The following is a 72,089-nucleotide window of genomic DNA, read 5'->3' on the forward strand; positions in this document are numbered from 1 at the left end:
ACTTTTTGCTGAATCATTTTGTTGGCCACAGGACTCCGAGCACTTTACCAGTGCTAACCAGTGCTAAAGGGCATGTTCTCCTCCCCTAAAAATATTGACATTAGTGTATACCTGATTTGCATATTTAGTTTAACTGGCAGTCCCCTGTAAAGTGGTATAGCATGCACCCAGGGCCTGTATACTAAATGCTACTAGTGGGCCTGCAGCACTGGTTGTGCCACCCACAGAAGCAGCTTATCAAACCTGTCTCAGAGCAGCCATTACAGGCCCTGTATGTGCAGTTTACTGCCACTTCGACTTGACATTTAAAACCACATTCCAAGCCTTAAACTCCCCTTTTATTAAACATATGTCACTACTGAGGTAGGCCCTAAGTGACCATAAGGGCAGGATGCTGTGTACCTAAATGGCAGGACATGTACTTTAAAGTTCTATATGCCCCTGCAATGACAAACAGCTAAATCCATTTTTTCACTGCTGTGAAGCCTACTTCATCCATAGGCTAGCACTGGGGATTCCTTAAAACACCTTTTACGCTGCAATTCCTGATTGGAAAGTGTGAGAAGTCGGCCTGGTATATGCTGTCCACTGGTTATAGTGGGCACCCTGTACCAGTCCAAACAACCCCTTATTGGTTATAGGTTAAATACAACCTTTATTAAAAGCTATCTTAGTGGTAGCTATGGAGAGCAAGCTTCAGGCTAAGTCTTGAAGGAATGTAAAGCAGCTTGTTTTACCAGTCTATAATCCACTTGAGTGCTTAAATGAAAGACAATCACACCAGGTATATATATAACATATATGTATTTATTTCCAAACACACCCTCCTAGACTCTTTATGAGACTAGAGGTCAAAACACATAAGTTACACTTCAAATATGACAGTAATAAGCACAAATACACGTCAGTCCCTAGGGGCGAGTCAAACCATATACTAAAATAGTGGTATAAGAACCATGACTTAACTAGACACAAGACCTAGAGCCTGTAGAATCGCTGGAACCCCAAGGTAGTGACACAGGGGACCCACGGGGGCCATGTGCAGTGTGTGAACACAGCCGCCAGCTCCCGTTAGCTTCTATGGGGAAAGTCGCGGTTAGATTTTTAAATATTAGGGACCCTTAGAAGTGAGTCAGGACCAAACCCTTTGGGACTTAGGAAGTTCTAGGGCCAACACCCATGGGAGCACCGGAGTACTCGTGTTACCTCACCCAGGGAAGCCGGGTGCATAGGTGTCAAATGGGGTCTGGTCGCGTCGTCGATTTCAATGGAAGCTGGCAAAGAAGTGCTGCTGCCGGGAAGATGCAAAGTGTCCAAAGAGATCCAAGCCTGGATCTAAGATGAGAAGAACCTGAAAGCAGAGGGGACAGAGTCTGGTTCACTAGCCAGTGACTAGGAAGGCGATAGGCAGATTCCCACCGATGTCGGATGATTTCAGGTGAAGAAGGTGAAGCTTGACTCTTCAGCCACGAGGTTAAGGAGGTGCCGAGGACAACCAGGAGCTGGATTCGAGCTTCTCCACTTAGGATGTCAAGTGCTGCATCGTCGGTGCCCACATTGGACACAACAAGCCTTGGCAACAGCAACCCAAGCAGAAACGAGAAAGATGCTTCGGTGAAGACCAGCAAAGTTTGTGGGATTCACCACTTGGTAGGGAGTCGGGGCACGTCTGGAACAACTAGGGAAGTCCAAGGAAATTCAAAGTTACCCCCTTAGAGACTCACCAGTCGACAGACCAGGGATCGCAAAGTGACCTCAAGAGAAAACCCAAAAAGGTGGGTCTCGGGGTGACTAGGCCAACAATCTTTGGTGAATTCTGTGCTTGAGGTAGGGGCCACAAGTCAGCCCAAGCACAACTTCAAGAAACGTCGAGAAGTCAATGCACTTCCAAAAGTGCATGGTGAGCAGGAGTTCCGGTTCCACGCTACTCACGAGGGCTGCGGGTCTCAGCTTTGCTGGGGACTTGGGTCAGCCTCTGAGATGACTGGAAATCCTCTTCCTGGGCTGCAAATACTTCAGAGTCTGGCAGGAGCTTCGGAAATGCAGACTGGCAAATTGCTTTATTGTTGCCTGCCAAGCAGGGGAGTCACTCCTTGACCCCAAGGGAGATTTCTTCAGTCCCCTAGTCTTGAGTAGAGCGTCGAAGTCCCAGGATTCAGCTTCAGAGTTTCTTCCAGGGATATCTAAAGTTCTGGGTACAGAGGTTCCTTGCTTATACCTAAGGAAGGGGTTGGACCAGCTCTGGGGACCCACCTATGGGAGGGTTTGGAAAGAGGGGTGGCTACACCCATTTCCTTTCTCCAGTTTCGCGCCAGAGCAGGGGTTGGAAGCCCCTGAACCGGTTTGAGCTGGACTATGCACAGGGACACCAAATGTGCCCCCAGTGCAGGACTTCAAAGCACTCAGAGGATGCTCCCACCCAGCCCCAATACACATAAGCCTGTCTGGGAGGTGGTTACACCTCCCTGTGACAGGAAACCTATTGTCCAGGCCTCCCCTGCCCGAATTTCGGTCAGCAGCAGGAGGCCAGACCCGTGTCTGTGGCTGCAGTATCCATTTTGTGATGCCAGGGCTCTATCAGATTTCAACCGGGTGTAGCAGTACTGCCATGTCTCTTCCTCTAGAAGGGTGGGATCCGATACCTCACATCAATAACTGATGTGGGGGTATGATTGCAAGGTGTTTGACACCAAACATGACATGTTTCCGTGAATCCATTCCAAAGTTAGCATTAACCGTTTAAGATATAATGCACTTAAGAGTATATGGTCAGGCTGCACCACTGACAACCCCGGAGAAGAGATTCCAAAGGCTGCAGAGGGGCTCAGCTCATGCCTGGGCACCCTCTCACATATAAACAAGCACCCTGCCTTCAGGATTGATAAGGCCTACCATAGTGGTGACTGATAGGTTTGTATATGCAGTGATAGGTGAGGTATAGTGAACCAATACCTCAGTAAGGGGTGCATGCACCACCTTACACAGGCTGCAGTAGCAGACCTGTGGTGTCATTTTGGGTGGCTTTCCAGGGGTGGCATAATACATGCTTCAGCCCCTGGTAGGCCTCTGGGGTACCTATGCCCTGGGTACATAGTATACCATATAATAGGGACTCACAAGGGTACCTCAGGGTCCAATCTGTGGTGTACCTAAAGTACATGCAATCAATTTAGAGTGGAAGCAGCTAGGCTGGGGCCATAAATAGTAGGGTCCCAACCAGACTAAATCGAAAAACAGTGAAACACCAGAAAAAAGTGGGAGTAAACATCTGAAGCAGATCCTACTCTCCGATAGAAAGGAGCAGCTACACTATGTTTAATATCTTTGGAATGGTGGTGATAAATCCTCTTTAATGGTTTAGTTGAATTTGGCCATGGAAATTCCACTTTTGCGTATGAGGGGTGATACCCCGAAAACGGTCCCAGGATGCATGTTTCTGGTCCAGGGAGGATCTAGTCTAGCAGTTCGGGCTGGATTGCTTCCATGTGGGGCAGGGTCACGACTGATTTGCATATAGCTGGGTTCAAACTGAGCAAAAGAACAATGGATGTAACCCAGATATTTTGACAGGGATGAATGTTTGACTTAGTCAGCATTCTGTCCATCATTTGTTGCTGCAGTACTTTTTGCACTAAGCGGGATGGGTATGCTCAGAAGTAGGTCCCTTGCTCGTTGTGCCACTGGATTCAAGCTAGCATATCTGATGAGGGGTGATACTACAAAACTAGTCTCAGGATGCTTGTTTCCAGTCCAGGGAGGACCTAGCTTGGCAGTTCTGGCTGGACTATTCCCATGGGTAGCAGGGTCAAGACCGGTTTGCATATGGCTGGGTTCAAACAGGGGTGGGGTACTGAGCAAAAGAACAATGGACTTACCCAGATCCCTTGACACGGAGTGAATGTTTGATTTATTCAGCGTTCCATCCATCATTTGTTGCTACAGCACTTTTCGCCCTAAGTGGGTTGGGTATGCCCAGACGTTGGTCCCTTGCTTGTTGTGCCACTGGATTCAAGCTAGCCTAACTGTTGAGGGGAGATACCCTGAAACCGGTCCCAGGATGCTTATTTCTGGTCAAGGGAGAACCTGGATTGGCAGTTCAGGCTGGACTGTTCCCTTGAGGAGCAGGGTCAAGACTGATTTGCATATGGCTGTGTTCAAACTGGGATGGCGTACTGAGCAAAAGGACAATGGAATTAGCACAGATTTTTTTTACTTGGGGTGAATGTTTGATTGTTTCAGCATTCGGCCCATCATTTGTTACTTTAGTAATTTTTGCCCTAAGTGGGATGGGTATGCCCAGATGAGGGTTCCTTACTTTGTGTGCCACTGGATTCAAGCTAGCCTGGCTGATGAGGAGTGATCTTAATGTTTAAAATTGTCTCAGGCTGGGCATTAAGGTCTGATGCAGATAGAAAATGTAGAGATATTTTGGCTTTTGGTGCTCAGATATGCACTGATGTGTCCAATTTAAGTGGAATGGCAGCGCCTGAATGACTGGCCACATAATGGAGACTGTGGTCTGGCAGACATTACACGAATCACTAACGAAGTTCTAAAAAATAAAATTCAAATCCACCCAACGGGGCAGGGTGGGAACATTCTGACCCCAGGGCCAAGTCCGGGGTTCCCAAAGGGACTCTCTTTTAGATCAAAACATAAAAGAAATGTTTTTCATGTTGGGAGTACTACTTTACTAGAACTATGGTACATTGAGAGGCCACCACTGTGGTACTGCAGTACCGGGAGCAGTACAGTGGTATTGCCGTACCGCAGTAGCAAATAAATATTTAAGAAAGCAGTGTCTGTTCATAGACCAGACCCTGTTGCCAACCACTATAGTTCAGGCCATTGGCTATTGGGTGCAGGACCAACCCACTGCCTACAATTTAAGGCATTGCACAAAGGAGTGTTGGACGCTTGTGTGGTGCAAGGTCGACAACTATGTGCATCAGTGGCTCACCCTTCAGCTGATGATTAAGGGTTCAGAGCCTGGCAAGAGGCCAGGTTTTGCAGCCCACTTTCTGCTGCACAAGACCAAAGGCCAAGTGTAGCGGGAGTGTGGGAACACCGCAGAGTTGGTCACAGCGCCTGGCCAGCACAACGCAAGGTTGGGTGCACATGGGGTTTTGACCTTCTGCAGGCGTGATTGAGCACAAAGACAAAGGCCATTGCCCATCTCTCCCCATGATGCTGCATCGCTCTTTCTCCTGTCTTCTCCTTGCTACTTACCCATTCTGAGTACTTGCTTTTGCCTCAATTTTCACTGCTTTCTCTTTTCATTTAACCAGTTTTTGAGGGCCTTTTCCTTGCTTTCCTCATGTTTTCATTCATTGAACAGATTACCATGAAGCAGTTGGCAACTCCAGTACCTTTAGACTCTCACGGGTGATTTGCTGTGCTTTATTAATCCCTGTTTGATTGGTTGAAAGGTTATGGACACTGATGGTTTGGGTGCCTACAGGAGGCCAACCCTGGCTGCACACGGATAGAGGTTGTGTGCAGTTGGGTGCTGGGCACTCGTGGGGAGTTTAGTGTAGCATCTGGACGGAGGCAGTAGGTAAGTTGGTGATAGGTTGCTTAGAGGTGTTGAGCATGTTCTCAACTTAGAATGTGAAAAGAAACGCAGATATTTGCTGAAATAAAACCAAATGTGAAAGTGATGTCATAAATAGTTATGATAAAAAATTTCAACTAACATTAAATACAAACAAGGTTAAAGTGAAGTTGTACTTAGATTTTGAGATGAGAAAATACATTTGAGTTAAGAAATAATTTAAAAACACTGAAATTTACCAGTCATTGTTTTGTGAACTTTTTGAGACCTTCTACAGGTTTCCAAGCATTAACAGTCAGAATGGCTATTCTATAATAAATCCCTGTCCATTATAGTAACAACAATTAAGGGTAGCTATTGAACAAACTGCCTACTTATATGATCACACGCTGCAATTAATTTGATCTAACTAATGTGTCTACTGATCTTCATAATGTTATCACACAACGCAATGCAATAACCAAAGTTGCTGCACTGCAATTGTGAGGAAGCAGGACAGTACCTATCTACTAAGATATCGTGCTCCTGCTCTCTTACTTAGCTCTAATGCACAATCAGGCTGCCTAGCACCATGCACACACCTTTGCATCACAGTGAAAAGGTGTCTGTGTGGGATTCCAGCACAGTTTCTGTACTGGAAGGGTACCATTTCAGTACAAAATACTATGCCTAGACCAGCTTTACAGCTCTTACCACTTTAGAATGTGCTGTATGCGAAGGCAGAAAAGTTTGGAGAAATAAAAACATGTCTCCATTTTAAGGCCTGTCTCAAAAAAAATGTTGGAACAAAATTTCGACTCTCATTGTGAGTTGATAGGGCTTTGCATCAAAAGCCCTAAGAAGTTGCTTGGGAAAGCATGGAACTACTGATTGACAGAAGTAATAGAAAGAAGTGCAAAGTGCTGCTTTGTGTTACTTTCAGGCAACTTTCCCACACAGACAGTAATTCTGAAATAAACATTTTGCGCATGTTTGCGTCACATTTGTGACAAAATTCTGGTGCAAAATTGTAGTAAATATGCCCCTGCCACTGACTTTGATGATTTGTGAAGTTGGTTGCATGTGCATGTTTACAACCTTCACTTTTCGAGACGGAAAAGTACTTTCGTTTAGGGTCAGAGATAGTGAAACTTCACTCTTGAGTGCTATCAGAATAGCGTGCCTCTTGACTTGTAGTAAATCAAGCAATTTAGTAAAACAGACACCACAGACCAATTTCTTTCTATTAACTGCCGCATATCAGACATTTTTTCTATATTTAAAGTGGCAAGCGAAATGAAAATCATCCAAAAAATTACGGCCCATATCATCAAGGAGGCGATATAAAATTATCGCTGCTTTTACGTCTGTTTTCGGACGAAAAGCGGCGATAATTTTGTCGCCTAATCAGCAAGGTCGCGCTATCGCACAAATCCTTGCATTATCGCCCTTTCCCCCAACGCCCATCTTTGCATCTCTATGCAAAGTGGGCGTTCCCGCCCTGACATAACTGGAGAAGTGTCGCTAAGCGACATTTCTCCAATTATCAATGGGCACGTTAACCTGCAGAGCGACAAGCAAAGTAGCGATAACCTCTGTTATCGCTCCTTTCCTTACGCCTGCTTCAAAACTGACTTAGCCATGATATCCTATGTAAGGTGGATATCATGGCTAAGTCTGCCCTGCCCTATCAACAAGCTATCGCCAAACTTTGTGAGATTATCGCTGGATTTCCAGCGATAATCTCACATTTGGCAGTTAGCGCTCTGAATTTTATTGCTTTGGAGATAAGCGTTGCTAATAGCATGCTATCTCAGCGATAAAATTCCACGTTACCCGGCGATAATTATCCTAGCGCTAAGTGCGCTTAGCGATAATTAGCACCTGTCCTTGATGATATGACCCTACATTTTCAATATTTTGTTTCAATTTTCAGTTTTCAAAAATGTGTTACTTATGGTTTTTAATATCCTCAGTCTGCTTACCGAATGCAGATTCAAAGAAGTCCAACTGAAGTGCGTGCAGGAGACATCTTTATGACCCTTTCAGTCAAACTGCTGACTATATAATGAGTTTCACAGATTTATTATAGCATTGTATGCGATCAGCCTCGCCTGGGTACGTGTTAGACAGCATTAAAATGTTATGTTAGCATTAGCTGACAGGTTTTCACAGACTTCTTCAGCTACACCTGGAAAACCTACTGACTGCTCAAGTGTGAACCTGAAATTTTTCATCTTGACGTGTGAATTCACATTATCAGTTGTTACACGTAATATTAAACCTTTAGTTGTATGTCGAATATATCAAGGCCTCCCATCCTCAGTTTTTTTGTACAAAGTGCATGGAAGAACTAGCAGAAATATCAAAGAGTTTAAGTAATAAAACAACTGGTACGTGGCTACCAGCGGCGGCTGGCACAGGTAAAAGTGGTGAGCCAGGGTGGGGTAGGAGGGGCCGGGGGAAGTCAACAGACGATGGAATAGATATAATTAAATAAATAAAATAAAAACTTTCCATCGTCCTTCAGCTTCCCCCCTGCCGTGCCCTGCCCTGCTTCACCACGCTAACCTCTGCCGGCTGCCGCTGGTGACCACTGAAAAAAAGTTGTTTTAGAAAAAAGCTACGCCTTCAAGCAATTTGATTCCTAGAGGCAGTCCTCTAGAAACTCGAGTCAACCAGAACGATATTTCAAAAGTTGGGTAGTTGACTCTTCTTGTCCAAAGCTAATTCAGTAAGTGATGTGGGGGAATATTTTCAAGAAACGGCATTAAAATTATCGCCGCTTTAGCGGCAGAAAACTGCCGCTAAAGTGGCGATAATGAGCTTGATAATATGCCCTTAAGAATTCCCATAGAAGCCCATATTCTGGTGTCAACATGGGCTTCTATTGGAATTCTCTGCGGCATATTATCAAGCCCATTATCGCCATTTTAGCGGCAGTTTTCTGCCGCTAAAGCGGCGATAATTTTAACCCCGTGCTTGATAATATGCCCCTTAGATTCTTGTATGATAGTTTAGAAACTGCTGACACAAATATCGAAATTATGATTATAATGTATAAAGATGTTAATTAAATCATGATTCAAGCAGAGGCATTGTAGCACCCCAAGCCTTAAAGAACAGCCATGAATATATTAGGCTTCAAATATTCGTACAACAATTCAGAAAGTATCTGAATACCAACGTACTCAAGAAGCACCTTGTTAAACAGTGAAAACATCTCAGCCACCACTGTTAATGGCCCTGCATATCTTCCCTTATCAGCCACTTATCAAGAGGGTACAATACAGACCAATGAAATATCTCAGTGTGGAAAAGGCCGCTTTATTGAAACAGGTGCAGATCACAAACATGAAAGTTTCCTAAGCAATTTTGTCTTGCAAAACTACTGCCCTCACTAATACATCTAGCTTCATCTGCCATCTGTCCTAGCCCCCACCCCCTTTATTTTCCCCCAATGCTTACCCTAACCGTCCAGCTTGCTCTGCGTCCACATTCAGTTTTATGAATTAATTTAACTTCATAAACCGTAAACCTTTGACTTCTTGTCTTCAGGAACTGTGAATATACCCCCCTTTACCTCCTTCACACTGCTTCCCCCACCCCAAAAGTTATAAACCAAATTGAACAATGCCAATCTCTAGGTAAACCGCCTGTGCACCTGCCTCAAGTGATGACTAACAATGTATCTACAGCCCCTTTTTTGCACACATGTTCTTAGAAAAACATGCTTCAATAACACACACAACCGACCCTCTCCATTTTCTATGTGGGAGGGTGGGAAAAAACTTCCTTGTCCCTACCTACTCTATTCTACCGGCTATCATGTACAAAATGGTATTTGGTAGCCTAATCCCCCTTCCTTTTAATTCTAAACCCTGCCCCTGCATACCAGAAGCCACCTAAAGCACCCGCAATCCTCTGCACTGTAACACCATGCCCAACAACCTTAGGGGGCACACCTTCCTTTGGTTAGTTGCCTCCAAATCCCTATTAGGCATGGGGTTACAGCACAGACCACTGACAAGTCTTAGTGTGGAAAAGGCGGCTTCATTGAAACAGGTGCACTTCACAAATACTAAAGCTCCCTAGGCAATTTTTGCTTACAAATCTACTGTCCTCGCTAAAACATCATGCTTCATAAACCATTTATCCTACACCCATCCCTTTATTTCCTCGCCAATGCTTACCTCAATTGTCCAACCTGCACTGTAAATCCATTCTATTCTGTGAACTAACTTAACTTCATATATCTGTAAACTTTTGACTTCCTGTCTTCAGCAACGGTGACACACTCCCTCCCTTCACAATGCTTCAACCACATCAACATAAATAAACCGAATGAACAATGCCAAACTCTGGGCAAACAGCCATTCATACCCCTCCCCCCCCCACCATCTGGGATTTTCTGCCCCCCAAGCACCCCCTCTTCACTCACAATCATCCTGACCTAAAGTTGTCCTACATACTTACCGGGTCATCAATGTGACCTCCATAATCTTACCTGCATTGCCTGTGCTGGTGCTTCTATCAACCGCATCAAGTATAGATCCATGCCTATTGGGGACAAATGCACCCCCCCATCTGAAAAAGCATACTACCTCGTACCTTAAGTCTAAGTGAGCGTCCCTGCCAATTCGCTCCCCCGCGAAAGTTCAGCTTCTCTCTGTTTATCTTCCTCCTGGCTTTATTAATGGCCGGTGGCTTCTCTGCCTCCCCATTCTCTCTTTGGTATCAGTTCCTTCCACAACGCAAAGGTTCCTGACCAATTTACTTTTGCCTCCCCCAATTCTCACTTCATTGCCTTCAACACCACCAGCACTTTGATCAGCCCCAGGTTGTTCTTCTCCAGGTTCACCAACAGCACACCCAAACAACCATTCCCATCCAACAAACAGTTTAGTAATGGCAAGAGCTCCTGCCACACCATGGCCCTCTTTCCATACCACTGCACTTTAGCTGTCTCCACAGAGAAACCCGACTGAGTTCCATCTCATCTCGTAAAAGCTTGTCTTTCTGCCTATTTTACAAATGAGAATCTGATAGTTCCTTTCTCTTTAGGCCCGGTAGAGAGCATACAAGAAGCAGCATTGGTTCAATTAATTACAGTATCATGCTCTCTCTCACCCCCTTCTCCTTCACATACAGTTTGTAACACCCCGAAGATCATCTGCCCATTCGCCGGATGCTGCCTCACCAAACTGACCTCATACTGCTGCTGAAGGGTCCCCCCAGACCTTCCTCCCCCGCTGTGCCAGACGCCTCACCAGACCGTCCCGAGCTCAATCCTGTCCCGTCTATCAGTGCAAATGGGCTAGCGCCCCAAGGCCATGCCATCACTTCTCCTTGGGGTATTGGAGCCACACGACTCTCCTGAGTCTGGAACAGTGTCTTGACCTTGAATCCAAGGCCACACACTGAAGGCTGTTGCATCAGCTCTGCTTCCCCCCTCGTATCCATACTGTCCATGTCCTGGGACCCATATCCATTGCCCCTCATTCCCAATACCTTCTCGTACTCTGGTCTCATTCCTTTCCCTTTTCTGGTCCCCCTCTTCTCTCCTAAGGGGGCCTAAAGTTGCCCACTTAAGACCTCCTTCCTGCTACCTACATTACACCCTGTCTGTCCCCGTTCCACCCTGAGTCCCCTTTTCCTCTCATTAGCCTCTGATATACTCTTAGGGACTAAGTGCACCTCCCCCAAACTTTTCAGACCTTGTCCTCCTCTTCCCCTCCTCCATATAGACCCCATTTGCTCCATCCTCCTCCTCATCTACATTCCACTCAAGCAGCGCCACCTCTAAAGCTTGCACCCGATTGCCCTCTCCTGATATGTCTTCTAGCCCTGCATGCCCCCATATTCTTAAATGGCCACCCTGCCCTCATCATTAACCACATCCAACAGCTCTCCGTGCCCCTTGCCTGCAGTATCCTTGCATTGCACATGTCCCTGTGTGCCACACCACCTGCCCTTACCAGGGGGCTTTTCTGACCTTGCTCGCCTACTTTTGCCTTTTCCTCCTGACCCATTCTCCCTTTCAAAGCCCCTGTCCCATCTCTCAGCTCCCTCATCAGTGCGAGGCCTACGGCGGGCCTAGTGGGCCACACTGCGGACAAGAAACCCACCTTTGCTCTACCCAGCCTCCGCAAACACCCTCAGCCACCTTACCTGGCCATCCCGCTCCGTTCCTGCCCTCCTCCTGCTGCGCTTGCACCCCAGTAGGGCCCATCTTCACCCTCTTTGAGTACTTTGTGCCACGGCGTGGAGCAGCCAATAATGCTTCTGCCACACCCTCCGACTCTCTCCTAACAAGCCGAGACCCGCTCTTGGGGGCATATTATCAAGACAGGCGATAAAATTATCGCCGCTTTAGCGGCAGAAAACTGCCGCTAAAGCGGCAATAGTGGGCTTGATAATATGCTCTATGGAATTCCAATTGAAGATCAGGTTAGATGTCCTTCACATCTAACATGGGCTTCAATTGGAATTCCATAGAGCTTATTATCAAGCCCATTATCGCCGTTTTAGCGGCAGTTTTCTGCCGCTAAAGCGGCGATAATTTTATCGCCTGTCTTGATAATATGCCCCATTATTCTTCTTAATTTGGCTAGATGATACCATTGTATTGCTCCTTTACTGTATGGTTTTACATGTAGAGACAGTTATTTGTCCTCTCAAGGGGCCATATCAGCAACGGCCAGCGATAATTATCGCTGGCCGTGCTTAGCGATAATTTTCTTATTGCTGGCTATCTCTGCTTTTTATCGCCCTGGTAGCGCGTTATCATCAACGCGCTGCTCCAGGGCGATAAAAATTCCAGAGATAGCGATGTTTTTGCCGTTTTGCAGGGAACATCGCTGGTTTCCCAGCGATGTTCCCTGCAAAAGGGCGATATCCTTGCTGATACGACCCTGTGGTCGTATCAGCATAATCCACCCCCAATGTTAGGGGTGGCTTAGTCAGGATTTTAGCAGATGTTAGTTTTTGGAGAAAACAGCAGTTTTCTCCAAAAACTAACGTCTGCTAAAATGCAAGGGCATCCTTGCTGATAGCGCAAAGACGCGTTATTGCTCTCCTGACATGCAGTGTATGTCAGGAACGCCCACTTTGCATCTCTTTAGAGATACAAAGGTAGGCGTAGTTTAAAAGAGTGCTAACATGCGAATACGCATGTTAGCACCCTCTTGCTGATAGGGCGTTGGTTTTATCTCTGCTTTTTTGGCTTTTAAAGCCAGAAAAGCGGAGATAAAGCCCTTGATAATATTCCCCAAAATGAGGTGAGTCTGAAATGTTGTACCAGATCCGTGATTTCAAAAGGATATGAAGGACGACATCAGACCCAGTATTCAAATTAATGGTCCCACTCCAGTTGGTGGTGTCCTATGGTTAAAGGACAGACTTCCAAGTTGAATAAGCACTACAGAACCCTGCGTATGATATCTTCATCTGGTTGCATGCCAAAATACCTTGCATCCTTTTTTCAAATGTGATTGTGAGTTCGATTTTTGTTCTTCCTGTAAGCCATACCGGTGCTTCAGGCTGACTGACTATGCAACAATGATGTCTCTTCACATGGTGCATGACGCCGCCTCATTTTGTTTCCTGCCTTTTTGAAACTTGGGGCCATGTTTATCATGGGTTGTGTCGTTTTGCACCATGTTGTGTGGTGCAAAAGCAACACAGTCCTTGAAATGTGATTTATCAAGCCACACAAAGCCATGTGTGGCATGGCTCAGAGTAGCTTGATAAATCTCGAGTAACGCAACGCAGAACACTGCGTTACTTTTTGATAAATATGGCCTTAGATATTTTCTGTGCCTGTACTTTGATCAATGTACGTAAACATTGAACTTCATTGCTGCCCTGGTTCTGTGCACTGACATCTGTTTTGGCGTCAGGTGACCACCAAGAGCATAACACAGGCCCCTGCAGCCATGCAGCGCAGGTGCCCCCATCCCTTCGAGGAGCCCAGACCTTCTGAAGGCCCTATTCACCCCAAGGCCAATGTATGTTTGTGAGATATGGGAAAATCTGGGGCCACTCAACACATTCAGCAGGGCCTCCCATCATTTTGCAATACGCCAATGGTGCTTACGTCATGAATCCTGATGTCTGTTTGGTTTTCTACCACATGAATATTATTCATAGAAAATGTAACCTTACCCTTGGGAAATATAGAGTGGTCAAACAAGTACCTTTGTATCTAGCATTTATGGATCTATCCTCAACTTTCGGTTGTGTGAATCGAGCCAAATTATGGGACATGCTTGTTAAACGTGGTTTAGATCCAGTGCTGGTTCATTTTTTGGCACATCTACACGAGAATATGAAAATGAGAATATGCATTAACACACTGGGGGAGATATCCAGCGATATAGACATCCATTGCGGAGTGAGACAGGGCAGCGTTTTAGCCCCCCTTCTATTCATACTGTATATTAATGGTATACATCCTTTTTTATTACAAGTCACCTCAGATGTTCCCAATATTAACGGTAATTCATTACCCTTGCTATTGTATGTGGATGACGGCGTGCCCATTGTGCGCACTTCTCGGGCCCTACATCTCCTTGTGCATGCGTGTGTTGATTTTATGACCTCATTAGATCTACACACTAACATATCAATATCTCACATCATGCCATGTGGGCCGAAGAGTATATTCCCTCCCTACTATGGTAATCATTCATTAAGTAGGATCAATACCTTTCCTTATTTGGGTATTTATTTTTCTGCTCAGACTTCACCGTTGTCCAATCTTGTATATCGTTCTACTAAATTTTCAGTAGCCAATGGGTCTCTTTGCAGCCTACCCCAACTCCTGAGGGGAGTTTGTTTCGCTCCTCTATTGGAAATTTAAAGGGCTCAATGCCTACAAATAGCTATATATGGAGATCAGGCTGGGGAGGGATTTCAAACTGTGTAGCCACCCAAAAAGAAGAAAACAGATTTCTATGCAAAATTGTATCTGTTCCATTCTCTGCCTAGAATTTTATGTGTCACAAGTAACTTGGGCTCTCTTTCATATGAGACCAAATTAAGGCCTTATTATGGCTCTCAATTTGGAAAAATGATGAGCCTGTATTAACGAGAGACACATTAGCTGATTGCCTTTCCTTAGACAAAGGGTTAGAGATCCCTTGGATTGCGCATGTTAAAGCTGTATATAGTAAAATTGGGATGAACTGTTTTTTACGGATCCATCAACCTGTCACAAAACTAACAAAATGAATGTGGCCAGCCACGGTCCGTATAGGGCGAGTTACCGGGGCGGTGACGTGGGGCGGAGGAGGGGCAGGGTGGGGGGTTGCAAAATGCGGCATATGGCCGATTTCAGGTAAGTTACGAGAAAAAAAACGGATTTTGTTGCGTGCGCTGCATCGCATTTGGCGATGCAGCACGCACAACAAAATTCGTTTTATTGCTGCATTTTGCAACCCCCCACCCTGCCCCTCCTTCGCCCCACGTCACCGCCCCGGTAACGCGCCCTATACGGGCCGTGGCTGAGTGTGGCCAGTGCTTTTTACAATCTTGAGGAAACTCAGAGGGGTAAAGCTTTTGGTGGACCAGATAACTGTTGTTAAGTACCTAAATTTGTGTAAATCTGACAGTACCACCGACTGTATACAGGGCCGGCCTGTGAACCGAAATTGGCCCTGGCAAACTGCTCGGCTGGCTCCCTGTAAGGGGCAGGGGGGTGCGGCTGAGCTGTTTGTTAGTGCCGGTTTTGGCCGATTTTGTTACGGGGGGCCGATATTGAAAGCCACCGGTAACAAAAATGGTCCCCAAGGGGCCCAAAACCGGCCCCCACCCTAGCGGCCCACCAGGGAAATGCCCGGTGCCCGCTACGGTCAGTCTGACCCTGACTGTATATGGCGTGTTACACTTTATTGTTTTGATTTACGTCTGATACTGTAAAGTATTTGCTCTGTTTCCCTCTGGGCTACACACAAAATATTGATATTAAGCCGTGACCGTGTGATAATTCATCAGGACAAAACATGTTTTATTTTATGATCTTTTTTTAAATTTTATGCATGGTAAACGAAATTGTGCTTAATACCTACCCCTTTTTAAAAAAGTACTGCTGCAATAATGGCTAATGTAGACCAGCGTTCAGATTTTTTATTACTTTTATCTGAAATAGATGTTATTTTGTATGCAGTGGCATTTTTAAAACTGTCTGTTCAATCAAGCAAGTCCATGCTGCTATTATCTCCGATTGGTACTGTTTGCATGTTTTCCCATTATATTATTATGCACTGTATGCACATTTTCTTATCTAATTTTATGTACTGCCATTTTAATTTCACTTGTAGTGTTTCTGCTTTTATGGGAGATTTTAGGCTTGTGAATACAGATTGCATTGATTGATTGATTGACACAGCAAATTTAAAGGTAAACGTAAATGGTTTTAAAACGTCATTTATTGGCGAATCTGCGTTTCTGACATTATTTCCAATCTGATAGATTTCTTCCGCATTACATTTGTGATTTTCAGTGATGCTCAGATAAGGAAAAATACATTTTTTAGAATGTTTTGGTCTGATCTTTGGAATAGATGGCTTTTGACGAATATAAACCTAATTTGAAAAAATCCTAACTTCCTACAACAGGCAGTCGGGAGAGTTGGAAGCAAACCTCGCTCCCGGCCGGTACTGATGTTTGCCTGCAGTCGGCGCTAGAGACCACACGTTATCGTTCTGGACAGTCTGGTAGATCATTGACTGGAGGTGAAATATGTTTCGTTTATGTCAAAGAAGCAATCTCTAAACCTATTTATGATCAAATTTGCTGTCGCCGAGACTTTGCTCTAACTCATTACACCTGATAGGTCTTGACTTCCGTGTCCTTGAGTCGATTAAAGTCTAATTTTTGAACTCAATATGAGATGGAATCTTGTTTGTTTCCCCATATTGCTGTGATAGGAATAATACATTAGAGGCGCTGTGAGATTTCTTTTTGAGCCGTATAATAGCTGACTGTCTTGCTGGACAGACAACCTTTGACAGGCACTTTGCCAGTGTCACCCAGTTCCACCATGGAAAAACACACCGAGGCCCATTTCCAAAGATATTTTTAGTCCTATAAGTAAGATTATGGCGCAAAATATCTTATTTACAAGGGATTCCTGGCTGGCATGAATGCATCAAACTACTTCAGATTTCTGCACCATGAGGACAGAGAAATCAACAGTAGTACTCAAGGAAGGCAGCGTCCCGAGTCCGGGTTTGCCTTGGAAGTTTAGGAATGCCCCTTAATGTGCATGTATGTGGGCATTCCCAAACTTGCAAGGCAAACACGTACGTTTGTGGGCTTCCCAAACTTCCATCCAGTCTCTTTTCTCCCAGGAAGTCAGACACTTACTGCACCACAGGCTGGAGTAATTCCCCTTCCAGGACAGCAAGAGAGAATCAACTCCTGGTTTGCTAGAGCAGTAGGGAAGAGCTTTCTCCATAGGAAAAAAGCTTACCCAGCAGGAAAAAAAACTGTGGGGCAGATTTACAAGAAACTAACACGTCTGTGGAGATGTGTCAGTTTCCCTGCGCCAGCCTGCGAAACCCTTGTGCCACCATGCAGTACTATGGCGCATGGATTGACAGATGTGTATTCTGATGCATCTGTTGGCGCAAAAGTCACGCATTGCTGGAGTCTTATCGCAAGCACAACGCGACTCCAGCAATGCATGTTGAGGCCTATTCTCACTGCACTGCAGCACTCCTTACACCTGTTCTAAGCAGGCGTAAAGTTTTGACGCAGTGGTGTCCTAGAAGACGCGCAGTGAAATGTCGTAGATTTCACTGCGTCACTTTTACGAAGCTTTCCTGCATGGGAACGTCCACCCTGCACACATTAAACCTGACGCAGGTATAATGTGAAACAGAGCTTGGCTGCATTTTTTACACCACCGCTGCGTCCCAAGGGACTTTTAAATCTGCCCCTGTGTGTTTGCATAGAGGGCTCCCGTCCCCCTGTTCGCCATTCAACTCTATGGAAAAGAAATGGAGTCTACTGAGACTGTCAAATGACATAGCCAATAATGCACCTGGTAAACCTCAGCCTGGCACAGATTTCCAGGTGCTAGCAAACAGGAAAACGTTTGCATCTTGTCTTGTGAATAGGACTCAGAACATGAAATATATTTAACGTTAATAGAAATTTAGTAGAATGGAACTAATACATCATTCTTCATCTGACCAAGCCCCAGTGGTATAGATCCATTCAAATAGATTGGGATGGTTCTTCTTGTCCACAAAAGTTTCTGGTAATAGACTAAGCACTTCCAACACATCTTATCCCCAATACCCAGAGAAGCATAATCGGTGCCACTGGATGAAGGTTACAATTTGAGGTTGAATGCCTGCCCATTCAATCAATACATCTAGGGGTTTCCTCATACCTCACCTAAAATTTCAAATTTACAAAAAGAATGAAGCCATTGGATGTGGTTTATTTTTCATCTTCAGACTTGAAACATCAACAACATACACATCTCGAGCATCACTAAATCTATCACTGTTCGTTGTAGCTTCCTTCCGATTCCCTTAAAGGCAATAAAATATCTGATTATTTTCAGAAAATACATATAAAATGTATGCACCGACTTAATTTCAAACAGTTTCCTGTTATTGTTCACCGATCTCACTGATAAATACTGCTGTTTTTCAAGTTTCCTCCACCCACACTCTATTGTTCTGCCTTGTGTGTTTGCGTATTCCACATTAATATCGACTCCAGAATATCGCTCATACCTGTTATCATGGTCAGAATATCGAGAACCAAAATATCAACAAGGTAAGTATATATAGGTTAGCATAGGTTTATCATTTAGAGTTTGGCGAATGGGATTCTCCATCCAAATCTGAAGGCTAGCCCATCTGCTGCCTACAAGTTACACAGACTATGATACACTTACCCTCTCGATAATTTAATCACGATATTTTGGTAGCAAGATGTTTCTGTAGTGGATATTTCTCCCTGCAAACCTACGTTTCAACTCCAAAGATTTTTATTTAATGAAAATAGTTAACATATTAATACCTTATTGTCACCAAATTTGACCATATGCTCATGAACGGTGCGAACAAATGCTTTATCGCTGAGGCATTTTCTGATCTCTAGAACTATTCGCAGTCACTATATGATGACCACTTACCGACCAGCAGACATCAAATATGCTAGGAGTGCGCCAAAGTGATAAGGAGTATCTATTGCTTAAATATTATTAGAACATTGGACTGTTCAGCACTCCATTGAATACAATGGAGTGCTCTCTGCTTATATGGGTTTGTAAAAGCCCGCAAAGAAATAGAAGCAGTAGAAAGGGTATCCAACCCCCCATCCTCCTTCACTTAAAATGCTTATGACGGTCCTTGTGTAACAACTGTAAAATTGTGGAGTTAAAATTGAAAGGAGCAGGTCTTTAAGTGGGATGAAAAAACTTGAAGGTTTCTCAAAGGGGCGTGGCCAATGTAATGAAGGGTGTGGCTTATTTTTTTTTTAGCTAAAAATCTGTGCTTAGCAGAGTGTGCCACCCGACTTGCATTTACCTGTTTCTGTCATTGCATCCAGATATGATACAATAAGTAACATCATACCTAGAAAAAGTCAAGACTATTGGCTTTGTCATTGGTTGTTTAGTTGCATAAGAATAATAATAATAATAATACTTTATTATACAGTTAAAAAAAACCATTACAAACCAACATCAATAAAAACGATTTCGTGTGTCTGTAGCAGCATAGAAGATTATATTAATACTGTGGTAAAATATAAAAATTACTAAGTCTAAAACTATAAAACTATAGCGGGAAGGGAGATTGGCCCACTGCTAAGTCAGTTCTATCTTTACCATTGAGGAGCTTTACGTAATTGAGCTGACCTGCTCTCCTCTTCAAGATGCATTTGGTTGTTGCAGTTCATAATCCAGATCGGTAGCAAGACATTCTCATCCCCATATGCTTATTCTTTGTAGCGTTAAGTTCCAGTGGGCTCCTAGATGCCAATTGGGCCCCCATTATTATCCGAGTGTTTTACCTCTGAGGATGCAAGTGATGCACTGGGTTCCATCAATTTAGCTGTTTCGGTTTATTCTTTCTTTTTATTAATGCGGACTTCTGCAGCTTCAATATATTTTACTAGTCGGCAGCTCAGTTGAACTTCGTCACCCAAAAAGCATGCCAGGACAGCTTGCCTGCATGACCTGATTCGTTTTTTGTTAAATAGTGGTCTCAGAAGGTTCCGGCGGTCTTGCAACAGCTCCTTGCAGATGGTAATAAGGTGTATGATGTTATCTTCGTCATTCCCACAAAGACGCCACTTTGCTGGCATTGGGGGACGTAGCCAGGGAGCCATATGGTCTGCAGAAGGCAACAGTCCTAGGCGATATTTCAGAAATTTCTCTTTTGTTTTTTTGGTAAAGCTAGTCTGAAGATATAATTGTGGCCTGAGCTTGGAGTACGATTGTATGGTTAGCCACCCATGAGCTCGCTCCGTCAATAAAGCTTTGTCCTGCAGGAGAGATTCTTTTCTAACGCTGTTGATTACTGCTTTTTTAAAATCCGCCAGAGGCCCTTGGAGATCCCACAGTTCACGCACCCCCAGATGTTTTATTGCGTACTCCAAGAAAAGCCTTGCGTGGCAATTTTCTTTGGTTTGCAGTTCCTTCCAGAGGAGAGCGTTGAGTGTGTTTGCTTCCCCCCTGCTTATTTTCTACCAGCATTTTAAGTATACACCTTTACGTGCCAGCTCTTCCTTTACCAGCCCAAATTGAAGTCTAATCTGCGTGGGTGAAGTGTACCTTGGCAAGCCAAAGAACATGCGCATGGCTCTTGTTACTGTTCCATCTACCGTTTTGGCGTCCCTTCCTCTCATCGCTTCGCTTCCATAGGTGATAGATGGGATCAGTTTTGCCTGTATCACCTTTATTAAAGGAACGAGGTTTGGTCCAGTGATCTTATTTTTTAAGTTTCTTAGGGATACCGCTGTCATTAATCCTCTCTTTTTTATCTCCTCGTGTTGTGGCTTGAAGCTGCCGCTGGGGTCTAAGATGACCCCCAGGTATCTATATTTTCTTGTAACGTCCAGCTTCCTTGAGTCCAGGAACCAACTAGTTGATAATTTCTTTTTGCTATTAGTTATGCACATGACTTTATTTTTTTCTTGATTGATACTGAGTTTGTTTGTTTTAGACTTTTGTGAGGTGATATCTAACAGTCGCTGTAAGCCTATCGGGGTCCGGCTAATCAGCACCAAGTCATCCACGTAGAATAAGTTAGACAGCTGAGTGCCGCTTAACTTGGGTGCGTGAGAGTTGCTTTCATTCAGCAGGATTGCCAGTTCAGCCATAAAGAGATTGAATAGTGTTGGTGCGAGCACACATCCTTGTTTTACCCCAGTGCTTGTGTGGATCTTCTTGGATAAGAATTCCTCTGCACCTAGTTTGACCTGAACCCAGGTATTGCTGTGCAGGAGAATTAGTTGGTTCAACAGCACTGATGGAATTTTCATTTTCTTTAACTTTTGCCACAGAATGTTTCTATTAACATGGTCAAAGGCGGAGCTGTAATCAATATAGCACAGGTATAAAGGTTGTTTTGCCGCAAGAGCTGAGTCAATCAAAAGCGATAGGGCTAGAATATTAGTAGTCGTCCCCATGTTTTTGCGGAATCCAGTTTGATTGTAAGGAATTGCTGTTGTGTCTTCCGCCCAGGATGTTAACTCCTGGAGCAAGAGGCCCGCGTAATATTTTGCCTCATTATCAAGTAAGGCTATAGGGCGATAACTTCTTGGATCGTTCTTGTCTCCTTTTTTGAAGATTGGCGAGATAACTGCTCCCCTCCAAAATCGTGGGATTGTTGAGGTCTGCAAGATTTTTTCAAACATTGGTTTGAGAACGGCAGCCCAATATTCCGGCTCTTGTTTAAACACGACTGGGGAATGCCATTTGGGCCTGGTGCTCCCTCGCGTCTCCCTTTCGAGATTCTTTTACATATCTGTACATTCGTGAATGAAAATTCCTCATTGTGTTCGAGAACTTCTTTTGTATTGTGAGTTCCACGCTTCGGGGACATTATTGGGTTTGTATGAATCTATCCGTGATTCTTGGGCATCGTTTAGATGTGCACCAAGGAAGTTGTCCAGGCCTCTTCAGTGGCATAGGATTCAATCCCCTGACTTTGCTCGCTGATCAAACTGTTAATGTTTTGCCAAAACCGCGCGCTGTTATTTGTTTTGGCGTCATGTAGGAGTTTTCCCCAAAAGCTTCATCAGCTTCTTTTTTAAGTCGCTATATCAATTTCCTGCGAGTAGCTTTTAGCTGTCTAAGCGCTTGTCATGCGGCGGGATCCGTCCTTGCTCTTCGGAGAGTGTTGTTAATCTGGGTCTTTAGCTCTTTTAGCTGGGTATTTTTTCTAAAATTGTGATGGTTCTTGTGTTTCGGGGCTTTAACCGTTCTGTCGGTCCTTACGTTTTTATTTGTATTGAATTTATCTCGTAAGGTTTTGGTGAACATCTCCCAACTTTTGATTGAGTCTGTGGTTGCTGATTTTGTGCTTGTTTCGCTTGAGATAAAAGGCTTTGTAGGTCATTAGTTTTGCACTTTATCCGCCTTTCATTTGTTGAAAATTCTGAACCTAGTCTGTTGGCGGTTGGAAGGCTTGATGTTATTGGAGCTTCAATCGTGATTTCCTGGGGAAGGTGGTCACTGTAATCCATCGAACCGATGTGGAAACCTCTTGCCCTTTGATACAGGCCTCGAGAGAGAAATGTGAAATCGATTGTTGAGCTAGCCTTAGTGCTACGAAATTTGGCGGATTGAGGACAGTCCCCTGAGAATCTACCATTGAGTGCTCGTAGGCCCATCTCTTCTAATTTTGAGAGTAGGCTCCTAGCTGTTTTCGAGCTTCTGCCTCCCGAGGTGTTATCTTGGTTGCTTGGTTCCCAGGCAAAGGGATCCTCATCTTCGTTAGTCTCTGAGGCTAAATTGCTGAGCATATTTAAGTTGAAGTCCCCGGTGATGATCAGGCTGTTGGATTTCTCAGTTGTTATTAGTTTTGTGAGTTCTTCCTTCAGCTGTTGGGCTCCCTTGTTTTTTTTCCCTAGGGTGTAAGTAAAGGTTTATTAGGACCATGTCCTCTTTTTTGTTCTGCTCTCGAGAGGTCACTCGCAGTGCTTGCATTGCATTTAGGGGAAGTAGCTTGTAAGCCAGGGGTACTACTTCAACGATGGATTTTAGTGAGCTGTATATAGCCAGGCCTCCCTTCTTATGGCCAAACAATGAGTTCTGTGTAGGTGGCAGGGAGTTTAAATTGTATCCCGACAGTACTGGTGGGATGTCGGTCCAGGTTTCTTGCAGTATGATGATGTCGAATCTTTGCAAGTAGGTGTTTAGTTCTGGATCCGAGAATTTATCTCCTAAGCCATTGATGTTCCAAGAGCACAGGTTGAGGACATTAGGCATATTTCCTATTTTTGGTTTATTTTGTCATTGATTTTTGACTTTGACATTTAGGGTCCTGGATAGCCAACTCCAATTTTGAGAAGTTGGACTGTGATTGGCAGATAGTCTCTTATTGGCCTGTTCTCGATGGACTAAGTTCTAAGGGGTTTTACTCCGTGCCCCTCTTAGGACTAAGTTCAAATTAGGCTGCCCGTTCTCTTTCTTTTGCTGGCTATCCAGGGCTAGAGGATCTGGATATCTTGGTTTAAGAAATAGTTGAAGTTTTATTCCCCATGAGTCAAATTTTGCTTGTTCTTTTAGAAGTCTCTCCGGGACTTCTGCTGTGGCCCATACTGTTTTTGTTGCTTCTACCCCTGAGTGTCCCGGAATTTCTATGAATTCTACTGATTCCAGATCACTAGAGGATATATTTTTAATACTGTCGATTGTTTTCAGTAGGCTTAGTATATTACCCCTATTTAGAGTATCTATTGTGCCCCTTGATTTATACTCCGGGTGGAAGACTATTATGGTAGTGCCTATTTGCCCCTTGTCTTGTGTCTGGCTGTTGTTCACAATATTAGGGTCCTCCTCTGTGCCTTGTTGTTCCTCATTTGCTTCTGCCCGTCTTTTAACGCTCGTTTCATTTTTCTTCGTTAGTTTTGGTCCAATAGGGCTTACTGCAGTTGCTGCCCATTGAGGGCTTTCTCGAGGGTGTCTTTCCTCCATTTTGTGAGGGGGACTGGTGATGAACCTTCTTTCTTGAGATGGTTCTCTTTTGGGTTTTTTCCTTTCATCCAGGTTTCCCATTTCTTGTGGGTTGTGTTCCATTTTTTTGTCATCTCTCATCTCGATCAGCCTGTCTTGCGATAAGTCAGATGTCGCTTTCCCGCTTTTATGAGGGGAGCTGGTAATAAGCCTTCTTTCTTGTGACGATTTTCTTTCGGGTTTTTTCCTCCCTTCCTGATTTCTGATTTCTTGTTGGTTGTGTTCTGTTTCTGTGTCTTCTCTCATCTCAGTCAGCCTGTCTTGTGGTAGGCCAGATATCACTTTCTCACTAGGAGTGCCCTTACCCCAGGGTATTACCGCTGTTTTTTTCTTTTGATTTCTGCCTTCCTTTTCTGTTTTCTTCCCTGTTTTCCTGGTTGAAAATGTTCCGGCGCAGCTTCAGTTTGTGAGTTTTCACCCGGTGGCGCTATATTTGTAGTTAGTGTTGTTGTTTGGGTTCCTTCATTTTGTTGTGTATTGCTGACCGTTCTCTTCTTTACTCCTGCGGTTTCCCTGGTCGAGTATAGATCTTGGGTCGTCTTTAAGCTCTTCTGCGTTGGTGACTGCGTTCCTTCTAGCTGTGGTGTGCTTATTTCGCATCTCCTCTTGGCAGGGTTGGTTGATCGGTTACTTTTTGCAACCTCCCTAATGTCAGAGAGGAGATTGTCCATTGCCGTTGGGAGTGTTCCCAATTTGTCCACGATTGTTATGCAGGAGCAATTAGATTGTGTAAATTGGGTTTCTGCTTGCGCCCTTTTGACCAAGTTGTTCAACTCTGCTAACTTTCCGTCAATATTGGCAACAAATATTGACAGCGAGTTGAGGACAGAAAGTTGTAAGTCCACCTTATCAGACTGATATTGAATGGCGTTTACCGATAGTTGCATTGTATGCAAAAGCGATGACCAGATGTCTTCTTTTGCTTTCGGTGTTTCCTTACCCAGATTTGCGTTGGTTACGCTGTTGGGCCCTCCTGGCAGTTCCCCCTTGATGGCCGGCGGGTATGATACCACCAATTCTTCCCACTCTTCTGGGGTGAGATACGAGGTTTCAAAGTCGTTGATCCAAGGTGATATAGAGCGTGCTTTGGATGAAATTGATGGACTAGGGGGATCGATGTCTGATTGTGTAGGGACACCTCCTGGCTTAACATGCTCCTGTTGTTTCTCAGGTTTTTCAGATTGTTGATCATTTGTTTGAGATGGATGCTGCCCCTGTACTCTTTCTTAGGGTAACTTCCATCTTTAAAACTCATGAGGAGGTTGCCTTCTTCCTGCTAATACTGTCGTGGTCATATTTAGGCTCAGGCAGGTACACCACCATTTTACATGCTCAGGTTTAAACTTGACACTTGACACACTTTTTTCTTGCGCGCTTGTGCAGATAAAGTTCTATGAAATAAGTTTGCTTACATTTACACACCTTTGCAGGCACATCATCAGAGCCTTTAACATACTGTCTGACAGCTAACGTTCACTGCCCAAAATGATGTTGTTTATTATTGTTCGCTCTGCAACAGCTCTGCCAGGGTAGAATCAATAATGGCAGCCTAACTTGGACTTAAACATAGCAACATTGGTAATGTTTATTATATAAGCAACATCACTCCTTTGTTTAGTTAGAGGAGCATTTTGCTGGCACTGTGATTTCGCCTCATGCCGGAATTCTAGCCCGGCTGATTCCTTTTGACCTCCTTCGATGGATGAAGCCCAGCTCTCCACCTAGATGGGCTCCCTGATGACACTTACCCACAGGTAACTGGGAAGTTAGATCACCCTACAGGGATTCTGGCCGATTGACCCACTCTAGGCTCTCTAGGATAGGTAGCACTAGGTAGGAGTACACAATATAACAATACTTATATGCAAGTATATATTTTCTGTAACAGCACAATGGTTGAATTTCTCATCTTCTTTACCATTCTTGTAATGCACTCTTCGGTTTCCTAATTCAGTGCATGTATTTTGCACAAGAATCATAATGCTTCAATAAATATTGAAACGCCATATGGTGCATTTCTTGTGTATCTCTTTTGGTATGCCTAAGTTACCAAACAAAAGGGTTCTGGATCATTTACCATGATTTATTTGGGTAGGGAGGGTTGTCATGTTCTGAGGTTTCACATTCCACCTGTTACCTTGCCAGGTTAGGGGTACAGATGATGCACTGTGAGATAACAGGACTACTGCCAACATATCCTGATGATGTGCATAGAATCAGTCTTGCACAGTTTTGATGTTTATGTTGTCCAACAAATACGCAGTTTTAATGAGAAAGTATAAGCCGTACGACAATACAACCCATCACTGTTGCAATTATGCTTAGCTCTAAGCAATTCCCCATAGGGGATGCACCATTTTAGATTCAAAGGGTGATAACTCACTACATGTAATGTGCTGTTACCCACAACCATCTTCCTAAATCTCTTAGTAGATAACCAATCATCCTCCATCTTCAGAAAGACATCACAATAATCCATCACATTCTTCTCAACCCTATATGTGAAACTTATATTCAAATCATTATTTTTGAGCGCATTACATTTCACCACATCTTCCTCCTTGCCATCCCCCCCAAAAAAGATCATCTATCTGTCTAAGCTACATAGTTACATGTGACGTCCAGGGTTCAATAAAGTCTGCCCATATCACTTACTCCTACCACCTTCCCAGGAATACTTTTGCATAGCAGGGGTTGAAATAATGTTAATTGAGTAACATGTTATGTATTTTGTAAATGTAAATTGATTAAAAACATGTAGCTTAAGAATTTATTTAATTATCTAGTAAATTATTATTTCGGATCGTGGAGGATTGTGTGGGTGGTGGTTTTCATCGATATACACATTAATTATTAATTGATCAATGTGTTAATATTTTAATTTATTTAATTGTAATTCATTTGCTTATATTTGTAATTATTATTTACATTTTAATTTTGGGTTGTGGAGGCCATTGTAGTATTGTGTGGATGATTTTTTATAAATATGTTATGTATAAACTGATATCAAGTTAACACCTTTTTAAATTGTAGAGTAATTTGTATATTTTAATAACATTTTATTAACTTTTTTAACAGGCTGTGCATGCATTATACTGGGAAAGGGTGGGCCGTTTACATACATAATGTATTAATAATACAGTTTTTTGGGGTTGTATGTTTTATATTTTAATTTCTTAAGAAATCTACTAAATGTTAATTTAGAAGAAAATATTTTAGTTAGTTCCTGAATTTTATGATATTTTAATGATTTTAAGGTTTTTCTAAGTTTTTAATTTACTTTGTTGAATAATTTGAATGAGTTCTCATCATATTTTTGTGTAGTGAATCTGAGCTCCCCCCCCCAAATATGCATTGTTCCCATTGTTTGTTGTACTGTAGCTAGAATAATATTTTGAACCTCCCCCCGGGTCCACAATGTATGCACTTTAACTAATGTTTGTAGGACTGGAGTTAGAATCGTAAATTTGATCTCCCCATCTATAAACTATCCTGATTGTTTTTATGTTATTTGCCTAATGCTTTTCGATTAGAGTTAGATTACTATTTTTTAGTTTGTTCTGGATTTTTTTCGATTCTTTTGAAAGCACTTAATTCAAAAGTATATGTCTTGCATTTATTTCTTTTCTGGTATTTATTTATTAGGATTTTCAAATATTTTGTATGTGTGATTTACTGTTTAAAACATTATTTTTTGTTATATATTTATGACTTGTCTTTAAATGATTTATTACACATAAACTATATTTGATATAGGCATAATAAATGTTTATGTTGTGTTTTATTATGTAACATAAATGAACATCTTTGTAATATTTTTATGTTACATTTTTTTAAGGCTGCATATAATTTTAAGAATTACATTTGTCAAAAGTTAATACAATATTGGTTATATTATTGTTTATGTCACCTAGCCGCCTGGTTCACCACTGAACTGCAAGAAGGCAGGCACTCCTGCAGACGCCTCGCGAAAATCTGGTGAAACCGGAAAACCACTGAAGACCTAAACAGCTACCGGAGCGCCATGAAGGAATACCACCAGCGCATAAGAGACACCAAGCGGACTTTCATCAAGAACAAAATCAACACCAATGCAACCAACGCTAAATAACTCTTCAACGTCTTACAGCAACTCACCAAACCCCCCAGCGAAGTCACAGACGTTGCACCATCCCAGGAACTATGCAACAAGCATAGCTCCTATTTCCACTCGAAAATCAAGGCACTCTACAACAACTTCAGTGAACAGATGCCGGACACTACCCCCCTCGCCACCACCACCGACAAAGAGCTGACCATCACAACTTGGAACCCTGCCACCGTCGAACACACCACCATGACCATGAGGAACACCCACTCAGCAGCCCCCCTTACCCCTGCCCACTGCACATCTACCACAGGGCCGCCGCCGCCATCGCACCCGAACTAGGACGGACCTTCAATGCCTCCTTCGAATCAGGCATCTTCCCAGACGCATGGAAGCGGGCAGAGATCAAACCCCTCCTTAAGAATCCCATGGCCAATCTGACAGACCTGAAAAACTACCGGCCCATCTCTCTCCTCCCCTTCACTGCCAAAAACACCGAAAGAGTCGTAAACACACAGCAGACAGTCTTCATCGAAGAGAACTTCATCCTAGACGCATCCCAGTCCAGCTTCCGCAACAATCACAGCACCGAGACCGCCCTCCTCGCTGCCACTGATGACATCCACATGCTACTTGACCAGGGACACACCGTGGCCCTCTTCCTACTAGACCGATGTGGATACTGGGACCGCCCGCCTGTAATGCGGCAGTCCCGCACATAATATTGCGATTCAACTGCCACTGTTTCAGTTGCATCGTGTATCTCTGACATTGCGGCGGGTGCTGCTGGCTGCAGTACCCACCGCAATATCAGAAATACAGGGTTTGCATTTCTCTGCACTACGCGGCAGGCACCACCTGGTGCCTGTCACCTGGTGCAGTGAATTGTAGGGGGGTGCCACAGGTACCCCCAGTGCACACCCACCTCCCCAACACAAGGGGGACCCGCTATGGGGCCCCTAAATGCTATCCCCGCCAGCCTGTGATTGGCAGTATCACAACCATACCCCGGCCGGTGGGGAGGCAGCATCATAATATGGCAGACAGTGCCTGCTAGGCACCGCCACCATATTGTAGATGCGGGGTGAGTCCGCCAGGCAATCAGAACGATTGCCTGTGATGGTCCCATGGTGGACGGACTTTGCGTCTGCCAGCACACCGCCCACCATTGTAATTTGGCGGGCGGAGAAGTGCTTTACGATGACGGTGAAACCGCCATGGCAGCATGCCGGTGGCAGTTTCATTGCCATCGCAATGACACTCTAAGTCTTTAAAGGTTTAATACAGAATAATTATTAGAACATTGCAGAGGAATGCAAAAATATAGCCATGAAGACTCAGAAATACAGAGGTACGGAATCAAAAATCATAACAAAACCATAGTCAGTTGCTCCCTCTAAATTCTAAGGACCTCATTATGAGTCTGGGAACGTAGCAGTCTTTTGACCGCACATATTACGATGAGGGCAGTTGGGCCAGCCTTGGACTAACGCTCTTGAGGCCACAATATGCTTGGTTAGGCCGCAGCAGCATCACCAAGCATATTACGAGTTTCCTCACTGTCACATTTTTCATTGCGGTGCGACTGCCATGAAAAGTGAGGTAGTGCGGAAACAAAGGGGACCCTACAGGGCCCCCTTTTGCCTCTGTGCTGAGTGGCGCATGAAGAGGGCACATGTTGTGCCCCCTGTCTGCATGCACCCTCAGTTCCTGCAGGGCATGGACCTGACAGTACTGCAGGAACTGCCTTTGGCACTGCCATTGCGGTGCCTTTTTCAAAGGTACAGCCAAAGAACTCCCCTTTGAAAGTCGCACTCTGGTGGGCGTTTTTTTTATGGCATTGGCTGTCTTGGAGCAGGGTGACAGCGTGGCGATCCCGCTCCGAGACTGCCAAAGTCATAAAATGTCCCTGAGTGACTAACTCATGAATAGCACTGACAAATCTTGGAAAAGGAAAATAATCCCAGAATACTCATACAAAGTCTTGGTAAGAAAGTAAGAAGCCATCCCGATCTTTCCAGATCCACATTTTATGCATGTTAATTACTAATACTGCAAATTCAACATAGTATGATCATGGTTAGATCGTACTGTCAAATCGCGAACAATTACGTAAATTGATGGGATCTTTAACACTAACCTATTTCTTAAGGTAAGAGAAATCTTCTGTGTGCTTCCACAGCAACTGCACTCTGTATATCTTCATTTCAATATGAAACATTTATTGAACAATAGCTCAGAGAGTTATATGTTTTTGCATGCGTACATTGGATCTTCCAGTGGAAATCCTTCAAAGTGATACTTTAGGTATAAGATGGAAAGTTTTGTTCACAATACACACTTCTCCATTCTCTGTATTGGTACACTCTATTGACGCCATTGCTATGTTCTGTGGAAAATGTGAGGAGAGAAGACTTGCAGTTGGTTGCTGACTGGGAGGGGGAATAAGCAGGAGCAATATGAGCAGAACTCCAGAAACGGCATCCATTTTGATTTAAAGGGTGTCTCAAGTTATAAATCTGTCATGACTTTACTACATTATTTTTCACATTCCTAAATAAAATAATCATCTGGTGTCAAGTGTAAAATGATCAATTCTTTGGTTACGGTCATATGCATCATTAACATTACTAATTTGCACAAATTATTTGTCACCTAAACTTTGCACATCTGATAAATCTTTAACAGCTGCACTGATATTGCATGTAGGGAGTCAAAGAAATGGGAAACACTAACAGTACCACTGGCAGGAATAAATCAGAAGCGAAACAGTGGTCTAACATGGAGAAATGGAAGAGACTTATAATGGACTGAACGGAGATAGTGGTACCAATGATCGGGTGACACTGATAGTGACACTGCTCTAAGGAAGCACCTACAATGGTACACAGAGAAAAACACACTGATAGCAGTAATGCCGGTAAGAAGACATTAGCATTGATAGCTTTGAATGGGAGTACCACTGATAGAGGGAACAGTATGTATTAAGGAGATGCTACCTGTGGTAATCTTCATATTAGGTCAATGACAGTATACATTTTAAAGTGTTCTTTTAGCACTGACGTAAAGGACACTGGTGATGACAGTGTTTATTATGAGAACACATTTACTTTAGATTTATGCATATGGACAAACTTTAGTTATCTACCTTGCTTACATTTTCACCCATGGGTTACTATGGATTAACCTTATTGTCGACTGCACTTATCATCAGGAATAAGCTGTTTGACAATTCAAAGAAGGATAGTTGTGACACCAATGCAAGAGAGACACTAAAAGTACATCCAACAGGAGGTACTTCTGCTAGAGAGAACACAGGGAGTGTTATCCATCCACAAGTCCTCCGATAATATGAACGTCCTTACAACGGGTCATCAGGTGTAATGAGAGATCTCTAATCCAGGAGGTCACTTAGGATGGAACCTTCCTCCTGATAATGGGAAAATGTTGATATGGAGAAGTTTCTGTTGTTCTAGACATACATTGTTAAAATACTAGAATCATGTTTCCTTAACCTTTCAGTGCAGATGAAAAATGGTTCCATATCCCATTTTGATTCGACCAAGTATCTACACTCATGCAGTATCTATAGTAACTCTATCTTGGTTAGTTAACCTCTTTCTACACTTTCTCGGCCAATATTAATTTCATACATAGCTGCCCAGTTGATTTTTGGTGCATATATATATTATCATGCACAGGAACCTACTGCCTGATACGCTTTTGGATCGGTTTCAAATGTAGTACACTATCTTTAAGTTCCTTTCACTGAGAAGAGAGGCCAAGTTGCATCTTGGTAGGAAGCTCATCTTGTATTTCTGGGGGTGCGTGCAAGTTGTTTTCTTGAGATTTTCATTACACAATTGGAATGTTTTTTTTCTGAGGGGGGCAACCACATTCATATGTGGCTGAGTATCAATTCAAACAACTAAGGTCATTTACCGTTTTCATCCTGGGGGCCCCTGTATTATTTTCACCTTAACTGAAAACCAAGCACCCCCCTTCACCACTTGAATCTCATGGTAATGATGGCAAAGCAGTTGAAGGCTCCCTGAGGGAAGTCATGTGGGTTGGTCAATAACACATTATACCACTCAATTAATCACTGTGCAATCAATGCTTTTAGTTTACAAGGAAAATTACTTTATGTCGCGGGAGTGGATCGGGGGCCACCCAATCAAGACAAATGGAGGGGCTAGTTCTTTATTCCTGGTCCACAAAAAAAAGAAAAGTCCACTGTAATGGTCTACTCCTGGTTGGGGCTGCTCCCGTCTTCACCAAGAGTTTCCGGTAGAAAGGGGGGATTTAGCCTTGCTCCTTTCATTGTCCCAAAGGCTCGGAACCAAAGTAGTAAAAACGGAAAGAAAAGACCAGGGTCAGTCTGGAGGAAGTGTAAAAGCTTCCTGGCTTGGGGTAAAGGGTGTGAGGGAAGAATCACCTGGATACCATCACCATGTGGTCCTTAACAGGACCTCCCCTACATGGTTTCCCTCCCCTGCCCATAGCTTGTAATCCCCTGGAGTCTCGCCCGTACCTTGTGAAGCCACCCTCCTCCGGGAGAGTGGCGGGGCGAGGAATGGTTTCGTTGGCCTCCTGGCTTGACGTCCTCGTCAGGGACAGTGTCTCTGGTCACCTCTCTCCTCAGCACCTCTGATTCTGTTGGCTTCCACGTCTCCGGTTTCTCTTTCCTCGGCACTTCTGACTCCGACGGCTTCTGCGCCTCCGGCTTCTCTCTTGCCCGAGTCTTCTCTTCCTCATATGTCATGGATGCCTCTCTTCTTGTTTCACCCCTCTCCTTATCTGATAGGATGGCTGCGGGAAACGTCATCGACCACGCCCCTTGGAGTTCCACAGATTGAGAACTCTTAAAGGGCTCCACACCAGCCTTTATACAGGGTGACAGTACGTCGGTAAATGTTTCGGTTGGAAAACACTGTAACTCAGTTTGTGAAAGAGGGAAACGCGAGAGATAGTCTGTGTTGCCTTGTTCCTTGCCCTTCCAATGGCGAACCTCGAATCGGAATGGTTGTAGGGCTAAGAACCAACGAAGGACCCTATCGTTACAGCCTTTATTCCTCTGTAGTCAGGTGAGGGGTGCTTGGTCAGTGTACAATATAAAAGTCCGCCCCTCTAAGTAATACCTTAACTGCTCTATACTCCAGTTCAGGGCTAGGCATTCTTTTTCCAGTGTAGGATAAGCCAGTTCCGTAGGGAATAGTTTCCTACTTATGTACAGAATAGGTCTTTCTAGTCCGTCACTGTCCAGCTGAGAAAGGACAGCTCCTGTTCCTACCCCTGAAGCGTCTGTCTGGAGGATAAAGGGGTGTTGGAAATTGGAAGTGAGTAGCACTGGGGAAGTGGTTAGTGTTGTTTTTAGTTTTCAGAAGGCCAGGAATGGGGTATGAATCATCTGTAATATCCGACTAACCCAAGGAAAGCCCTTAACTCCTTTTTAGTGGTATGATATGGGGTATCGTGAATAGCTCAGATTTTTTCAGTTTGGGGTTCAATCAGTCCCTTTCCCAAAAAGTACCCCAGATATTTAACCTTCTGAAATGCAAATTTGTTTTTTTTCGCATTGATATGCAAGTTAGCCCCTTTCAACTTGGATAGGATGGCAGTAAGAGGGTCTGATGTTCAGCTTACGTTTTGCTATACACAATAATGTCATCTAGATAGGCTGAAGAATACCCTAGGTGGCTTTTCAGGAGGGTATCCATGAGCCTCTGAAGTCTAGCAGGGGCACCATGTAGGCCAAACGGGAGTGCAGTGAACTGGAATAACCCGTCAGTGGTAGAAAAAGCTGTTTTCTCCTGGTCCTCAAGTGGGATTTGCCAGTAGTTTTGGGGGAACTCGATGGTGGAAATGTAGTGGGCCTCACCTAGGCGCTCGACCAATTCATCGACTCGCGGAAGGGGATACCCGTCCTGCTTAGATATGCGGTTTACTGCCCTGAAATCAATACAGAACCGGGTACTCCTGTCTGGTTTTGGGACCAGGACAATAGGTGAGCACCAGTTGCTCTTAGAGGGCACCACCAGTCGTAGGTTTAGCATGTCCGTCACTTCTTTTTGTAGGGCCAGCCTATCTGCTAGGGGTACCCGATATGGTTTTTGTTTAACAATGACTCCCTCAGTAGTGGGTATGGAATGGGTTGCCAAGGTAGTCCGACGGGGCTGATCTGAGAATATGTCAGAGAACCAATGTAGGAGGCTCCTTAACTCTCTTTTCTTCTCGGGCTCTAAATCAGGGCTAAGGAGAGTGGCATCTTCTGTGGTGGGGGGTTGGAGCAGCCAGTGACACTGTACAAGGTTTGCTAGGGGCTGGACCCAACCATTTTTAAAAAAAGTTTACGTGGTACATCTGGGTGTTTCTGGGAGACAGGCATAACACGTATGTGATTTTTTCTATCTTCCATATCACCTCATATGGTCCTTGCCACTCTTTTCTTTTGTTTATGGGTGGAGGAAGGAAGAAGGAACAAACCCCAATCCCCTGTTTGAAACTCTCTCCATCTCTTGCCTTTATCGTAGTGATACCTTTGGTGGCTCTGTGCTTTTTCTAGGTTATCATGGGCAAGGGTTCTTAACTTGTGAAGTCGCTCCCTCACTTGATTGGCATAATCAAGCAGGGCTTGTGCCTCAGTTACACCCTGCTCTTTCCAACTTTCTTTTGTGATTTTGAGGAGGGTGTGTGGGCTCCACCCAAATAAAAGTTCGAACGGAGAGACACCCAGACTGCTTTGGACCGTACTGCAGATAATGAACAATTCAAGGGGAAGGAGTTGGTCCCATTTCCTTCCATCCCCTGTCAACAGTTTTTTTAAGGTAAGTTTTAGGTTTCCATTGTACCTCTCTACGAGGATGTCCATTTAGTGATGGTACACAGATGTTTTGATATGTTTGATATTTAGCTGGTTGCAGACCTCCTTCATTAGTCGAGACACGAATGGCATACCCTGGTCTGTGAGAATCTCCTGTGGAAACCCCATCCTGGAAAAGACCTCAATCAGCCTCTGGGCTATGGTCGTGGTGGTGGTAGCTCTAAGGGGAAGGGATTCGGGATATCAAGTGGCGTAGTCTACGATCACGAGGACATATTGATAACCCTTGGAGGATTTAGGGAGAGGACCTATAAGGTCCATACCTATTCTTTCAAAGGGTCAACTGATGATGGACAGGGGTTGGAGGGGCACGTTTGGAGGGACATATGGATTTCGTTTCTGGTATATGGCACACTCCTGGCAGTATTTCTTGATCTGTTGATATATACTTGGCCAATAAACACTGTTTAGGATTGCCTGACTGGTTTTTTCAGCCCCACAGGGGCCTGGTATGAGATGGGAAATGGCAAAGAATAGGATTTGGTTCCTGAAACCAGCCGGAACCAGTAACTGGGGCTCTGCCCCTACTTTGGCTAACCGATAGAGGAGACCGTTTTGTTCAACAAAACGAGGGTAGGTTCTTCTTGGATCGTCTTTTGTCTCCTGCTCCCTTTACCCGGAATTGCTAAGAGAACCATCGTTTAACTGAGCTGCCCTAAAGTGATTGTTCATAGCCCAAGGCTCAGAAGTCAGCAAGTTGTTATGAGGGTGAGACTCTGGGGAAGAGGCCTTTAGAGCATTGGCTAAGAGAGAGGGAAAACAAGGGTTGTCCACCCCTAAGATGAGCTGTTCAGAAAGAAAAGGGAGAACACCTACGTTGACTGTGGTCTCTATGCCCGTCTTGGTACGAATGATCAACCTGGCCACCTGAAACAACTCAACATCCCCATGCACACTGCATATGCTAAATGTTTCTTCGGACAGGATCTGGAAGACAGGGACTATCTCCTCCCGGGCTACTGAGTGTTTACATCCTGAATCAGGGAGGACTGTTACTTCTTGCTGGTTTACCGTAAGACTCACATAATAGATATGCCCCATCTCTTGTGCATTGAGAACAGTCCGAGGAGCGCAGTTAACGTCCGTAGGTTCTTCTTCTGCTTTTTCCCTTTTTTCAGCAAAATCTGGCTATGTGGGCCCACTTGCCACACTCAAAGCACTGAGGACTAGACGTAGCCAATTGATCGGGCATCCCGGGTCGAGGTCTGAAAGGCTTTGAGGTTGTCTTTATGGGTCTTCTCTCATTTTTAGAAGGCGGTGACGCCTTTAGTGGCTTCTCTTGTTCTCTAGCTGTATTGCGGTTTTGTGCTCGAGTAAAGGAGGTGGCCATTTCGACAGCCTGCTCTAACGTCAGGCCCGCATGTTGATGGAGCCACCTCTGGGTTCCGTACGGTAGGGCTTCAAGGTACTGCTCCAACTAAATCTTGTTCATTACCTCCTCCATATTGGACTCTAGTGGTTTAAGCCATCAATCAGCTGCGTCTTTTATTTTATAGAATAAGGTCTTTGGGGTGTCTCCCGGTGTTCCCCGTTCTTGCCAGGACTTAGGAGATGTATCTCATCATCCACGCCAAGGACATCCAATATGTACTGTTTAACCGTACCATAAACCGCAGTGCCATCCTTGTTAATGATCTGATAAGCAGCTTGTGCCTCAGCTGTGAGCAAAGGAGCCAAGTAAAAGGGCCAGCGATCCGTTGGCCACCCGCTAGTCCTTGCGGCCCTCTCGAAGTTTAGAAAGAATGACGTGGGATCCTCCCCTGGTACATATTTATATGAAGGAACCACAGTACCAGGAGGAGTAGGGCCTATCCCTTGTCCAAGACCCACAGAAGGTGGCTCTCTCCCTCCGCTAGCTTGACCAAATTGTCTGCCTAAGTCTGAATGGCCACCGAAAACACAGCCCGGTCTGCCTCTGCTTGGCTTGTGCTCCTCTCTATGGCCCATTCCAACTTGGCCTGTCCTTTTAGTTGATAGACAGGTTCTCCATCTTGTATCGATAGAACTATGCCCGCATTCTCCACCACTTTGTTGCGGGACGGGTTCGTGGGCCACCTAATCAAGACACACAAAGGTATGGAGGGGCTAGTTCTTTATTTCTGGTCCACAAAAAAACATGTCCACTGTAATGGTCTGTTCCCGGTTGGGGCTTCTCTCATCTTCACCAAGAGTTTCCGGTAGAAAAGGGGAATTAGCCTTGTCCTGTCGTCGTCCCAAAGGCTCGGAACCGAAGTAGGAAAAACGGAAAGAAAAGACCAGGGTCAGTCTGGAGGAAGTGCAAAAACTTCCTGGCTTGGGGTAAAGGGTGTGAGGCAAGAATCACCTGGATACCGTCAGCGTGTGGGTCGCAGCGTTATCTCCCCTACATGGTTTTCCTCCCGTAACCGTGCCCTGTAATCCCCTGGAGTCTCGCCTGTACCTTGTGAAGCCACCCTCCTTCGGTAGAATGGCGGGGCGAGGAATGCTCTCATTGGCCTCCTGGCTTGCCGTCCTCATCAGGGACAGCGTCTCCGGTCACCTCTCTTCTCGGCACCTCTGATTCCATTGGCTTCCGCGTCTCCTGCTTCTCTTTCCTCGGCACTTCTGACTCCTGTCAGCTTCAGCACCTCCGGCTTCTCTCTCGCTGGAGTCTTCTCTTCCTCATACTTCATGGACACCTCTCTTCTTGTTTCGCCCCTCTCCTTATCCGATAGGATGGCTGAGGGAAACGTCATCGGCCACGCCCCTTGGAGTTCCTCGGAATGAGAACTCTTTAAGGGATCCACACCAGCCTGTATACAGGGTGACAGTACGTTGGTAAATGTTTCGGTGGGAAAACACAGTAACTCAGTTTGTGACTCATCATCTGGGTGCTGACAATTTAATATACACAAGGTTAAATAATGCACAGGGAATAAAACATATGAACTCAGCATTCAATTGGCCAAAAAGTATACCAAACATTACCATTCATTATCAAAAGCCAAATCCGTTGGCTTGGCACAATTTTCATAATTATATTTAAAAATGACCAAATTACTTCACCCAAAATAAATATTTGACCATATATGCCCTCTTCACTATAAATTGCAGATTTCAACACAAAACATATTTCTTAATTTTAAGATAGGTTGATAATCAACCTCTCAAAACCCTAACACAACGAAGTGCAAAACCTCCTAGATCTTTAAAAGATAACACAATTGGAGGTCTTGAAACAAAGCTATCATCTCACAAATCCTTTTCTGAGGAAACATACAGCGTTGATTTTGTTCCCTGTGTTTGGGGAAGCTTTTGAGGTTTGTCTTTGTTCTAGGCACCCTCCAAGTCTACAGGGAACTTTTGCAGAGCCCAGCTCTCCTAGCCAACACAGACAAAATATGTACATTTTTCTGGAAGACCCCAGAACCTTACAGGGTTCTACTTTTGCTTAAAGCAGTCTCATTTGATGCGGCCATGGAGAAAGTTTAAAAAAAGTTGTTAATGTGCCACTGGGCTTTCTAAGCCTCGGTACCCCTGCCTCTTTCCTGTGACACCCGCACAGTCCCAAAAAAATGATCACTTCCTGAAATGTATGGTTTAGGCTGGCTCCCTACCTGCCTCTGCACTCATCTACATTTGTAGGTTGGCAGTCCTTAGACACCCAGATGCAGGGAACGAGAGAGGGTGACAATGTTTGCATGCCTTTGGGGGCCTACTATCTTAATGGGAGAGCTTCCACCAGCAAATACAAACAGTTGCTGCTCCCACCCTTTCCTCTAATTGGGTAAAAGCAATTGTACTGCTTCTTTGGGGCCTTCTTACCTCTAGGATTTGGTAAAATGTGTGATTCAATGTCACAGCAAGGAGGCAGATCCTGATATGATTTTTGTTTAGGGTAAAACAAAAAGTTCAGAGTGTCTGGCTCCTCACTGTAGCACAGGCATGTGTTTCCATCACGCAGCAAAGAATTAATGATGATTGGATTTTTTTAGCCTAATATAAAATCCAAACAGTATCTAGCACCTTTCTGTGGCACCCATGTCTGTTTCTGTTCCTGATCATAGAGCAAGAAGCTGATTGGATTTTTTCGTAGCCTAAAAAAAAAAAAGCCTACCAGCGTCCGTCTCCTTACTGGGACACCGACCTATGTATTAGTGCCCAGGCATTGAGCTTGCCATTGTCTGTTTTTTTGGCCTAGCCGCCTAAGAGAAAGTTAAAAAATAATCAGCTCCTCAGTGGTGTACAGTTGTCTGTTTCACAGAAAGCAACCAGGTGATATTTGATTTCTATTTATGCTAAAAAACAATCCAAACAGCATCTGCATCATTTCCTGGGGTCAGAAATGAATCTGTGACCAGGAATGGAGGGAGGCACTGTGTGCATTTTTTCTTAGGATGAGAAAAAATCTAAACAGTAGCTTGCTCCTTGCTAGGGCACAGAACTGAGTGTTTGTACCAAAAAAGACATTGTTAGGATTTATTCTTGGGATAAAAAATATCAAAACAGTGTCTGGCTGTTTGCTGGTGCAAATGGGAATAAGATGGGGAGGGATTAGGAACAATCTTGGTACATCTCCCTTCCACTCCCAACTCCCGGGGTGAACCCTACTGTTGGTGGGGTGGGATGGACGTTGGGGAGCTAGTTTGCTGTGTTTTACCTCTCTACCACCTCCCACCAACAGAAAATTGTATCAAGCCGGTTGGCTTGTTTTGGGAGGAGCTGGGAGCACTAGTTGCTGCCTATAACTCATGCGGTAGCCCTGCGTACCAGCTCTATCCTTGGATAGGCCTCTCATGGGATCGGAAAACCCTCCCAGGTATTTCCTCTATATATCAGTGTGTCACATTACTAGTGAAGTGACAAGCAGGATAATGAGTTGTTCTTATTTTAAATGGAAAATGTGACTGTAACTTCCTGAGATGAGTCTGATCTTAATGATGTTTTGTTATTATGTGTATCTTTTATGACCTGTCTTCGGAAGGACAAATAAAGAAAGAATTGGATTGAGATGTTCCAAACGTGAGCCCCACGCCCTATCATTCTGAAAGTTTGCTATTACCAAGAAAGTACTGGGCACCAACAAACTCCCTCCCTCCATCCCATCAAGATAAAGGAGTTTGTCCCTCACCTCAGTGACAAAGAAATTGACTGTTGGGGACGCCCAAAGGTCCAGTTGCACTTACCTTGCTGCCGTGAGGGGAACGGTCAACTTGCCCAAAGACATGCCGTGATGGGAACGGCCAACTCCGCTGGTTACACGCCATGAGGGGAACGGCAGGACTACATCCCCCAGCAGCCCCACGCCTGTGACACTGCACTCGCACCCGGAAGTGCGATAAAAGCACCGTTGAACTCCCGTAGCACGGGACGCATGCGGGACGCTCGGACCGCGCCTGGGCAAAGCCCGGGACAAGGGCAGGCCCGTAAATGCCAGTCGGAGTCCGGAGGAGGCTGGGCCTACCCTCTTTCATCTGCTAACGGAGTCATAAGGTACTGTTGGTTTCGTTTATATTAATTGGAGCTGCAACCATAACATCTTTTAATTAACTGTTGGACTTTGAATATTATACCTAGGAATTTACATTTGACGATTAAAATGAGCAAAAGGAGGATTCAAAAGGAAAAGCAAGGTGCTGGACATGTTGGGACCCTGGATGCATTTTTGACGAGGGCTGAATTTGTCCTTGCCCATGAAATAGAGTTAACAGAGCGAAGGTTCTCCCTATACCCTCTTATTGCTCAAAAACGTTCCTCCCTAGGTGAAGGAGCCTTAACAACCGATCATCCGATATCTGGGCAAACTATAGGTGAATCAAGTACTACTATAGTCACATTGCCGATTACAGCTTCACTTTCTGATGTAACACGTGAACACTGTAAAAATACTAAGGAGCAGTTACCATCTATCCAGGTGGAAACTAATCACACAGATCAAAGGACTAGGAAGAGAAAGGGAGGTGGTCCATTAAAGCAAAAAACACTGAAAAGAGTTTGCACAGAGAAATCCAATGGGAACGAGGAACTGAACTCAAGACTCCCCTTACACTCAAGATCTACTAGAGCTACAAAGCAGAAAGATGATATTATTAACCAGAATGACCTTGATTTGCTGAAAAGAATTGAGACTATGATGACTGTACTTTTAAATCCTATAATGCTTAGATTAACCCAAATAGAGGGGAAATTATCTTCTCTCCAGGCAGCTTATTCATTAAATCAAGCATCCCCAAATATTACTGAGCCAATAGATGAGGCGAGGATGATCCCCCAGTCATGTAGGATGCCATCTATGGTGTATATTGTGGCACCCGATAAAACAGGAAGTCGTGATCTCAGACACGCAATAGCGTCATTTACCAACTTATCGGGTTCTGCTTGTGACTCAGCAAATAAGCTGAGAGTGAGTACACATATTAATAATCATCATGTTCCAACCCAAACTACCATAGCAAAAACTGGCATTAACAGGTCTAATGTTGAACCTAAGGGTTCTAATGGGGCTGTAAATACCAACCTTCATGCTAATCCGTCCACTATCGCTTTCCTCTTACAGTATGGAACTATGGTACCTAGTTTGGGGAGGGGGCTCCTCAGCACCAAGCAGAAGTTGAGAAATCTAAGGAAAGATTAGATCTTCTTCCAGCAGCCTGTCCGTATGTTATATTTCTAGTTAACGTTCCTGGACTAAAGATACATTTAGCAGAATCTATTGAACAGTTCATCCATAACTTTCAGCATTGGTTATCCAACTGTAAAGGTGTAAACTTTAATGTGCAAAAACATATCATTATGGCTAGGAGGGTTAACTGGGTAGGAAGAGCTCCTAAGGCTATCAAAGGTGATTGCATCATACTAAATTTTGATAACCAACACATAGTGGGTGAGCTATTATCTATGTTACCTGAATATTTGCAAAATAAATGTACTAAACCCTGTAATATAATCTGGCTTGGGGACTTTAATGCTCGCCCTTGTGATAAGATGAATTCCCTAGTATGTGGAATGTTGGAATGACGATGGAGAGAGTGTACCCCATCTTAGTCACTCGGAGTACGGTAACGCCCTAAACAGATTATTAATGATAAATAACCTTGTATTTTTAAATGTCTCTGGAATTGTAACTGGTCAGTTAGGATATACTTTTTTAAATCATTCTTTTTCTTCTACCCTTGATTGTGTCTTGGTTTCTGATCCAACAAGAGGACTATTTTCTCATTTCGAGATCAATTTTTATGCTTTTAGTGACCATGCTGCAATAACTTTCTTTATCCCCTCCCTAATGAAAAAAGAATCTACTTTCAAACTTCATCTAAACCCAGTAATTGCAAGGGAGAATGGAATTGCCCTAAAGTGGGAGAAAGTAGATACTGGGAGGTTTTTGGTGAACCTAGTTTCCAGTCGACTTGAGGAGATAATGGTCTGTTTAGATTCTATTGCTAATGATAACATGGTCTCAGCTTTTGAGCTGATTTTATCAGAAGCAACAAATAACTTAATTTGTGTTATACGAAATGGTCATCGCAAGAAATTTAGTTGGTTTGATGAGGACTGCGATAAATCTCTAAGAAATCTCCACATTGCCTTGAAATCCAAACCTCGTGACTTACCTTTGGTTAAGCTATTGCGACAGGCATATAAAAAAGCATGGTTACTAAGGTTGAAATCCCTAAAGGAAGAGTGGTGGGAAAACTTGCAAAAGGCTGCTTTATTAAAAAGTTTGCAAGCCTTTTAGTCTGTTATTAATGCACCTTTCTTAAGAGATGAACATTCTATTTCTACAGATACCCATGTTGAGCAGGAGGAATGGGTTAGACATTTTGAAAGTGTGTTTGGATCTAATGAGAAGATAATTTCTCATTCGACCTATGCTTCCTTAACTGGGATGGGCAACATGGTTAGTTTTACACTAGAAGAAACTAAGTATGCTTTAAACCAGTGTAAAAGTGCAAAGGCACCGGGACCTGACGGTGTCCCAATTGATCTGTTTTTGGATAATCAGGATCTCTGGACCCCACTTTTAACAAATGTTTTTAATAAAATTGCCCTAACAGGTGCTCCCCCATCATGGAAAACGACAGTAATTGTCCCTATTTATAAAAAGGGTGAGAGGTTGATTCCGAAAAATTATAGAGCTATATCTTTAATAGATTCCACTGCAAAACTAATGCTTTTAAATAGGCTTGAGGAATGGGCACTGGAAAAAAATATTATAATCCCATGTCAGTTTGGCTTCAGAAAAGGGAAAGACACTGTGGATCAGTGCCTGAACCTAAGTTTAATAAGAGCAAAATATACTGCAGCCAATAATGGTCATTTGTATCTTGCCTTCCTGGATCTGTCAGCAGCCTTTGACTGCGTGGCATAGTCGAGGCTCTGGCAGATCATGGAGGCAAAGGGGATTGATTTACAGATAATTAACATTATCCACAATCTGTACTCAGGTGCCTCAGCCTGTGGTTCGTTATGGAAAGGGAGTTGAATGCACTACGCACTTTAAAATTGCCAGAGAGGTGAGACAGGGGTGCGTTTTGGTGCCCTTCTTATTTGCACTATACACTAATAATGTTGAATCCGCTCTTCTGGGAACCACTCCGGATGTTCCCTATATTAATTCATTACAAGTCCCAATACCACTATATGCGGACGACGCAGTGATTTTAGCCCATACCAGCAATGCGCTGCGCCGCCTAGTGATGGAATATACGCAATTCATGAACAACTTGGACATGAAAATTAACTACGCAAAGTCTTTTGTCAAAATGGCAGGTACGAAGCACAGGAAACAACCACCAATTAATGTTGAGGGAGGCAAGCTGAGAGTTGTGGACTCTTTTAATTATTTAGGGATTATTTTTGATTGCCAAAACAATTGGCTGAGTATGGTTGTAAATAGGGTACTGCTATGGAAAAGAACATTGGGGCACTATTTAAATTTATAAAAAAACTGGCTCAAAACCCATTGAAGCAATAAAGACAGTTTATGAGGCAAAAACAGTATCTGCTGCCACTTATAGAGCGTCCGTCTGGGGCTTTAGAGACTGCTCTCAACTACAATGTATAGAAGACAATTAAAAAAAAAAGTTAGTCTCATTACCAAACACATGCTCCAATTTTAACTGCCCCATGGAACTCAGTGTCTCCTACATAACTGACAAAATTTGCATGGCACCAATTCTAATGTGGCACTCGGTATGGCGGAAGGAGACTCTCTTTCTCACAAGAGATATTATAAATGATGTTTTGAAACTAGATTGTGTGGGTAAGGTCAGCTGGCTACGTTTTGTCGAATCTACTCTAAAAGCATCAGGGACACATCATCTTTTTGTTGACCCTATATCGTACCAGTCTATTTCTAAAAAAGATCTAAAAACTCACTTATTGTCTAGTCTGCAAGCAAGAAGGAATTTTACAAATGGTAAGTTATCGACAGTTAGACCATTCCTGACTGCCCCGAGCATTATGCAAATGGATATGAATTTAACTAATTTATCGTTCATCACTAATTTACAACACAGGTATATATTGGTGAGATTCGGTTAAAATACACCCCATTGATGTCGGGCCTTCCACGAAATACATATGTAGTTTCCGATCTCCCATTCTGTGCATGTGATGATCGATCTATTCAGAATGATTTGCACTTCCGTTTTTTTGTAAATGCTACTGTGATGAGAGAAAAAGCTTTATTGTCCCCCTGTTGCGCAAAATGTATTTTAAACCGTGTCGTGTGGCCCTCTACTTTTTGCAGTCATTATCTGACCCTTTTACATGTTTTTCAGTAGCGTCTTTTCTCTTATCTGCTTTAAAAAAGAGAGACGTTTAATCCGATGAATTTTATATCAAACATAAGAACCGATCTATCGAATTGATCCAATAACTGTGCGTGTTTATGAATTATATTTGTTCTACTTTTTTAATGAGACTATTGTATTTGGTGCTGGAAATTTGTAATTTTTGTATTTTAAGCCTATCACAATACTGAAATGTTTTATGTGTAGTATACTTTTTATGCCTTTATTGTGATGGCAAAATAAAGTTTAGGTCCTTTGGCCCCCATTCCACCCTTTGATGACGTATGTATATGTCAATTGGGATAAACTTTTTGTAAAGTAGGCTCTAGCTACAGAAACTGTATTCAGTGTGTGTTATCCCTTCTCATGTCTTTCCGTATTTGAGACTATGCCAAATATGTACATTTTTCACCATTTCAGAACAAAACATTTCACATGATGTTTTTTTGGGGTAGAAAACTCAGAAAGAGACAGTGGGGCAGATTTACCATTCTTTCAAACAATCAACTCGGGACACCTTCCTGTACATAAATAATCACCAGAGGTGATTTCCTCTTTCAATGTCTGCTGCAGAATGCTGCACGGATAGAGAGAGGAAAAGAAACGAGAAGAAACAAATACATTTCTCCTCATAGCACCTCCCTACGCCTCCCAGGGAAGGTGTCGCATTGCCAGATTACCGATTTCTTGTAAATCTGGAAATGTGTCTGGTTCCATGGGTGTTGCGTGGGAACATCCACAGCAACACCCATGGAATGCCCCTTTCACACAAAGTGCTGCTTTTAAAGGGACTACATTTACAAGGACAGGAAAAGCCATCCTGTCCTTGTAAATATGGGCAAAGAAATGTGCTGCCGGTGTGTCACAAAAAGTGATGCACTGGCAGCACAAAGGGTTTGTAAATCTTCTCCCCCCCATGAACAAAAAGTAAAAAATATTATTAGTGTACTAAATGGATGGAACCCATTTGCAGCACATGTCAAAATGAAGCTGGAACTCATAGTTCCTAAGAAAAGCTTAGTTCCTGCCAATCTCACCATAAACCACATTGATTAGTGACACATTGAGCTGCTATTGTTCTTTTCCCCAACAAAGAATATGCACAACAAAGGTGCACACTGCACAGAACACAAAGGTAAAGTGCTTTGTGAAATCATCACACCATTTCTGCAGACAGTCCCTGCACTGCTTTCAAATAATCAAAGCTCCTCTCACAAGCTTGATAGAAATCGATGCCCAGAGGCCTTTGTGATGACTTTCAAATAAACTCAAAATCCCACTGACATTACCCAACAACGTAAAATAATCTTTATTCAATGTGTAAAATGCAAAAGCAAATAACCCAAGGCATCTTTGGGGTCATTAAATGTATTTTATACCTCTGCTGCTTTTTTTAATGCAGCAGCACATTTTGCTGATGCTAAACACCCTATAACTAATAATATGCATATTATTTCCTGAGAAGACTTCTCTTCTATCACTATGTAGAGCAGAACTAGGCAAAGATCAGACAGAAATAAAAATACATATATTAGCCCAGTTCTTTCTTAGTGTCTCAAGGCAAAGCACCTGAGATTGTGACACTGGCTTGTAATAAGCAAACAATGAGCATCTCAAAATATAAATCTTATTTTCTTAGTATAAAATCTTTATTTGGCAGACCTCTGGCATTTTGTCTGAAAAATAGAGCAGTGAGAAGGCCTCTTAAATCCACACCAATTACCTGTTATCTGCTACAATCAACTCTTAGGGCCCGATTAGGACTTTGGCGGTCTGCCCCGCCGCCGCATCGCTAAAGCCGTGGTAAGGCTGCCCGCCAGATTAGGAGTTTCCTCCTGTCTGGAGGGCCTCTAAAAATGGGCACTGCAATGGGAACACCAAAAGCAGTTCCTGAATGGCATGGACTGTTATGACATGTTGTGCACCCTTCCCCCTTGTGTGCATCCACCGGACACAGAGGCACCAGGGGGCCCTGTATGGCCCCCTTTGTTTCCTCTCAGCCAGGGATTTCATGGAGGATAAACTGCCATGAAAACCCTGGTACAGAGGAAACTCCTAATATGCTTGGTGGGATCGCGGTGGTCCTGCCAAGCATATCGATGCCTCTGCACCGCCGCAACACCACCGGAGAACGGCGGTTTCATGTAGTCTGCGGCAGGGCTGTGGTGGTCTGTCTCCTAATAGGGCGGTCGGGAGATCACCACTGCCGCGCCCCCATGAATCTGGTGGTCCATTTTCATTGACTATTAGTGCACTTTAGTCACAAATTCCAGCCACAAGCTCTCTGTATCATATAGTTTAAAAGGTGATTTTGTGTAGGGCACAATGGCCTACATTACTATCCATAGCACCTTTACACTGACAGTGAGCCCCATAAAACAAACATCTTGTGATCTCGGTTTAACCCCTTCGCTGCAGCGAGAATTCCGCCGCAGCGCTGGGGGGGGGTTGGGGGGTTTGCGGTGCCGCTTTGCTCATGACGGAACCACGCCGTCATGAGTCACGGGCAAGCTGTGCTCATGACGGCGTAGTTCCGTCATGACTCCACCCACTTGCGCTAATCGCCCGCACAGGCGGGGAATTAGCGCCGCTTGGGCGGAGCGGCCGCCAACGGCCGCAGCATGACGGAACCACTCCGTCATGAGCACACGGCGCCCGTGGCTCATGACGGAGTGGTTCCGTCAAGGGCATGCAAGGGGTTAAGGAAAGCAAGTCTACTGCACAAAATATTTTGAGTCAGCAATAGTTTATATGCGAGCTTTTCGGGACAAGGGAGAATAAACATGAGTGTGAGACGTAACATCGGAAACATGTACTGTGCAATCCATTCTTGACTTGCAATGAAAGTACATCTTGAAAAGTGAGCAGAAGTTTCCAATTGAGACAGGTCCAACTTTATAGAGACACTAAGGGGCATATTATCAAGGACGGTGTTAACATTATCGCCGGTTTAGCGACAGAAAAATGCCGCTAAACCGGCGATAATGGGCTTGACAAATATGCCCTGGAGAATTCCCATAGAAGCCATGTTCACACCAGAACATGGGCTTCTATGGGAATTCCATAGAACATATTATCAAGCCCATTATCGCCAGTTTAGCAGCAGTTTTCTGCCGCTAAACTGGCGATAATTTTTAACGCCGTCCTTGATAATATGCCCCTTAAAGTTATAAACAAACAATAACAAACGTCCGCAGAGTAAATCACAGTGGATCATGCAAGCACATTTACATCAATTGAAGGTTCCTGTTAAGAACATTCGCATGTGAGTCCTCAACAGAGATAGAGGGGCATATTATCAAGCCAGGCGATAAAATTATCGCCGCTTTAGCGGCAGAAAACTGCTGCTAAAACGGCGATGATGAGCTTGATAATATGCTCTATGGAATTCCAATTGAAGCTCAGGTTAGATGTCCTTCACATCTAACATGGGCTTCAATTGGAATTCCATAGAGCATATTATCAAGCTCATTATCGCCGTTTTAGCGCCAGTTTTCTGCCGCTAAAGCGGCGATAATTTTATCGCCTGGCTTGATAATATGCCCCTGAGTGTGTGCAGCTCTTGCCTCACATGACCTTACAGGTAAAAGTGGACGAGATGTAGCAAGTGCTTCCTGTAAAGGAGGGAGGGACTTACAATCAGTGACCCTGGTGCAGGTGTTTGATTGGACACCACCTAAGAGTGTAGGTGGAAATGGAAGAAGATCTTTTTTGAAAAGCTTCATTTTTTGTGAAATTGTACACCAAACGACCAATGTTTACAGACTCTAGAAGCTCATTTTCTCTAACATTTGAGACGTAAAAAGCTAAGAAAACTCCAGCTTGAATCTGATTGAGACTTCAGTGGATTGCTAGCGAACAGAACTAGGTGGGGTCCAGAACATTTTGTGGCAGATTTACAAACCCCCTGCGCCACCACTACGTCACTTTTCGTGACGTACTGGTGGCGCAGGGGGCTCCTCCAAATTTACAAGGAGAGGAAAAGCCACCCTGCGTGACTTTTCCTGTCCTCGTAAATACGGCCCCTTCACACGCAGCACTGTGTGTGGAAGGGGTATTGCTGTGGGTGTTCCCACGCAACTCCCATGGAACAAGACACATCTCCAGATTTATGAGAAATCGTAAATCTGGAGATGCTTGTGAATGCTACGCCATCCTAGAGGAGGCGTAGTGAGGCGCAACAAGGTGAAATGTTTTCATTTCTCCTCGTTTTCTCTTCTTTCAATGCGTGCTGCATTCTACAGCACGCATTGAAAGAGGAAAAAGCCTCTTGTGATTGTTTTTGTCCAGGAAGGTGCCCCCTCATGCACAAAAACAGTCTCCCCATGACACAGGCATCCTTGCACCATGGTGCAAGGGTGCCTGCGCTGGAGCATGGCTGGAGCATGGCTGCAGTTTGTGCGCCACCGCATGGGAAGCACAGAGATGCGACATATTCTTGTAAATATGTCGCATCTCTGTGCTAACTAACGCAGCACGGTGCAGAAAAATTACTTGCTGCACTGTGCTGCGTTACTTTGTTGTAAATCTGCCCCTCTGTTTTTTAATTAAGGAAGTTCTTGTTAACATGCTTCATCCCCTCTTCTATCTAATGAAGCATTCGTGCATGATGTGGAATACATTGATACTGTACATAGGTTATTCATCAAACAGCAAGCAGAATACAACAGTAGGAGTCGTTTCGCTGCACGCATGCCCCACCTCCTATGATAGCCGCAATGGGTTGGTTACTACTTCACATTCATATCAAGCGGCTGGAAATCAAGGGGCATATTATCAACGGCTAGCGATAATTATCGCTGGCCATTCATAGCGATAGAAAAATTATCGCCAGCTATCGCTGAATATTATCACCATGATAACGCTATATTTACAAAGCATAGCGCTATGGCGCTGATATTTCAGCGATAGCGGTGTTTTCAATGGAACATCGCTGGTTTTCCAGCGATGTTCCATTGAAAACAGTGATAACATTGCTGATAGGACCCTGTGGTCCTATCAGCATAATCCATATCCCATTAAAAGTATGCCTTAGTCAGTAATTTAATAGGTGTTAAATTCCTGAGTTAAGGCTGAGGTAGCGCGATGTTTTATTCGCTGCACCTCCTTGTTAATATCGCGAAGCTGCCTTCACGATATTAACATGTGTTGTTTTCACAGCCACGCCTCTTTTGCATCTCATTAGCGATGCGAGGCGAGGCTGTGAAAAAACGGGCTCTACATCAAGGAAACATGTGCTAGCGTGTCCTTGATGATATTGGGATATAATTATCGCTGCTTTTTGCCCAAAAACGGACGCTAAAGCGCTGATAATTATATCGCCATCCCTTGCTAATATGCCCCCAAATTCCTTCTTAGTTTGTTTGGGTAATTTTGCAAAAAAAACCTTTAAAGTGATCTCTCTAATTGAACAAGAGCAATTCATGCTTCAGCTGTAATTAAAAATTATTATTAGCAAATTTCCACTGACCTTTGCAGTCTGATTTTATTAAAAGAAGTTATCTGGATTCTTAGGAGACAGGCTCACTCTTTCCATTTACCCACCTCCCTCTTGTGACGTGAACCCATGTTGAAGCAGCTTCTGATTATCAAAATGGAGAACACCACAATGCACATGCTTTTGTGCAATCGGGGTGGAATGTGAATCTTTCTTTCTCCTTTGCTAATCCGGGCAACCAGTTTAGGCAAGAAGACAGCGCTTTATCTAAATTTCCTCAGGTGCCGCATTGTACTGTTCAGGTGAGCGGGGGTGAGAAGCTGTTTGGCCAAAAAATTATCTTCATAATCCACTCCAATCCACTCCATTCTTCATAGACAGGTTCACTTAAGGGAAGTTGTGGTAAATTCTTAGCACAGTGGTGCCTTTGAGTTTTAAGACTAAATACAAATCTTTTGCATGTCATAATTGCCTCTAGCAGGGTCACTCAGATGCCAAGCTTTTCTGACAGAAAGCAGACTTTTCTGTCCTATCAAAGCGATTGTAAAGAGTGTCTGCACTTTCCTTAACAGATTTTAAAAATATTTCACTAAACGTGTAGAAGCTCAGCAGAAAAATCATGCAACAACGACCTTGGAAGAATGAAAAGCTGAGTCTGTCTTCTGTGATTTGAGCTTTACAAGTGGTACACAGAAATCTGTGGAGCCACATTAACATCTGTAGCAATACTAACTGTACACACATAGAGGTGCTGATCACGATCCGGTAAAAACCGGGTACGAACCCGGACGGAGCATATTCTCCGTCCGACGCGTACCCGGCCGTCAAAATATACAAACATGGAATTACGATTCGCACGGAAACACCATTTCCGTACGAATCGTACAAAACCCCGACCGACTAAAATAAACAAACAAATGCGAACCGGGAAAGCGCCGACGTGACGTCGGGACGCACGCAGCCTGCCATTCACGAACCAGGAATCACGATTCGCACCGACATCATCCCGCACGGTGAAAATTTTCCGGCTGCCAAAAACTGCCGGGAAATCAGGACGACGCGAACAAGGAGTACCTGTACGCGACGGACAGACATGGACCCGAACCTACGTGTCATTCCGGCCCTCATAGCAGTCGACCTCCTCTACAGGTTCCGCCGCAGACGCCGCAGAAGGTCAGAACAACACCTAGGGGCAAAGGGGGGGGGGCAGGGGCAGGACACAAAACCCCCACCAAATTCACACAGCACACATGCCCTGGACATACCTGACCCCCAGGCCCTGGTCACTACGAGGGGGTGGGGGCGTGTCCAGCAAAGCCAGCGTCCGCCACAACGGAAGTGCTTGACGATGCGAACCGGCAACACAACAATACAGGTACGTCCCGCACCCACGCCTTAAGAGCGTGGGTACGAGTCGTACCCCGCCCACACCTACGTCATCCCAACTATGGCGGGACGGCTGTACCCACGTGGCAAAGGCCTGGGTACGGCCCGCACAAGCATCACATAGCATGGGGACGCATATGTATGGACCGCACCCCCACCCCCCGTATGCATGGAACGTACCCCCACCCCAACAGTGTAAGTACGACCCGTACCCTCACCCGCGTACGTATGGAGCGTACCCCCACCCCAACAGTGTAAGTACGACCCGTACCCTCACCCGCGGACATATGGAGCGTACGCCCACCCCAACAGTGTAAGTATGACCCGTACCCTCACCCGCGGACGTATGGAGCGTACCCCCACTCCAACAGTGTAAGTACGACCCGTACCCTCACCCGCGGACGTATGGAGCGTACCCCCACCCCAACAGTGTAAGTATGACCCGTACCCTCACCCGGGTATGTATGGAGCGTACCCCCACCCCAACAGTGTAAGTACGACCCGTACCCTCACCCGCGGACGTATGGAGCGTACCCCCACCCCAACCGTGTATGTACGACCCGTACCCTCACCGGCGTATGTATGGAGTGTACCCCCACCCCAACAGTGTAAGTATGACCCGTACCCTCACCTGCGTATGTATGGAGCGTACCCCCACCCCAACCGTGTATGTACGACACATACCCCCACCCGCGTATGTATGGAGCGGACCCCCACCCCAACAGTGTAAGTACGACCTGTACCCTCACCCGCGTATGTATGGAGCGTACCCCCACCTAACCGTGTATGTACGACCCGTACCCTCACCTGCGTATGTATGGAGCGTACCCCCACCCCAACCGTGTAAGTATGACCCGTACCCTCACCCGCGTATGTATGGTGCGTACCCCCACCCCAACCGTGTATGTACGACACGTACCCCCAGCTCGTATGCATAGAGCGAACCCACACACGTGTATGTTCTAAGCGTACATATCGTGAAATAGGAGGGGTGGGTGCAGAGTCCTCCCAGCAGTGCCCAGACACAGGAGGGGTGGGTGCAGAGTCCTCCCAGCAGTGCCCAGAGACAGGAGGGGTGGGTGCAGAGTCCTCCCAGCAGTGCCCAGACACAGGAGGGGTGTGTGCCTATCACTCCCAGCAGTGCCCAGACACAGGAGGGGTGTGTGCAGAGTCCTCCCAGCAGTGCCCAGAGACAGGAGGGGTGTGTGCAGAGTCCTCCCAGCAGTGCCCAGAGACAGGAGGGGTGTGTGCAGAGTCCTCCCAGCAGTGCCCAGAGACAGGAGGGGTGTGTGCAGAGTCCTCCAAGCAGTGCCCAGAGACAGGAGGGGTGGGTGCAGAGTCCTCCCAGCAGTGCCCAGAGACAGGAGGGGTGTGTGCAGAGTCCTCCCAGCAGTGCCCAGAGACAGGAGGGGTGTGTGCAGAGTCCTTCCAGCAGTGCCCAGAGACAGGAGGGGTGGGTGCAGAGTCCTCCAAGCAGTGCCCAGAGACAGGAGGGGTGGGTGCAGAGTCCTCCCAGCAGTGCCCAGAGACAGGAGGGGTGTGTGCAGAGTCCTCCCAGCAGTGCCCAGAGACAGGAGGGGTGTGTGCAGAGTCCTCCCAGCAGTGCCCAGAGACAGGAGGGGTGGGTGCAGAGTCCTCCAAGCAGTGCCCAGAGACAGGAGGGGTGGGTGCAGAGTCCTCCTAGCAGTGCCCAGAGACAGGAGGGGTGTGTGCAGAGTCCTCCCAGCAGTGCCCAGAGACAGGATGGGTGGGTGCAGAGTCCTCCCAGCAGTGCCCAGAGACAGGAGGGGTGGGTGCAGAGTCCTCCCAGCAGTGCCCAGAGACAGGAGGGGTGGGTGCAGAGTCCTCCCAGCAGTGCCCAGAGACAGGAGGGGTGTGTGCCTATCACTCCCAGCAGTGCCCAGAGACAGGGGGGGTGGGTGCAGAGTCTTCCCAGCAGTGCCCAGAGACAGGAGGGGTGGGTGCAGAGTCCTCCCAGCAGTTCCCAGAGACAGGAGGGGTGTGTGCAGAGTCCTCCCAGCAGTGCCCAGAGACAGGAGGGGTGGGTGCAGAGTCCTCCCAGCAGTGCCCAGAGACAGGAGGGGTGGGTGCAGAGTCCTCCCAGCAGTGCCCAGAGACAGGAGGGGTGTGTGCAGAGTCCTCCCAGCAGTGCCCAGAGACAGGAGGGGTGGGTGCAGAGTCCTCCCAGCAGTGCCCAGACACAGGAGGGGTGGGTGCAGTGGCCACCAGCATTGCCCATGGAAAACAAATAAGGGTGGAGTACCCACAGATCCAATTGCCACAATTGTCAGTCAGGTGCACAAAGACCCTGCAGTACATGTAACACATGTGTGCGAGGCTGGGAGTACACACATGCATACAGCCTAAAAGGGAACATGTCCACATGAAGTCATGTCAACAGACTACATACACAAGTACAGTGATCACCAAGGATGCCACGAATGATGCAGGTGGAGACATCGCTCTGCATGCATGGCCAAAGTTGAAGGGGTCCGTCACACACCCAGCTAATGTACACACAGCTCAGCGCTCAAAATTGGGAACACCCTGCAGGGAAGATGTCAGGGTACACAGAGGAAAGAATACACCTTGGGACAATTTCACCATGCAGTAACTGCTTACATGAACAGAGAAACCTAGCTAACACCTTGTGATGGCACACAGATACCAGGGTCCCCCCTATGACCAGCACACTACTACATTTCCCACACATCCAACACATGATCACCACCCAAAATCATGTAGCAGCCCCACCAACAGCAACACCACAAAAGCAGAAGTGTTCTAAGGAAAAAAAAAAGGCTTCATTCAGCATTTCCAAATAACGTGTGTGTGGATCAAGTTCAATATTTACAAAGCCCATAGGGCAGTCCATGAGTCACAGCTGGATGGGGTACACAGTTGGACGCGTGTCCCCTAGCTTGCCTGCACATTCAGACTCCTTCATCTTCCACAGCGGGGAGGGCATCATGTGGGGGGGAAGGACCAGGCACCGCAGGGACATGAGGGCGAAGGGTAGGCGTCGTGGGTGCAGGGATGGAGGACTCCACCACAGGGGGTGGGTTGGGCCAAAGGCGGAGGCCAGGATCTCGCTGCACACCTTAGCAAGGTCCTCCAGTGTCTCCCCTGCACCCGAAGGAACCACAGGCCCCAAGGAGGGGGGGGCGGAGGGATGGGTCGCAGCGCCACTGGGGGAGGGTGCGGACGGGGGGGGACTCAACCACCCTGACAGGGGACTCCCTTGACCGCTTGCGTGGTGGTGTCACAGTGGGGCTCAGGGACAGAGCGGCCATGAAGGAGTCCTTGCTGGATATGTGGCCAGGAGAGATGAGGGAGTGGATTGGGTGGAATGCGGACTCCCACTCTGGCTGCATGACTTACGTTTGCCCCCCGACCCAGTGGGTGTGCCTACTTCACCCTGTGTGTGCGTGCCAGGAGGAGTGTGTATGACCTTCCCTGCTGGTGTGGTGCCTGTGTCTGTTGTGGTGGGTGCATGCTGACGTCTGGGTGTACGTGGGACAGGCATGGGAGTGGGAAGTGTGGATGGGGCAGGGGTAGGGGGTGGGACGTAGCGCTGCAGGAGACCCACTGCTGCAGTCAGTGTCGAGTCGATGGACCTCAGCAACTGCCGTTGGTCAGCCTGCGATGAAAAAATGCCCTCCAAGTATGCCTCCATGTTGTGCAGCACTTGGCTGTGGCCATGGAGGACATTAAGGATCGCAGCCTGACCAACCTGCAACTGCCGCTGGATGTCCACAGACTCGGCATTGGCGGTAGCAGTGGAGACAGGGGCAGGGGGTGCGGTGCCTGGCAGGAAGGAGACATGTGGTGACCGGGCACGCTGGGAAGGGACACGAGCAAGTGGGAGGCGGCTGATGGCAATGGAGGGGGCGGGGTGTGATGTTGTGCCGCTGTCAGCTGCTGGTGCAGCCTCCGCCCACTCGGAGAGATCATCCTCGGACCCGTCAGCTTCATATTCTGTCGTGCCAGTGGACAGGTCCTCGGCCTCACTCTCCTCCGCCTCAGTACCACTCAATGTGCCACGATGTCAACGCTGGCACTGGTGCTCGGTCCCTCCGCTCCGTCTGTGCTCATGTCTCCCTCCGTGTCCCCCGACGATGCTGTGGGCAAGGTGAAGAGACAGCAATTAGTCACACACCTGTATACATATGTCACATGAGTCCAATCTACATAGGTTACAGTGCATAGCCTGAAAAGAAAGATCAGTAACATCTACAAAACAAGGTACAGATGTAGGGCATGCAACACACAGTTGGTTGACCCACCATGCCAATGAAAATCCACGGAGAGCATGACACAATAGCAAATTACATGAAATGGAGTTTGACATAGGAGCCAGGCCCTGGGGACAATCCAGCACTGCATCTGCACCACACAGCGTTGGCGAAAATAGGGATGAGCAGGGACCATATCCATTAACTTGAGGCACATGCTGCATAGGTAATACTGAAAACATGCCCACCATGACTGGCTCACTGCACCTTGAGTGTATGTCCAGACAAACATCACACACTGGCCAGACCTAGCAAGGAGAATTCTAGTTTTGACATGTGGGCTTGGCCCGCACCAACCACCCCCTACATGAGACAATTTGTTGAGACACAGGTGGCACTTACATCTCTTAGTCTGGGTGAAATGCACAGGGGCTGCATAAATGCAAGATTGGACGCCAAATTCCCAAGGTGCGCCTGTCCAAATAATCATGTACAATGGTCATCATCAGATGATTGTAACAAGACACATAGGCACTGGCCACTGTGACTATGAACAAGGAAAATCAGGTCAGGCTGTACAGTGGACACTTGTACTACATTTCACGTCAATATACATGGTGCCAGGGGACAATGGCACAGAGCACAACCTATGCTGTAGACACTGAGAGTGTCCACGTTTTGTGATGACACACATGACACCTATGAACATATGCCCCAGGGGACAGCAGTGGCCACACAACTCCATGGTCCTGAATGGGAATGACTGCAACACACGCCACCATCCCTGCACTATGCGTATCGCACACTCATGCACATCATGTCACAGGCCACAACATAGGACATGCGCGCTGTAAGGCCTGACACTTGAGAGACTAACACCCATGTCTGGACTCAGCATCAGTGCCAACTGACATGGAACCCACATGTACTGAACTGGACAGGGCACAGTCAAGGTCCCCAAACCTGTTACACACCACCCCCACACATGATGCTACAGGCATAGTTCACGTGGAGAAAGCGCCAGCCTACATTACCTTGTGAAGGAGTGACTACACACAGACCAGGGAACACATTGCAAGGAGGGGAAGGGAGGCAGGAGAGAACAGCTATACTGTGGGTAACTGGATCTGCACAGCACCTTTTAACCCTGGCAGTGTATCCATGCAACTGTGCACTTACAAATGCTGGTGACACACAACAAACACACATGTACCTACCCCCTTCCTGCTGCGGCTTCTCCTGTAAGCGCCTCTCCAAGTCTGGAAATACCACCGCCAGCACACGCTTGTGGATGTGGGTCAGACGGCGGCGCCCCCGGTTCTTATGGGTCTCAGGTGAGTCCCCCAGCAGGACCCGTGAGATCCACCGCATCCAGCACCGGATATCCTGCCAGTGTTTCCTCACCTGGGCCAGGCGCCGCTTGCGACCATCCGCACTCCTCACGGCACTGACGGCGGTCAGCCATATCTGCTTCTTGGCAGAGGAGCCTACCTGTGAGGATGAACAAGTGACACTACATCAATACACCAGGCACATGTCACAGAGAGACATATTAGAACAAATGTGCTGTTTACAACAAGGCATAGTATGCATCCAACGCCACCCATAGTGATAGTGAGCGTACAGGTGTGTGTACGGGCCGTACCACTATGGGTGTTCTCGCGTATGCGTACTCATAGTGATGGTGAGCGTACAGGCGGGTGTACGGTCCGTACCACTATGAGTATGCATACGCGAGAACACCCATAGTGATAGTGAGCGTACGCACGCGTGTACGGTCCGTCTCACTATGGGTGTTCTCGCGTATGCGTACTCATAGTGATAGTGAGCGTACAGGCGTGTGTACGGGCCATACCACTATGGGTGTTCTCGCGTATGCGTACTCATAGTGATAGTGAGCGTACAGGCGGGTGTACGGTCCGTACCACTATGAGTATGCATACGCGAGAACACCCATAGTGATAGTGAGCGTACAGGCGTGTGTACGGGCCGTACCACTATTGGTGTGCTCGCGTATGCGTACTCATAGTGATAGTGAGCGTACAGGCGGGTGTACGGTCCGTACCACTATGAGTACGCATACGCGAGCACACCCATAGTGATACGGACCGTACACACGCCTGTACGCTCACTATCACTATGAGTACGCATACGCGAGAACACCCATAGTGAGACGGACCGTACACGCGTGTGTATGCTCACTATCACTATGGGTACACATACGGCAGCACTCCCATAGTGATAGGGAACGTACACAGGCCCTCTTAGCGAAAGTACGGTGCCTTTCACACATCACAGTGGTGACAGGCAGCACACAGGAAGGAATAGGGCTGACATACTTGTCCATGGATGGACATCAAAGCATTGTCTGGGCAGTACTACATGTGTGGGGCACAGGTGTGAAAGGATGTGATGTGGCAACTTACTCCTGAGTCGAGAAGGCACCAGATGTATGATGAGATGTGTACAGATGTAATGTGTGACGGTGCAATGTGTGCCAGGCATGCCCTTGACTCCTTTGACATGTGTGCATGTCGTACTGCACACTTGGGATGAGCGTCACTGGCATGGCACGGTCAACAACACACGCAAGTGTCCCCTGATGCCCGCTACAGGGGTTACCACACCAGACAGGTCACTACCCACGGTGCACCATGTGACTATGTCATGTATGTGTGGGGGGTTCACATTGGGTTGATGTTGGTGCTCCCTCAAAAGCATCAGCTGTTGCAGCAACCAACATGTGTCTGTGTGTAGATTGACATGGCACACTGTTCCGCACACCAGGCCACATGTGGTATCCGATGTGAGGTGCGTATGTATGCATGGGACACAGAGTACCGTAACAAGGACATGTCTGCATCCTCTCTATGATTGTGTGGTGAGTCATCACATGTACACCTTCATGGCAAGGTGTGTGGGCTGTCCTAGTGTAATGTCATGTGACCTGCTACCAGTCTCTGCAATCGACATCTTACTTCTGCTGATGTGTGGATGTATGTCACTCCTGTGTTGCGTCTGGTTGTTCACTTACACTGGGACACAGCTAATCCCATGCCCTGGCATGTGGAGGTTCACAATCTCCGTGTGTAGCTGGGTCTTGGTAGGAGTGTCACCTGCCAGCCATACGTGTCCAGGGCATGTGGCACATACCTGACTCCGTATGTCGCATATGTGTATTGACAGATTGACATGTGCTCAGTACATATAAATTGTTGTTGTAGTGCACTCACTCTTCCTTGTCACTTCCAAATTACTGCAGAGCGCCGCCTCTTCCCCGACCAATTCCGGACTTGGCTGCCATGCGGGAGAATGACTGTAACCGGTGCTACCGCTTCCCCCAACCGTTGATTCTGGAGTTGACGGCGAGACTGGCACCACACCTGCAACCGCTGCACAGGTATCCTACGGCACTGACACCCAAGCTGAAGGTAATGGCAGCCCTACATTTTCTGGCCACGGGTACCTTTCAAAATACCATAGCTCATGTTGGTGGCATGTCCCAGAGCATGTTCTGCCGTGTGCTGCATGATTTCTTAGAGGCCATGTTGCTTCACCTGGATGAGTTCATCCATTTCCCAACCCCTGAAATGTTGACTGGGGTCAAGCGTGGATTCAATGCCCTGGGAGGGATGCCCCATGTCATTGGGTCCATAGATGGGACACATGTGGCTTTGGTACCACCACAGGCACAGGAGGTAGCGTACAGGAATCGCAAGCACTATCACTCCATCAATGAACTTGTGGTGTGTCTGTCCAACATGGTGATTTCACATGTCTGTGCTCGTTTTCCAGGATCAGCACACGATGCCTACATCATGAGGCGTAGCAGGGTGCCTGAAATGATGTCGCAGCTGCGCAACGAACGAGCATGTGTTGTTGGTGGGTACACTCTGTCTGTCCTGTATTTTGCGTAGACTTCCAGCACGACCGCTTCTCCTGTCCTACTTATGTCCATGTGCTTTCCATTTAGGGGACGCTGGCTATCCCAACATGCCATGGCTGATCACACCTCTCCGCAACCCCATCACGCCGGCCCAGCTCCGCTACAACACCGCCCATGGCCGGACAAGGCGAGTGATAGAGAGGACGTTTGGCCTCCTGAAGAGCCGATTCCGATGCCTCCACAAGACCGGCGGCGCCCTCCCATATTCCCCGGCGAAGGTCTGTAAAATCTTCATGGTCTGCTGCATGCTGCACAACATGGCAGTTGAGAAAGCTGTGCCACTCATCCTGGATCAAGATGATCAGGACCATCCACCCGTGGAGGACAAAGGGCTTGGCAATGGGGCTAGTGATGTGGAGGACGTGGTTCCGCAAGAGGACATCCGGACTCGGCTCATACGCGACTTCTTTGCTTAGTGGTGAGTACCAGTGTCTGTGTGTGCACGCATTGGTCCCCGTGTGGCATGTGTTGCGATGTGTGTGTCCATTTGCATGTATGGCACGTGAGTCAGAGGTGTGTGTGGATGTGTCACTGGAGGGATGGTGGCAGTGATGTGTATTTCCCCAGTCATAATTGTGACCTGGCATGTTGTCATCCTTACATGTGTCGAGTACATGCACATGCAAGTGGCTGTGCTTTTTGTGGCTGACTTCTTGTGTGTTTCTCATCCCCAGGTACTTGCGCATGCCGTCTGCTGGTTGCATTGTTGTGGCACTGCTATTCCTCATGGACTCGTCATCGTGTGCTGACTCAGCGTTACGCGCACGGACAAGTTTGGAAGTCTCCTTAGGGTAAGGGATGCATCAGGGTTGTATTGGGTGTGTCAGTTGTTTACGATGTATGCACACTGCCCCTGTCGATGTTTGGTTCCTCTGCAGACATGTCGCATCACCATGGTACACATTACATGCAGCTGGGTACACCTGAATAGATGGTCAGACTTGTTGACAGTCATCAGTGATGGGATTGTGGAATGTGATGATGGCATCAATGTGTGTTACACTGCCCTCGGACACATACGGTTTGCATTGGCTTGACATGGTGTGGGACTTCCACATCAGCGGATCAATGGTGTATGGCAGTCTCTCCGTGAGCAGCAGGGGGTGTTTAGCTGTTAGCCGACACTTGTGTGCCAGTTCCATGGCTATCACGCATTTGTGCTGCAGAAGGGGGGTGCCAGTGTTGGACCCACATGTTACTCAACATGACCCGTTCATGTGTACTCCGAGTTGCCTCTGCAATCCCGAATACATGACTAATAAAGGTGTCCCTATGCCTCCAAGGTGCCTCTTCTCAGTCAATGCTGGTGTGTTGCCACGGTGCATCCGTCATGTCTGGCATGGTTTTCCGTGATAGTGGCTATGTGTCTATGTGTAGAGTAGCAAGATGCAAGCTGTTTGTGTGGGATTAGACTGTGTATTGTGCATGTAGTCCATGACTGTGTGGGTATTGTGACATGTGCCATCCCCATGCATCCAACGTTGGCCAGGCCACCATTCTCTGCATCCACCTGACTCAAGCTTGCAGGACATGGTTCTGCCACCTGTCCACACATACCTGGGTGCCCCCCAGGACACTCCACATGATCCCTGACCTCTGTGCATGGCTGTCGCTGTACTCAATATGTCTGTCGGCACGGTTGTGCGGCCACCCCCTCAGCTGGTTGGGCCCATCACGGGTGTGTATGGTGCTCCATGTCTGTCTTGCCTACTACAATGTGACCCATGTGTGTCCTGTGCCAGACTCAGGCCCCAGGGTGTGGATGGTTGAAGTCAAATGAGAACTCAGGCATAGTTAGACTTTACAAGACACATGTAAGGTAATAATGCAATCAGTAGGCATCTTCTCTTTATGGTGTGACTTTTTATTTTGGTTGGGGTGGGGGGGGGGGGTTTGACATGAGGGGCTTTCCGGGTGTGTGGAATCCAAAGTTCACTAGGGGAGTTGGTATCCTTGCCATTTGAAATCCTCAGGGTCCATGCCACAGTCTTTGGCAACATTGGTCAGACAGTGACCAACAAGTCCATGTGGCAGAGAATGTCTTTTGCTGCTGTGCTGCTGTTGCTCCAGTGGGCCAGGTGCCAGGCCAGGTGTCCTGGGAGATGGTGCTGTTGCGCCGACCCTCACGGTCTTTTCCGTGGATGACCCGCCCTCCTGCAGGGACCCTCAGAAGCAGGCCGTGACGATGTTTGGGATGCTCCGTCGGATGTCTCCTCCTCCTCCTCATCCCTCCCTGTGGGTGGTGATGTTCTACGCCTGGTGGCACAGGGAGGGTTGCCCATGTTGTCGGCCATCCGACGGAGTGTACTGTGAATTCCCGTGAACACCGTCACGAGCTCAGCCTGTCTGTCCTCCATCCGCCGTTGGTGTTGCAGTAGACAGGCATGTTGCTCCGCATGTTGCTGGGCCTGCTGGGTCTTGATCCCCTCGAGGATGGACACAACCTCGGCCATGCCCGTGGTGTCCTGCCGGTATGTGTCCAGGATGTTTCGGACATGGGAATATACCGGTTCCCCAGCCAACTGGTCAGGCTGGCGCCTCTGCCGTCCTCCACTCCCACCACCCCTGCCCACTTGCACCTGGCCTGCCCTTGTGGGCACATCGGGTCTCCGGGACCCCTGAGGGGTGGCATTTGCATTGTCGCCTGCCTCCTCCTGGGTGCCCGGGACACCGTGTCCCTCTTGGCCAGCCTGGCTGCATTGTGGTGGTGGGGCAGGGATCCTGGGTGTCTCCTGGGATGTGGCAGGAGTGGGGGTGGTGGTTGGCCCAGTTGTACCTGACGCAGGTGCTGCAGGTCGTTGGACACCAGAGGGGCCAGGTTGGTCGGGGTCGGGGTCGGGTTCGTCCACAGAGTGGTGAGAGTCGTCGCTGCCGGTGGCTCCGTCATCCCGCCGAGCCGGGTCCTGTCAGTCTTCCCCCCCAGTGTTGGGGGGTGATCCACGACGTTGACCTGTGTGTGAGAGAGACAATGTTAATTTTGTTCCATGCAACATCCATGTTTCATTGTTTTCAAAGTTGGCACATTTCCTCTGGGAATTTGGATATGTCTTGCATTCCACTCACAGTGCACTTGTGCATGGGTATGTCCCTTGGCCACACCTTTTGCGACTTTACCTATGTGTGGCACAGTCTTACTTGCTGCGTCAATTGTGACTGCAGTCAGCAGTGGAGTGGGCAGGTGTGGCGAGCCATGCATTGGCGCCTTCCGTGTAGCACTGTACGTGTGCACATGGAGTGGATCCACACACTTATATAATGCAGGTAGCTGTCGTTGTGCTCGTGCATAGGTTGTGACATGGCCCTGTGTTTTGCCATGGAGAATAGGGGGGGTTCTGGCACTGGCCACCCTTGTCTACATGCACGCAGTCCACCTGCTGACGAGCAGACATTCCCACACCCCACAAGGCTGATTTGCTCTCCCTGTATGTCCCTTTCTCGCTCCCTCTCTGTCCCCCTCTCCCTCCCTCTGTGTGTCAGACTCCTCCCTCTGTCCATCTCCCTGTGTCTCCCTCCCTCTCTGTCCCCCTCTCCCTCTCTCTGTGTGTCAGCCTCCTCCCTCTGTCCGTCTCCCTGTGTCTCCCTCCCTCTCTGTCCCCCTCTCCCTCCCTCTGTGTGTCAGCCTCCTCCCTCTGTCCGTCTCCCTGTGTCTCCCTCCCTCTCTGTCCCCCTCTCCCTCCCTCTGTGTGTCAGCCTCCTCTTTCTGTCCGTCTCCCTCCCTCTCTGTCCCCCTCTCCCTCCCTCTGTGTGTCAGCCTCCTCCCTCTGTCCATCTCCCTCCCTCTCTGTCCCCCTCTCCCTCCCTCTGTGTGTCAGCCTCCTCCCTCTGTCCGTCTCCCTGTGTCTCCCTCCCTCTCTGTCCCCCTCTCCCTCCCTCTGTGTGTCAGCCTCCTCCCTCTGTCCGTCTCCCTGTGTCTCCCTCCCTCTCTGTCCCCCTCTCCCTTCCTCTGTGTGTCAGCCTCCTCCATCTGTCCGTCTCCCTGTGTCTCCCTCCCTCTCTGTCCCCCTCTCCCTCCCTCTGTGTGTCAGCCTCCTCCCTCAGTCCGTCTCCCTGTGTCTCCCTCCCTCTCTGTCCCCCTCTCCCTCCCTCTGTGTGTCAGCCTCCTCCCTCTGTCCGTCTCCCTGTGTCTCCCTCCCTCTCTGTCCCCCTCTCCCTCCCTCTGTGTGTCAGCCTCCTCCCTCTGTCCGTCTCCCTGTGTCTCCCTCCCTCTCTGTCCCCCTCTCCCTCCCTCTGTGTGTCAGCCTCCTCCCTCTGTCCGTCTCCCTGTGTCTCCCTCCCTCTCTGTCCCCCTCTCCCTCCCTCTGTGTGTCAGCCTCCTCCCTCTGTCCGTCTCCCTGTGTTCCCTCCCTCTCTGTCCCCCTCTCCCTCCCTCTGTGTGTCAGCGTCCTCCCTCTGTCCATCTCCCTGTGTCTCCCTCCTTCTCTGTCCCCCTCTCCCTCCCTCTGTGTGTCACCCTCTGTCACCTCAGCCCAGCTTCCTGGGCACACACTGTTAGCAGATCTTTGAATGGCCCTTGGATTGTTGATGTGAGTTTGTTTCTGATCTCCAGGCACCCATTGGGTGTAGTGTCTGTGTCTGCACTGCTGCTGTGGTGGTGTGTGCTGCCACTCTTTCACAGTGTTGGCTGTTCATTAGCTGCTGTCAAGTGCAAGAACGTGCCGTCACCCCCATGTGTTGATGCAGGCATCCGCCATTTGCTGGCGAGTCTTTCCTGTGTGGGGACACACTGTTTGTCTGGCTGTGACCTAGGCCATATGCGCAGGGGGCATTGTTGTCTGCTTCTGATTTGCACTATGTGATTTTTGGGGCCCACACTCCCGCTATCTGGCTTACCGTGTCATGTGTTGGTGTTTTCTGTGGCCTGTGACTTGACATTGTCCAGCTGGGTGCATGGGGCATGGTGGCGCCAGTGGCATGTGCGTGTTCATGGAGTGTGGTTGAGTCATGCGATAGCTTGGGGTGGTTGCGTGCCTGTTTGTGAGTTTGGTTGTGGATGACGTTCCCCCCATGTGAGGTGAGTTGTTTGTGTACTCACCCGGGTCTCGGAGTCCGTCTAATCCGCCCACTGCCACCACCGGCAGTATGGCCATCACCCTCTCCTCCCAGGGATGGTATTCTACGCGTCTGCGGGGCGGCCCTCCTCCAGTGACGTTGGCCTGGTTGTGTTCGTCCGTCATTTTGGCTCGGACCCTCCTCCGCAGATCGTACCACCTGGCTTGGCATTCATGCCTGGTCCTTCTGGTGTCCGCAACAGCATTCACAGCATCGACGATGGTCTGCCACATGGATGTTTTTTCTGAAATGGTGGTCTGTCTGACCAATGTTCCAAAGAGGTGTGGCTCAACTCTGAGGATTTCATCGACAAGGACCTCCAACTCTCGGCTAGTGAACTTTGGATTCTTGTTAGTGGGCATGGTGAGGGGTGTGGGTGTGGATGGTGGGGGGGGTGGATGGTTGTGGGTGTGTGGGTGTGGTTGTGCAGGTGTGGGTGTGAATGTGTTGTGGGGGTGTTTGTGAAGGTGTGTGTGTGAAGGTGTGCGAGTGTAAGGTGTGGTAAAGGTTCTAGTATGGTGCTGTAGGTTGTCTGTGGGGTCTGGCAGCAGTGAGTCTGTTGCAAAGGCTCATGGTTTGTGTGTGTGGGCCCTTTTTATTGGTCCATTGGTGGGTGTGGCTGTGTTTGAAGTTTGGGTGGGTGTGTTATAAGGAGTGGTTGTGTTTTGGGCCTCTGTTTGGGATTTTGGCAGTTGCAGGTCAGTGAATGTGTTGTTTTAGTGGTTGTTGGACATGTTTTGCGGCTTTGTGCCATTCGAATGGTGTATTCTTGTGTTGTTTTGCTTTGTCCTGGTTGTGTACGTGTGTTTTTAGCGTGTGTACGGTGTGTACATGGGCCATTTTGTTGTACAGTGCTGTCCTTGTGTCTGGCTTGGTACGACTCGTACATGCGCAATGTTGTGTGAAGGTGGTGATGTTGGGGCCTGGGGTACACTCCATACGTACGCGGGTGAGGGTACGGGTCGTACATACACGGGTGGGGGTACGACTCGAACGTACACGGGTGTACATACACGGGGGTGCGACACGTACACGGGTGTACATACACGGGGGGTACGCCACGTACACGGGTGTACATACACGGGGGTGCGACATGTACACGGGTGTACATACACGGGGGTGTGACACGTACACGGGTTTACATACACGGGGGTACGCCACGTACACGGGTGTACATACACGGGTGGGGGTACGACTCGAACGTACACAGGTGTACATACACGGGGGTGCGACACGTACACGGGTGTACATACACGGGGGTACGCCACGTACACGGGTGTACATACACGGGGGTGCGACACGTACACGGGTGTACATACACGGGGAGTACACCACGTACACGGGTGTACATACACGGGTGGGGGTACGGCTCGAACGTACACGGGTGTACATACGCGGGTGGGGGTACGACTCAAACGTACACGGGTGTACATACACGGGTGGGGGTACGAATCAAACGTACACGGGTGTACATGCACGGGGGTACGACTCGTACACGGGTGTACATACACGGGTGGGGGTACGATTCGAACGTACACGGGTGTAGATGCACGGGGGGTACGACTCGTACACGGGTGTACATACACGGGTGGGGGTACGACTCGCATGTACATGGGTGTACATACACGGGTGGGGGTACGACTCGAACGTACACGGGTGTACATACACGGGGGTACGACTCGAACGTACGGGGGCTGGGGGGGTGTTCGGCGCATATGTGGGCACATGTCTCCATGGTTGCTATGGGTGTTCGGTGCGGACGGTGTTTTTTCCATACGGTTGTAACATCGGACGCATGGGATGGATCGTGATTCCGCGGTCGGACGTGACTTTTCACATTTGTACGGTAAATCGTCCGGGGACGTGTCGGAGACAATTTCCGACCCGAGGACGTGTGGGGAATTGTTCCCAATGCGATTCATATGGTCTTTTTCCCATGCGAATCGTAATTGGCAGTTTGTACGGCACTTGTACGATTCGTACGGTAAAAAGACCGGATACGAGTCGTACGGGCTATTTTTTTACCGGATCGTGATCGGCACAAGAATGTGCTAGGAAACAAGTAGAACATTGATATGAAGTCATGCACCCTACCAAGCATTGACTCGCTACCACTGGCCCTGCCCCATTTCAAGAAGGGAATGACCCAGCACGCTCTTTCTTCAGCAATGCACAGATAATCTTGTACTCCCTGCTGCCAGAGATACGTACCAACCTCTCACTAACTAACTTCAAGAAAAGAGTGAAAGTTTTACTGCTCAAACGGTTGTATGACATAATTTCGAAAGACAAAAATTCGACCTACAAAAATATCGCAACAAAAATATCATGGTCAAGAATATCGACATCCTATCTACAACATGGTAAGTACAAAAATATCGATAATTTAATATCGATGTCAAAAATATCGTAATTCAAAAATATCGTTTTTTTTTACTTTAAAAATATATGTAAAATAAACCAAATAATACTTATAAATCAAAGAAACATAATTAAATATATTTTATAATATGTAAAATTTACAATAAATATATATAATTAAATGAAACTTTAATTAAACACATATATATAATATATAATATATACACTTACTTAATAATTACTTTTAATAATAATTTCTGTAACATATAAATGATTAAATATTTATTTAAATTACCAATACATCTATACACATAAACAATAACATTAATAAATATTAAATAATTACATATAGCAAATAATAATCAATATTTTTAATTTGAATAATTTTTATTATTAATTATATATTACAATAGCTAAAATATTACAAAACATATTAAATATCAGACACAATAAAACTACTAGTCCAACTTCAACAAAAACAACAGTAAGGAAAATGTTGGATAGCGTAGGGGTAAAAATAACTATTCCAACTCCCGAGAGTGCAACAGTAGGGAAAACATTGGATAGTGTAGGGGTAAAAATTACTATTCCAACTCCAAAGAGTGCAACAGTAGGGAAAGCGTTGGATAGCGTAGGGGTAAAAATTACTATTCCAACTCCAGAGAGTGCAATAGTAGGGAAAGTGTTGGATAGCGTAATGGTAAAAATTACTATTCCCACTCCAGAGAGTGCAATAGTAGGGAAAGTGTTGGATAGCGTAAGGGTAAAAATTACTATTCCCACTCCAGAGAGTGCAATAGTAGGGAAAGTGTTGGATAGCGTAAGGGTAAAAATTACTATTCCCACTCCAGACAGTGCAACAGTAGGGAAAACGTTGGATAGCGTAGGGGTACAAATAACTATTCCAACTCCAAAGAGTGCAACAGTAGGGAAAACGTTGGATAGCGTAGGGGTAAAAATTACTATTCCAACTCCAGAGAGTGCAATAGTAGGGAAAGTGTTGGATAGCGTAAGGGTAAAATTTACTATTCCCACTCCAGAGAGTGCAATAGTAGGGAAAGTGTTGGATAGCGTAAGGGTAAAAATTACTATTCCCTCTCCAGACAGTGCAACAGTAGAGAAAACGTTGGATAGCGTAGGGGTAAAAATAACTATTCCAACTCCAAAGAGTGCAACAGTAGGGAAAACGTTGGATAGCGTAGGGGTAAAAATTACTATTCCAACTCCAGAGAGTGCAATAGTAGGGAAAGTGTTGGATAGCGTAAGGGTAAAATTTACTATTCCCACTCCAGAGAGTGCAATAGTAGGGAAAGTGTTGGATAGCGTAAGGGTAAAAAGTACTCTTCCCACTCCAGACAGTGCAACTGTAGAGAAAAGGTTGGATAGCGTAGGGGTAAAAATTACTATTCCAACTCCAAAGAGTGCAACAGTAGGGAAAACGTTGGATAGCGTAGGGGTAAAAATTACTATTCCAACTCCAGAGAGTGCAACAGTAGGGAAAGCGCTGGATAGCGTAGGGGTAAAAATTACTATTCCCACTCCAGATAGTAAAACAGTTGGGAAAGCACTAGATAGCATAGTGATTTTATGAACATTATAACCAATTCAATAATTTCTTATAAAAAAATTGCATGTTAACTAGGCCTGGGCGAAAATTTCGTTCCGTTCGCGGAAATTGCGATAATTTGACATTTTCGCGTTCCGCGGAGAGCGCGAAAATGTCAAAAATTCCGGTTACCGCAGCTTGGCGATAATTTGTTTCTTGCTCGCGCTGTAAAATAATACATTCTCGCGCGCGCGCGATCGCCTTACCTGAATCCCTGCGTTCGCCGACAAGTTTTCTTGATCCGGTCGCGTTCTCCATGAGATGTTGTATTGTTTTTAGCCATTTGCGCTGTCTCGCGACAGTTCACGCCCGCAGTGACGTCATGCGTCGCGCGATCACGTCTTTCTTCTCGCGATCATGCACCGCGAGACAACTCAAAACAAGATGGCCGCGCCCGCAAGCAACCACTTGGGTAAGTTGGCGACCCGCAACCATGCAGAAAATCTCGCGAACATGCCGGAAAATAACTTCCGCATCTTCGCGATATTTCCGCTTGTTTGCGATAATTTTAAACATTTTCGCGATAATTTGCGAAAGTTAATTTCGCAAATTCCGCCCACCCCTAATGTTAACAATGTTTTAAAAAAAAGATTATTATTAAATACCACTTATGTAAAATAACTATTTAAATAAATACATTTAAATTACATCCCACACTATTCCCCCTTTAACACACAACACACTACACATACAAAATACACAATAGATTTAAATATCAATTCATCTCTTATTTACAATTAATAATACATTCTTTATAATTAATATAGTTATTAATTGACTAATTAATACATATTAACTACGAAATTACAAATATTCACCTATTAATTAATAATTACCAATACATTAATTAGCAATAACAACAAATAAAATACAATAATAAATTATTTATATTTACTATATTTAACTAACTAATAACAATTAATTAATAATAATTACAAATAAATAAAATATATCATTATTTATTTTATTTTAATTACATCCCACCCTATTCCCCTATAAACCCACAACCCACTACACATAAAAATTCACATAATAAATGTAATTATGAATTAATCACTTAATAAAATTAAATCACCAATTAATTACTAATTAACAATTAATTAATTAACTATAACAATAAATAAATATTATTAATAAACTAATTATAATGTATATAATTAACCACATATTAAAATAATTTTACAATTAATAATTAATTACCAATTAATTAATCTATTAATAAAATTAATTACCAATTATTAATTAATTACCAATTAATTAATCATAAATACCAATTAAACAATACATATTAATTCATTAATTATAAATAAATTACTTCCCACCCTATTCCCCTATAAACCCACAACCCACTCCACATAAAAATTCACATAATTAATTTAATTATCAATTAATCACTCAATAAAATTAAATCACCAATTAATTACTAATTAACAATTAATTAATTAACAATAACAATAAATAAATATTAATAATAAACTAATTATAATGTATATAATTAACCAATTAATAAAATAATTTTACATTTAATAATTAATTAACAATTAATTAAACAATTAATTACCAATTATTAATTAATTACCAATTAATTAATCATAAATACCAATTAAACAATACATATTAATTCATTAATTATAATTAAATTACTTCCCACCCTATTCCCCTAAAAACCCACAACCCGCTCTGATACTAAAACGCTAAATTAAATTTAAAATAATTATTAATCTCTAAACATTTATTTTTAAATGTATTAAAATACATTACAATAATCTTTAACATACAAATAAAATACATATTAAATTACATTACACTAAATAAATATCGATATTATTGACATCGAAATTTTTACTTACGATATTACTTACATCGATATTAATTACTTCGATATTACTTACCTTGGGATCGATATTCTGTCCGTCGATATTCTTGACTTCGATATTCTGTACCTACGATATTAAAATGACGATATTATTGTAGGTCGAAATTTAAAACTCAATATTTTGGCTAAACACCGCTCAAACGACACCTTGGCACAAATGGGATTTGAGTACTCTTCCTTTTGACTTTACAAATCCCCACCAATACCACTATCCATGTACTTAAATTCTAAAACTAATTCTAGAACTGAAGCCAACAAAACTAGGACTCGCCCTGGGCCAACATCATACTGGTTGTAGAAAAACATACTTTACTTCCCAATAAAAAAAAAATTCTGACAACTTCCAAGGACTACCTACTGGGAAAATCTGATTTGTATTATACAATGCATCTTCTGCAAAGAATGCATCAGGTATAGCTCAGACAAGGGAACATGTGCTGAACTTCGGCACAATTGAGCAAGTATGTAACTCAGGGGCATATCAGCAACAACCGGCGATAATTATCGCTCAGCGCTCTTAGCGTGAGGATAATTATCACCGGGTAACGAGGATTTTTATCGCAGAGATAGCGTGCTATTAGCAACGCTTATCTCCTCAGCGATAAAAATCCTCACGCTAGCTGCCTAACGTGAGATTATCGCTGGAAACCCAGCGATAATCTCACTCATTGTGGCGTTAGTTTGCTGATAGGGACTCACAAGCTTAGCAATGATATCCACCCTCCATAGGATATCATGGCTAAGTCAGTCCTGAAGCCGGCGTAAGGAAAGTAGCGATAACAGGGGTATCGCTACTTTTCCTGACGCTATGCTTCATAGCGTGGGGCTTGAAGAGAGGAGAAATGTCGCTTTGCGACATTTCTCCTGTCATGTTAGGCCGGGAAAGCCCACTTTGCATCTCATTAGAGATGCAAAGATCGGCGTAAAGAATCCCCACGCTAAAGCAAGGTTTCACGCGTTAGCGTGGCCTTGCTAATGAGGCGATAAAATTATCGCCGCTTTTCGGCCGAAAACGGCCGCAAAAGCGTTGATAATTTTTTATCGCCTGCTTGTAAATATGCCCCTCAGCAAGTTAGGTGCCAATTCCGATCCGGTAAAAACCGGGTACGAACCGTCGGACGGAGCCCTATCTCCGTCCGACTCGTACCCGGTGCTAAATCCATCCGAAAATGCAAGTACGATTCGCACGGAAACACCATTTCCGTACGAATCGAACAAAACACCGACCGAACAGAAACTAAACACAATTCCGATCCTGAAAGGCGCCGACCTGACGTCGGTACGCATCCAGCCTACGTTTCACGAACCAGGAAGTACGAATCGAACCGACGTCATCCCGCACGGAAAATATTTACCGGCTGCCAAAAACTGCCGGGAAATCAGGACGACACACGCAAGGAGCAGCTGGACGCGACGAACAGACATGGACCCGAACCTACGTGCCATCCCTGCCCTCCTAGCAGTCCACCTGGCGTACAGGAACCGACGCAGACGCCACAGAAGGTCAGCACAACAACCAGGGGCAAAGGGGGGGGCAGGGGCAGGACACACAACACCAACACATGGTACCAAATCACACATGGCCTGGACATACCTGACCATCAGGGCCTGGTCACTTCCAGGGGGTGGGGGCGAGGCCAGCAACGCAAGCGTCCGCCACAACGGAAGTGGATGGTCACGCGAACCGGTACGTACCCTACCCAGGCCGCAAGAGCGTGGGTACGGAA

This window comes from Triturus cristatus, chromosome 3_1 (assembly GCF_964204655.1).
Source record: "Triturus cristatus chromosome 3_1, aTriCri1.1, whole genome shotgun sequence".
NCBI classification, from domain to species: domain Eukaryota; kingdom Metazoa; phylum Chordata; class Amphibia; order Caudata; family Salamandridae; genus Triturus; species Triturus cristatus.